Source organism: Labrus bergylta, chromosome 16, assembly GCF_963930695.1.
Source record: "Labrus bergylta chromosome 16, fLabBer1.1, whole genome shotgun sequence".
Classification (NCBI taxonomy): domain Eukaryota; kingdom Metazoa; phylum Chordata; class Actinopteri; order Labriformes; family Labridae; genus Labrus; species Labrus bergylta.
This window is the reverse complement of record NC_089210.1, coordinates 9,490,739-9,562,827: the sequence shown is the minus strand read 5'-3', so window position 1 is coordinate 9,562,827 and position 72,089 is coordinate 9,490,739. Positions and strand designations below refer to the sequence as shown.

At 41.5% G+C, this 72,089-nt stretch overlaps 1 protein-coding gene across 1 annotated transcript; it reads left to right on the top strand.

The window, feature by feature from the left end:
- The first annotated feature begins 43,660 nt into the window (after nt 1-43,660).
- LOC109983047 (neurexophilin-1) lies at nt 43,661-62,254 on the top strand. The gene is made up of 2 exons (XM_020632558.3): nt 43,661-44,226; nt 57,735-62,254. The coding sequence occupies exons 1-2, from the start codon at nt 44,170-44,172 to the stop codon at nt 58,506-58,508; spliced, it is 831 nt and encodes a 276-aa protein (XP_020488214.1). The 5' UTR covers nt 43,661-44,169; the 3' UTR covers nt 58,509-62,254.
- Nucleotides 62,255-72,089: the final 9,835 nt, after the last annotated feature.

The window sequence follows — 72,089 nt, the reverse complement described above, 5'->3', positions numbered from 1 at the left end:
GTTTTGGGGTTGCTTTAATAGCCAAATCGATATTGAAAAGATAACCTAAAATCACAACATATTTTTTCCTCCTAACATCTGCTATATTAATCATATTCTGGGAGCCGGATGTGGCCCTCCGGCTGTCGGTTGATGATCACTGAAAGAGGCAGAGCAGGAGTGAAAAATCTGATATTCATGGTGTTGTTGAGAAAATAAGAAAAGAGATGAAGATGATTCATCTTTTTGCACCTCTTGAACTTTATTTGCAAGTTACAGTCGACATAAACCAAACACAGAGCAGAGAGACATCATACCTCCCCAACAGCAGCTGAAAACTACACAAATAAATGAAGTGGTTATTTGTTGTCTGACTGATTAAAAAAGAGAGAGTCTCCCAGGAGCCACTGCCATTACAACCTGCCATTTCCTGTCTTAATAGTAGAAAATCCAAGCAGCTTCTGTGCCTCGTTTATAACAACCGACCAGTTCCCTATAACGATGGTTGTACTGCTTACTTAACTAATTGGAGTGTTTGCAAATGACGGAAACGCTAGCTTTAGTTGGGAATCTTCGGTCTTCTCACTCAACATTACTTTGACCTTTTCTTTTGGGCGCCATCAGGAGAGCAGCAATCTAATACGATTAATATGTTTACTTAAACTACAGACTTGTAATTGATGCTTTGATTGATTGGGTCAGGGGCCCAATTACATGAATCACAAGATCAGCGCTTTCCAAAACAGTGTAAACAAGCCATTACCGCTGAGCCCTTCCTTCCTTATAAAGCCCACAAACACATACAGGTAGAGCTCCTGTCCACATTTGCAATCCATATCCTGTTGGCTTCCCGTTGCTAAAGTCTACCTTGGGTCCACAGTCAGCCCCCTTAATGACCTGAGGTGACCTTTTTAATGAGAGGAGGGCATTGGAGGACGGACATAGCCATCAGTGCTCCATCATGGCAGAAAAAATAAAGAGGAAGGAAGTGACAACTTGGAGAGAGTTGATGCTTCCCATATGTCAGAGTTACTGAGTTTCTAAATATGGTGTAGCCTGAAGATGTATACTGTTATACCAATTGTCAAATAAACTCATTACTTTTATAATTCCCATGACGGCTATTAATGTAGAGAAAAAAAGGATGATGAAAAAATAAAGAACGGAAGAGAAGTTTAACTGATGTCTAACTGCCTTGAAAAAGTCAAGTCAAAAGTCTAAGACATCACACCTAAGCATTAGCTCTCAGGTCATGTACTGCATTAGGAAACAAACACAGCCCTTCAGAGTAAAGTGGTTTTAAGACAGTTTTTACATTTCAAAGCAAGGAGATTATGTGTTTGTGCTCCCAAGAGTCTATACACAAAGTCAGAGAAGACACCAAAATAACACATCAAATTAGAGAGGTAACCATCTTGTCAAACACTCCGAGCAGCGGCGCTATGAGTGGCGACGGTTAACCATGCATGCAGATTTTATCGAAGGGGGAATGCAACACCACCATTAGTCGTCATCTGCTGGTTTCTCTCATGTCAGAAGGAGAAGCAGTCGTGGCGAGCGTGTTTTCAAAGCATCAATTTCCTACCCTGTGAGCCCGAACAATAAGATTCTTGTTTAATAGGGAACCACTTAGAGAACATTAGTGAGCTGCAGTAGACAATTCATAACAAATCTAGAAATCCAGCATCCCTGACAAGAGGACCTAATAAAAATGGAAGTAATTAGTTTTACATGTAATAATGTAGCGTGGCTGCATCGACCATATGGCATGTCTGAGAAGTCATTCTTCACTGTTAATAAGATTCCTTGTGTCTTTGTCCCGCATTTGTAAATCATTTATGAGGCCTGGACACATGTTGTTTAATTGCTATAAGACAGGACATCAGTTAAAAATTCAGGGTTCACTGGAGAGTTTTTGGACACCTGTAGAGTTAATGTTCACTGGGCTGCATGTCTCTTCTCTCAGTGCGTGATGATTGTGTTTTCTGGGACCCCAAAGCCATCAAACCTCACCTGTCTGCTGGATGATTGAGAAACCCTTTCAGACTGGACCCCAGGCTGTCACTGGGGATTATAGAGCCAATGTACCTGATAGGCATCAGACAGGCCCCCGCCCACCTCCTAAAGCCTTGTTAATGATCCCCCGACAAGACCTGGTGTCTGACTAATCCCCTGCCAGCCAGGAAAACATCAACACTGATCCACCAGAGCCTCCCGCCGCTAAAAATTATTGCGACTAATAAGACAACTTACAAAATTCCTGATCAGCCGCCTCAGGAGCACTTCAGAGTCAGAAAGGAGACTGGAAGAGAAATGTAGAAATAGGAGATATATTAAGATAAAATATTTGAAATTGCTGGAAAGTTTTTGAAGGTGGTAAGCTTAATAGGTCATTGCTAACCTTGGAGACATCTGTCTACAAAGGGCACTAAACATACACTCAGTTACAGCTTTTTACTATATCAGAGTTGTAGTTTAAGACGTCAACTTGAGCCTGTTAAGTTTTGTCAATTGTATATATGCTTCTACAAATGCTGTCTCAAAGGATAAGGACGGTATGTAAAGAATAACTGTAAAGACAATGTCCCCATGTTAAATCAACATGATGGTTTCCAACAGATAATCATAAATTATTAGCTTTTAAATGTTTGTTTTTTTTGTTTTGTTAGTCACAGTGAAGAGGTTTAGTTAAAAATAAAGATTCAATGGTTGGAGAGGGCACCAGGGACTGTCTGTTGAATCATGAATGCATCACCTAGTTGCCAGTATGAAATGTCGTCATACAAACAAAAATGAATTGATGTACTGTTTATTTTTTTTAAATCCATTCAGTCTCTTTATGCTGACAGTTATCAGGCAGTTCCTTCAATTCCAAGGCAAAACAATGGTAATTCATGTCCAAGCTGATTTTCTAATGTAAAGCGTAGTTCCTGAATTGGGTGAGGGCACCTGCTGCCATCCTGAAATAAAAATGTCATCACCGGCACATTCACATGGCATTAACACCTGAGAGACTCTCAGCAGAATGTGAGCGATAAAAAGGTTCATTGTGACTTCTGGTGCGTCGGGCTGCTAGTGAGTTATGGCGGTGAGCTGTTAGCAATGATCTGAGAGAGGTGATCTTGACAGCTTCATCTCTGGGTCAGCGCGTTCTCAGTGGAGCCCCGTAAACCGTCCTTCCCACAGGACTGGATTTTAATGACAGATAAGGGGGAGGAAGGCCCCCACACCTGGACACCATCCAGAATGACATCTCTCAGACTGGCTGTAAAGAAAAACTGACTGTGAACTATACATGTGTGATTCAATGATTTCGCACAACATATGCGTGTGCAAAGCCTTGATGAAACACTTGAACTGCAGCCTCCATTTGTGTTGATGTCAGCGAGGCATCATAGCAACACTGCTAAACATCTTTGTGTGTGTTTGTACTTGAAACCTGAGGTTATTGCTAGTGTAGAGGATGTTTATTTCATCGACGCTGTGGGTATCCCTCTGCAGTGTAAGCATGTTTATGGACAGAGTTACTACTGACAGAGCATATTACACAACACACACACACACACACACACACACACACACACAAAGAAGGAAAAATGGACACACACGTGTCAGACTGTTGGTTCTGTTCCTCATTAGAATTCCACGTCTATAACAGTTTTCTCTTCTCAGTTTAATGGGAATAGTTCAGTTGAAAGAAACACAATTGGCCTGGGACGGTTAAATCCATGTTTGTAAATGTGGACAAATCTCTCCCAGAATTCAACACGGTCGTGATTTACAACCTGGAAACACTCCCCTGATAATAAACTGAAGATTCAGTCTTGGAACGTTTTTTTTTCAAATTATTTTTTTAATCTAAGGGCTGATGAATTATACGATTCAGAAAATTATTGGACATCATGTATGCCGAGTATATGCGTGATGTGCTGTTATATTAGTGGACATGAATGCAAATTATTTTTTTAATGAACAGAGACATAATTGATCTCTGTGGGAGATACTTCTGCTCCCTTCACATGGAGGCAAGTGGTCAGAAACTACAGAGCAGCCTTGGACCTAGTTGATATTCAGTCAATTATGATTATTGATTAGAGGTGTAGGAGTGGATTGAAATTCAGAGAGAGTAATGTACCATTGATTAAAATTACAGTTTGATTGGTAACAGGAGAATTTTTGGTGCCCTTTAGACTTCCTATGTTTGCCTCAGAATTAAGTGGAAAGAGTGCGTATTTACCAGGAATTAAACACCTTTTATAAACATGGGCTACTACACAATACAATCTACACATTTATCAAGTAACAAGCTCCACTTAAACATTGTGTAAAAAAAAAAAAAAAAGTCAAAACTGTGATGTATTAATGGTGATTTATACGTCTCTAAGATTGTTTTATTTTAACCACTAGTTATTTCTATCAATAGCAGCACTGTTGAGCATTCATCAATTGGTTCTGTTTTTCTAGTACTTGGGCACAAGCTACATCATGCAGGTGATGCAAACTCCAATGGTTTCTTACTCGTCTCCTGATCTATGCGTGGTAATAACTGGTAAGAACCCCAAACAAAAACATAGAAAGATAGGTGCTAGAATAAGAGTAAGAGTAATAATGATAAATGGTAAATGGAGCTTGTAGCACTGCTCTTGTCTTCTGACTACTCAAAGCACTTTTTACACTGCATGTCACACACACACCCATTCACACCACATTCACACATTGATAGCATGCTTCTATGTAAAGTGTCACTCTGAATTAACTAACTTTACAGACATTCACATGATCAGTGATCTTGAAAGATGACTGACACTACACACTGATCCCCATCTGCCCAAATTCTGGATACAGCTTGAAATGTCAGGCCCTATTCACTGTAGGCTGTTTGTGGTGCATGGAGCCAAACCGTTTGACAAAATGATGCTGATCTTCTAACTCTCACTTCATAAAATAATGAGATAATGAACATATTTCAACATGTCATAATCATGGCTTGAAGCTAACTGGTTATATTTTTTTTTTTCTGTGCTCGTTCAACTGACGGTTTGTTTCTCTAAACTTTACTGGTGTCCTCCTCTCACTGGCTATGGTTTTATCTTTTTGTGAATATATTAGAAACATGCATTTAAATGTGATTTAAACAGGTTGTTATTTCCTTCATGACGGTCATCGGATTGATGTTTGCTTTCCTCATTGGACTTTTTGAAGTCTTAGTTTGAGTTCTTAGGATGGTTCTGTTAGTACGTATTTTCATGGATTCATTCATCTTGATAATTTTGTGGACATATCTTTAAATTGTGTCAACCATCTTAGGGTAATTCTTCTTTTGGGTCTGTGAAGCGTTAACCTTATATGGGTGAAGCACCTAAGTAGTAGCAGATCTATAAATGGATAGGAGCCGACTATATGTTGTCAGCAACTGTTTGCTAGACAGAGAGTCTACATCTGATACGTATACAAATCAGTGTCATGTCATCTTTATTGTTTTATAGTGATGTACCCAAATGGAATTTGTGGGCTGTACCTTCTAGCAGAATATAAGCCACACTGTGTGATGAAGACTTGGCCACTTGCCCATGATGGTCACTTTGCCAATGATTGTCAATGATTGTGAGATCTTGGTCAGCATGGGTCAGCGATGGTCCGCACTTTGTCAGCCATGTGTGTTGTGTTTCTGTGTTGTCTGACCATGGCTGAATAAATGTAAGATGATCCACAGTCTGTTTCACGATCTCATAATTGTCCATCTCATACAGAAATAACCCCCACCTAACAGGTTCCATGTCCAGTTTCACCTCCATCTTCATCTCCTGTCCCAAATCTCCAAGCTACAGTATTAGACTATGTGATATTGGCTTCCCCGTGCAAACCTACCTTAGAGTGCAATCTACAAATGAGCACCACTCAATCAGTTAACTTTACAGCATTTTGTTGAAGCTTTATGGACTTCCACAGGATACAGGTCATTTCGTCACTGGGGTCATAGTAACTAAGGTCCTCTAAACTATGTCATATACAAGTCCCAGTTGGTTAAAATGAATGACGGATTATTGATCCCATAGGATCTCCTGAACTGAATCCCTCCAACAAGATTTCCAGTCTAAGAACGCTTAAAAAATAACTTTTTTGTTTAACAGAGAAATATTAAGTTTCATATCCTACTCAGCATATCCACCATCGTAATGCAAAATTGATTAAATAAAACTAAAAAAAAACATTATAGAAGTTATTTCTCCAGTCTCTTCCTAACACAGTCATGTCACTATTTAGAAATAGGCTCATTTGTGTTTTTGATTTTCAATGTTATGACTCATAAAGCAACATCTCCTACAGCATCTAACCAAGTCCAAAAATGTTACCCTGAATTGGATGTGTGGATTTATACAGTAATACAACAAAGATTAAGGACTGCATTTATCTATTACAAATATGCAAATACAGTGTTTCAGCCTCATCCATCAAAGTGAATGTGAGTGGAATCAGCTCGATTTCATCATGTAATTTATATTCATTTGTGAATTTGATTGATTTTAAGTTATTTTTGAAAGTCTTTTATTTGAGACCATTCTCGACTATGATTCCAAAGATCCATCATCAGCAGTTCCCTTCAGCCATTGTTCTGACCAGATTTTCATCTTAGTTTGAACTACATTGTCTTTTGGTTTCAGGGTTGGGTAACAAAATGGCAAAGCAGGGAAACAATAATATGATGCAATTCTACTACCAATCAATGTATGAGGATTAGAGGCTTTCACTGAGATAAACTACTTATTTGAGTTTGACAAATACAACAGCTTTACTTACAGGCACATCTTATAGCCATTTTATAGTTAAACTCATTCCATATTTTTTGACTTAGAAAAGCAGGATATCCTTAAATTACAGAGTTGAAGATTCAGAGTTAAATTACATTACAAAAAAATATTTTGAATAATTATAAAGTCAAACTGGATGTACGGATGTGTTTTATTACTTTAATAGAAAAAAACACCAAATTAGTAAACAACAAAACAAAATGATTTCACTGAGTAAAATAGCCACACAATGATTCAGAGTAGATTGTTAGCCCATATGGAGCTGTTATATCTTTAGACATCTTATTTTTCAAGGGGCTCTGTCTGTTGAAATAAGTGCTGTCATTAAGACAGAGAGGCTCCTTCTCTGTGTGTCCTTGAGAATAATAAGAAACAGGATGGATCTCAAAGACTACTGTCCTGTATGTATTCGTGATTCATCACACACACAGAAAAAAAAAAAAAACACACACACACACACACACAGGGAAAGTACATGCCGTGTCTCCTGGGTGTGTGCATCACTATAGTCAAGTTTTACCACCCAGACAGCAGAAAGTGAGGAGGAGGGGAAGAATGAAGAAGGGAATGCATTCATCTTCTCCTCAAATGGAGATGTTCTATCAAAGAGACTAGCACAGTCACCCAAGGGATTTCAGGCAGTTTGATGGAGAAAAGCGGATTGTACACAATGAAAACGCACACACTCCCTCCCTGTGTACAGCATTCATTCCCTCAGCATCTTTTTCCTGTGTATTTCTTAGCTCATCACACCGGTGCAGTTTTTTTTTTTTTAAATGCTTCTGCTGACACATGCTGCTTTCAAGATGGAACAAAACATAATTGGATGTGACTACATATGAGGTAAATTGAGATGGATTGGGACTCGAGGGGATCGATATCAGTAAGTGACCGGCTGTGCTGAGGCGCTCCGATGGACCCGCCACTCTCTTCTTCTCCTCTCATTTTCACCACAACATCATAAACCCACTGCTGGGTGTCTATATGGGCTCATTAGTGGCTGATAGGGAGGGTGGTGGAGGGGGCAGAAGCCATTACAGGAACCCCCTGCCTTCTACCCATCACATGCACGCTTATACCAACCTCAATACCATCCACTTAAAAGCCCTCTCACTCTCTATATCAAAAATCCACGTTTATAAGATTAGAGTGAGAGAGAGGTAAACCAGACACCAGCATGGAGGAGATGGATGATAGGGGGTGGAGGAGGTGGAGGAGGAGGAGGAGGAGGAGGATGTGGTTGGGTTCAGAGGAAAGGGAGCAGCCTTGAGCGAAAAAGCAAGAGTGGCATTCGGTGGGCAGCCCCCGTCACCCACAATGAGGGTACGAGAGAGGAGGAACGATGGCCAAAACAAGAGACAGAGGGCTGATTCAACAGCTGTAAATGAAATCTTTATGAGACGCCGTGATGCACTCCTCAGAATGTGTGATGTCCGTCCATGATTTTGATACGCTCAGAGGGATGAAACCGCTCGAGGGGGGAATGCGCCGCGCGATGTGTGCCATTATGAGTGCATTTGCAACAAAACTTTTGTGCTTCAAAACAGCTTGAAGCATGTGGTCCGCACATTTTTCAGCAGACCATGAAATAGCCATTAAACAAAAAAAACGAGAGTAAACAATAGACATCCTAAGGCTTAATATGGACAAAGAAAAGTGACTGTAATTGCGTGTTTCAAACAAATCCAATCTTGGTTGAATTTACTTTGCTGACTCAATCAAAGGTGACGATTGCAAAGCGAGGCATTATTAACATTGGATATAAATTGAGAACACTGGGCTGTGACAGATTCTTCAAACAAAAACCGAAAGCCAACACGCAAACGTAACAGGTGAAGGGGTGGGAAAGGTGAGATTAAATCAACATGCTTCTGCCTTTTTCAAATCCACCAGGCAGCAAACACGAGTGTAAGGAATTCTGAATCGAGAAATGAAGTGGACGTTTTTGTCAGTGAGCACAGGATCCCACGCTGCAGCTCTGGAGAAAGCTGAAGTGAAACCAGCTTTTCAACAAATGTTCATGGGAAAAGATCACTGCCTAACAGTCTTGTTTCTAATCCACTACAGAGCACTGTTTAGATGCAAACACAGATGTGGTTTTACTAACTAATGAGTAGCACACACAAACTAACCCTCAGTACACTGAGATATACAGAAAACACACAGTGAGCCATCAGTGTTTTAGGCACAAACACTATCTGTTCTTCAGCATCTAACCTTCAGTGGGTTTAAGAAGCTAGCAGAAGTGATTTGGAACAGCTGTAAGCATTTCATAAGCCTCTTCAAAGACGACAAGGATCTTCTGTGGGTTTCCAATGAAAGCTATTCAGAAGCTGTGAGCGATATGCTGTGTTTCACTTTGGGCATATCCGAATGTAAAGTTTGTAATTTTCACATTAAAAAAAAATCTGCTTTTGGTTATTTTTTTCTATTGCACACATTTTCAGCAAATTCAATTTTAAATCCTACAGTTACTTTGCAGCTTTATGTAGTTTCTGCTGCATTTCCATGCCTTCACTAAAACTAGTTGTTTCTATGAAAGTAATTTTCATGCACAAGTATCACATTAGAAAAGCTCTATGGGAAAAGGGAAACATTTTCTTCAATTGTGTAAAAGATGTTGTTTGAGGACACTTTCGCCTCTGTTGGAAAAGAGTAAATGTGCTAAACCGCCAACTAACCAGTCAGTGAAGCCCAAACTTCTAACAATATTTGCTCTATGAGCCCAGCAATATCAAGTCACCATTCTCACAGTTTAATCCTGAGGCATTCATTCTTGGCACTCAACTGCATTGAATAGAATATTAAAACTTTACAGCTGAATGAGTTCTAATAATGACTTGCAGAAACACGATGATACTTTTCTTGTTATGAGAGCTGAGGTGCAGAAGGTTAACAAGTATTTTTCTGTCTCTGGACCAAAAACTTTTTGCTACTTTTTTTTATTTCTTGTATTTTCATTATCGTTCATGTTCTAACTATGACGTTGTTTGGGCTGAGAGTAAATCAAGAGCTCTCCGCAGTAGATATGTGTAGACTAATACCTCTAATTCTGCTTGTGATAAGACGTAATGTCTAGTGAACAACAACTAGCAAAGTCCTGATATTCTAAAAGGGAGACAATCAGAAAAAGCCTGTGTCCTTTCATCCTTAACCACAGGACCTCACAGGAGAAGTGCCCAGAGATAAAGCAGCCTCATTTTCACAGCTAACCCAGGGTGGCTGTGATGGACAGCGCCAAGGTGCAGGCAGTGCCAGCATAACACTGTGATGAATGGATCCTGCGGTGCGTCGTGACTGACTCTGCCTCAGGCGGGCACTGTGCCCACCCCCACTCCCTCTCACTCGGGTGCGTTTCCCTCCCATTCCCCCTCTCCTGCAGCAGATGAGTCAGAGAGGCTGTTACAGTGGGAGACGGCTGAGTAAGGAGAGGGGATTAATAGAATTAAAGAAGGAGAAGCCTGCCATTATGGACCCTCCCCGCCACGCATGGATGGCACACTTGATTTAATTTAGAGTTTTTAATCTAAAAAGCGGGGACTATGTCTTATATCACTTTTTCTCTTCTTGGCAGGTCCCGTTTTTTGAGCTTTCCAGGGACTCCTAATTGTTTAAAGCACTTCCTGGGCAGGTGTCAGCCGTGACGGCCTCACTTTGAAAAAGAAAGGAAGGGTAGTGGGCGCAGGCTTGTCTCCTGTGTTTAGGAGAATGACGAGAATGTGTGTCAGAAAGTGTTATAAACCATGTGAGATGTGAAACATGGATGGGGAGGGCTTGTAATGTCTAACACCTGACATCTATCCAAAACAGACCAACATCAGCGGAGTTGTCTGTTACATCCAAACACACAGCCACATGTCTGCTCAGCTCACACACAGACCCATCAGAGAGTGTTAGCAGGTTGTGGTTTACTTCGTGACCTTCATCTTCATCGTATCCGTCATTGCTGAGCAGGTGTTACACGGTGAGTCGTAGAGGCTGCGGGGTCGTGAGGAGGAATTTTTCATTTTGGCAGTGTTGACTGAATGGCAGATACTGAAGATATGCCAGAAAAAAAAAGGGACAAGGCAGCTCCAGTAAATCTTATGATATCAGTGTTGTTATCTATCTATCAAAGACAATGGTGGAATCCACAGGTGATTATATTCATATCAACTCATCATCAGAGCGGTTTCGAGAGGTAAACAAGGCGGCGAAATATAAAGGACTTAAGGATGAAGCACTAAATCACCACTAATACTGGAACCAGGGTGGATCATAAAAGCTGCATTACAATCAGCAGTGTATTTAGAGCTGATATATACAATGATTCATCAGTTTATTATGTACAGCTGTACACTCTAATACAATCCAGAACAATATAACAATGATGCCTCTAATGTTGTTTACAAAAAGGGGGAAAAGAACAAGTTTCATTGTCAGGCTGCAAGATAGTGTTGCAACGTCAAGGTTATTAGCCATATACTCAACTGATTGTCGTTTTATTTCTTTTTCAAATGTTCTGTCTCTGTATGGGTTGTCTCATCTAAAGTGCTATGAATTTCAATTTGTGTGAATGTGCAACACAAAACAATTGAATTGAACACTGTATGTTTCTATGGTTACTGATGGCTTGCAAGTTTCTTATAACAGCAGAAGTTTTAAAGGCAGTTTTGCTGCAAATAATGTACGTTCTTTACCTTTACCTTTTTATACTGCTGTATCAACTCATAAAACTGAAGATATCTTAGAACTTTGTATATCGAACGTAAAAGAGAGACGTATGGGGAAGAGGTTTCATCTTCATCCGATATAAGACATGAGATTCAAGTTAGAAACGTGTATTTAGAGATTAGAGGAGACGTATGGGGCATGAATATTAGGGGAAAAAGATGAGCAATGAGATAAAACAGAGTTTAGATGAGAAAAAAAAAAGACTTAATGAAAGATGAAACACAAGGGATGAGATAAACAGAGAAATGAGACAGAGTACATGTCATGACATTCAAACACAAAAATAACAGTCTTGTATCTCTTTTTTTTCTCTTTCTTTAAAAACCACTGAGTCCTTCCCACTTCCTATGAATAAGCCGTTCATTCAGAAAAATCCAACAGTCCTAACAGCCTTGTAATTCCCTCATTTTCACCCTATAGATCTTGCAGCCACCTTAAAGTCCCACTGAAGCTGACAGCCAGACATGGGTGAAGTTAGAATTCTCCTTTAAAGAATCCCTGCAAGACTCACTTAAGTTGCAGTAATGAGCAATCCATTACCTTTGGTCAGCTCATTAGTGTAGAGCTAACTGTGACGTGGACCTGAGCTTTCATCTGGATGTTTGTTTAGAGTAAAGTCAGCGTCAGGGGACCTGGAGTGTTACTAAATGCTGAGCAGCGCTGGTAATGGAGTGTGTGCATGTGTGTGTAGTCTTACACGCATACACATGACTGATGGAGTGAATTACCCTACATGCAATAAAGAGAATGACAAACTGTGCATCTCTGTGACCGTGTGTTTATTTTCCAAGATGTTTGATCCATCATTTCCAATTAAAACCTGCACACCGGCACCCCTCCGCCCTCCACAAAAGGTAGAAAAATAAACCTTGAAGGAAAAGAAAATCTTTCCACTTCCTGCCGGGACCTTCGCGTTCTCCATTGAACCGTGTCTGAGCGAACCGGGCTCCATTCGAACCTCTTCCTCCCTTCACAGCGGCAGCAGATCCATATGCCCTAAATCACAACCCTTGCCCCTGACAGCGTGCGATGGTGCTGAAAACGTCTTTCCCAGCTTGTGATTGTGACGGATTAGCTGGCACATAAATCACACCACAAAAGGAGAGAAAGTTGTTGGGGAATATAACGGTGGCGCAAGAACATTTGCAGAAAGAAAAGAGGGCTTGTGCATGAATCGCTGAACCGAAACCCTTGGTGAAATTTTTCAATTTGGGAAGAAATCACTGAGTCACTATAAATTACCTCCTAAGACTGAACCCAATCTTTGAAATGACCCAATTCCCTAAAGCCAGAGGCAGCAGGGTGATTCCTGATGCTCTGAATAATCATAAAAATGAGATTTACACTCAGGGCAAAGATCAGCATGACATCATCACAGCCATGCAGGGATTCATTGGCTTTTTGGCCTTTTTCCATTAAAACGTCCAAGACCACAGTGAAGGACGAACAGTCCTTGTGTCGATCGTGTCCTCTGGAGCGTGGAGATTTAGGGGCCAAAGAGTGAATACTAGCGCCTCACATCACACTTAAAGAGTTTCAAAGTTGTGGAAACCCAATAAATATTAATAAAAGGTTGCAGGTTACAAACTATAATCCACGTATGCAGACTGTTTCCTGTTAGTCCTGTGGTTTCAGAGGAGTTTTTGTGTAAGAACCTATGAGATGTAAGGATAGAAAGTGTTTATGTGTGTGCTTGCAAGCATTCCAGGAGATATTACCAAACCTCTGGTGAGACTATCATGAGAGTGAGTGGGAGCAGCAGGGGTGCTGATTGGCTAAACCGACTTTGGGAATTGAAGCAGGCTGTTTCTTTAGGGATCAATTCATTCCCTCCCAGTCCCAGACCGAGCATGAAACACATGGAACCAATAAAAACCTGAAAGTCAGACGGTGTTGCCAAACAGCATACATGAACTACATGCAAAGGAGAAGCACACAAAAGAGAGATCATGGAGGAGTGAAAGACGCCCATTACACCGCGCTCAAAATTGAAGTCTCTCGATGATATCTCACATGGGGACTTTGTGTGGGGTCAGTGAACGCATCGCAGCTTCCATTAAGTCAGCCAATAACGTATCGCCTTTTGTGTTGAAAATAGTAACCCTTTGGAGGAATTTTATGAGAGTAAACGAAGAATTTTAAGAAGCTTGGTTGAGGGTGCAATAATAAAACTAGAAGTTACCACAGTGTACTCAAAGCATTATATTGGATTTTGCTAGCAAAACACGCAGCTAATAAAAATTCTGCAGGGGAATTCAGCGTAGCACTTCATAGAAAAGCTGCCCCTCGCCCCTCACCCTTACTACCGTGGCAGAGCATATGAATGTAAAAGCCTTTCAAAGCTCCATGTGGCAATCGGTTCAAGCAAAGTGTTTGAAGAGTCTAATCAGGCTCATGTATAGTTTATGCTACCCTGTGTAGACAGAGCTTGGTTCTGTCACATAGTGTGCTAATGCTGTCAAGTCAATAGCACTGAGACGTAACGTTTATTATATCTGGAGTTGTCCATACCACCCGTCTGACAGTACAAAGGCATCCATCACATCCACCTCCCATGCTCATTCGCAACAATGCACTCAGCATGTCTGGAATTCACATGTGGAGCAGCAGAAGGTGTAGATGAGAGCAGAGATGCAGCACTTTATCCATGACTGATGTAAATCTGCCCCTTGGTGTGAAAGGAGCTACCGGTCCCGGCTGACAGCTGGTTGTTAGCACAGGTATCGTCTCCCAAACGCAGAGCTTAGATCAAACACAAGGGCGGTGAAAGGGAAGTGCCTCACTGCCATGGCATGGTATTATACAGCCTACAAAAGGCCCACACTTAAAAAAAGTCCTGAGGGGCTTTTTCTGAAATGATGGCCTGGAGGTCACAGGGACCATCAATTTGTTATCTTATAAAAAGGTTACAAAAGAGTATTCCTGTTGTAAAAATGCATGGATTATCAATGATAGAAGGAAAAAAGTTGGCTTTATGTGCCTGATTATTGGGTTAAGTGATACATCTGCCAACCAAAAAATGGAGGTGAATGGAAATTTCATCAGAGATGTCACTATCTATGTACTTAATGGGGATACAAACCTTCATTCCTTTTTATACTGAAATCAGATCAGATCATGATAAAAAGAGGAGAAGGGTTCAGTTTCTATTTTTAGATTTTCATCTGCAAAGAACAAACATGCTAAAAAAGGGACACGTTTGCCGGGCTATAACTACCACCCAGCATATAGACAGGCTAGCTAATGCTGTCTCTAAAATCCGGTTTGTATTAGTTGAAACAGAGAAAATCTAATTTGCTAATCAGTGTCTGTGGTTTAAAAGATTTGCAGCTGTTCAGTGAGTTAGGTTACTAGACGTCGATAATGCTTCAGTGCTGAACAGTTTGATTCACCAACATTGAGATGCCTGAAGATTGTTGTAGATTTAGTTTTTCAAAAGATACTTGCTAAGAACCAAAAATTGGGCCACCGTGTTAAACGGTTAATCTGTAAATTTAACGTCCAAAAACGTATAAAAACATGTTTTCAAGGTTTCACAGAGTTATAGCATTTCCTTAGCATAATGTCACAGTGATTTATTTCCTTGGAACATGTTTTAGACATTTATTTCCAGGTTTGTAACATACTAATCCTGTTATTGGTATTCCATTATTGTAACGTGGTGGTGGCCAACATCTGAGACACGGACATCTTAAAAACTCAGGGAATGTCAGGCACAAAACAATCTGCATGACTTGCTCCCTTAATGGTTTAGTATTACTTTTCTGTATTACAGCCAATGGGATCCTTTAAATATCCATCTTTAATAGTCTAAAAAAAGTATTCAATGTTTGGAATGATATTTCATGATTCAATTCTGTCAAATTCTTACTTCACATAAAACTTTACTACTTCCTGCCTTTTTACTAGCAGGGACCTAACTTTGTGCATGCTAACGACCTCTGGAAAATCAGGGGAGACTACTAAATTGTTTCTTTGAACTGTGTCTTCAAAATATAAGTCCGTTTTTTTTCAATGCTGCAGGATGAATCAAATGTGTTGGGACGTAGACAAACGAATAATGAAGTAAACAACAAACTCATTGAAACAATTTCATGGCAATCTGGGTAACAGAGGGCAGTACTGGAGCGAGGATGATAAGTTGGTTTGCGCTTTAATCCATTGCCCAGCTGCAGGTTGGCTGCTATTGCAGTAGCACATCTCGATCGATGGCAGCACTCTGGATTAGATTACAAATTGAGTTTAGCGGGGCTGCTTTTCCCCTCTTTATTCCTGCAGGGTCCCCCAGCGAGGCTCCACTGCAGGCTATTTACAGTGCCCTCTTCCTTGGTAAGTTAATAATGTGAGCCCAGCCTGGACGCAGCTCGACACATTGGCCCGCCCCGAGTCATTTGGGCCTGGAATTGCTCCGACACACCCTATCAATCATGAAGGGGGAAGGGGTCATCCCCAGAGCAGCCCCACCCCATGCACTTCATGTCCTCTTGCACTGGTCAATACCAGGCATTATTCTGATCATAATTGCATTAGATTTTTCACAGCGTGCGTGCAGCAAAACGTCCTCCTCCTTTGGACCCATTTACTGGCAAAAGCTTTAATACACTATTGTTGATTCATGTATTTGGCTAAATTGCCTTATTGACTGTGCTCATTGACTTTTTATTAATGGATTCAGTCTCTTGCACTTACGGCATGAACATACCGACTCTGCAGATCAAAACGTCTAGTGATTATGAAAATGAGGGATATTGCAGACCTGTGGGGGGAGGGGCTGTGAACAAAGCTGAAGATCAATAAGACGCACAGACTAAGCCTGCAGGTGATAGCGCAAGCTGCTCCGGGGTCTGGAGTAAACAAACCATACATCAACGTCACTACAAGGAGTAATCATGGTTGTTTTGTGGTGCATCTCTATGTCTTCTGGCAGTGGTATGTGCAGCGAATGCAGCATGCATGCTGAAGCACAGATTTAAATACTGCTATGCTTGTGTTACAGTAGATTTCACAGATTTAAGGTTTAGAAAGTAGTGATGCTGGCATCAGATCTGAAATAAATAAAAGGCTTGCTCTTCGAGTGCCAGGATTGTTGGGTAATAATGAATTCATGGCTCTGAATCTGATGTTAAAGAATTTTTTTTTGCAAACCTGTGCTCATAACTTGGTTGAAGGTTTGGCTAATAGCTATGTGATGTGTTTTTTTTTTTTTTTTTTGGTAACACGTGGGTGAGGAGTCCAGAGTGAATACTGTGTGGCTGACTGGGGGCTGCAATCTACAGCTGTTTATGGGCTCCACCGCAGGAGTCTAATGAGGGAGATGCAGTCAGGATAATTACACGAAAGGTCCTGTTCTCCAACCATCACAGTTAAAGGTATGGAGACAGGGAGCAGAGTGGGAGGGGAGGTCAGGCATGAGCGGATGGTGTTTGGCAGACAAGTGTGAAAAAAACTCTGTGGAAATAGTCCATTTAATAACCTCGTTCACAAAGCCTAAACTGCAGCCGACCCACGGGTTGCATGAGTTAACCCAGTTGCACCCTTTTTTCTTCCAGTTCTGCCAACGCCCACGCTGCCTCCAGTCACGGCCTGGAAAATCACATGACAAGACACGACCCTCGCTCTCTGAGAGGATGTCTGGGGGCTGAAACCACACCAGGCCGCCACAGAGAGGTGGTGATCACAAACACAAAGTGATGAAAAGGCAGCGTGACAGCGTGAGAGAGAGAGAGAGGAGAGATACAGCATTAAGACATCGGTTTGTCAGAGAAATCTGGACTGCAGTGGGGGATTTTTACTGTGGTAAACATGTGCAGAGTGGCGTCTCTGAGCGCTGTGGTTAAAGCCTGTGGATTACAGGACAGGAGGACACATGAGTTTAAAAGGAAAACGTTCACAGATCATACACTTTCACTAAGGAGGTCAACAAGAGACTTTGCACATTAACTTTGACCTCTCAGGTGTGGATCTACATGATCCAAGCATTTGCTTAATTTCCTATTTCTACTAAAATTTGAAAACTTTGAAAAGTTCAAATTTTCTTTATATTTTAAACCTCTATCTTTTCCTGTGAAACTGTCAGCAGAGTGTTCTTTTATTCTACGTATCTACTGCACATTATTCCGGAAAAACAAGAAGCTTCAGTAGGGAGGGGATTTACATTTGCAGAAGCTAATCCATCATAGACATTGAAATGAGCACAACTGAAGACTACTAGCTAATTTGAGGTTCATGTGATGAATGTGGGGTGGGACATAGAGATACATGAAGCATTTCATTGGATGAAATAATTAGTTAACACAGCAGAGTGCAGTATGAGTCATCAACACTCATTCTAGTTTACCAAGAAATAACAAAATACTATTAAAAGCGTCAATGCAGCATTTTGTCATTGTTGGAGCAGATGCAATAAAAAATGCTTATACAAAAAAAAACTTTATTTGATCCCTATGGGAACATTACATTGTTTTTTGTATTGTTTTTTTTTGATGACTCAAAAAATGGCATTGTGTGCTTCAAATAGTAAATCAACGAGTCTTTGCTTTTATAGGATTGACAGCGATCGATCAGCTCCGACTGAAGTGGTTTGGATCTCGGTCAGGCCTTATTGTAGCCAAGTCACAACATCTCAAAAGTTTATGTAACAAAAAACATTGTTTTCTTTGGTGAAATGTGAGCCGATAACTCATCAGAAGTGATGGTTAAATCTCTCAAAATAAGACCCAAGTCATAATAAACATGCTTTATATGTGAGGCACTTTGTCACTTTTCATTTTGAAAGGTCTATGTAAACTACATCTATACTTACAGTGATTGATCAAGTAAGTATAAAGAGTAGTGAGTGTATTTTTTCAAGCAATAATGAATGAGTCAAAGGCGCTGCATGTGAATGTGCAGCAATAAATCTGCCTAAATCTTTTCCTCATGTACAAATATTTTATGTACGATCACCAACAGTCTGCCACTGAGACTGTGTTTCATGTCTCTGACGTCTGAGGTGGCAGACTGTGAACTGAGGGGGTGGAAGGATGATTCAGGATTGGTTTTAAGTGATGGGGGAACGACCTAGAATCCCCTCAGAACCACGGTCATAACCAGAGTCTGCTGTGTTGTCAAAGAACATAAAGACAGGTCAAAAGTCAAACGCAGATGCATTATGAGGGCAAGCCCGAGATCTGTTAAATCAATAAGCCACTCAGTGTCACATACTTTGATGTTTATCTTAGAGATTCACCATGGAAACCAACAACACACTGCTCTGTGTAATTGCATGAGAAAACCCAGGGAAAGTCTGCTGATGGCTGATTATTCAGAAGAAGGGGGTGGAGGTGATATAGGGGAGGTGGAGACAGACAAATTGAGCTGCAATTACTGTAATCATCATTAGACGTTTTTGTGTTACATTGGACTAAGAATGACAAAAGCTCCGACTGAGACCAGGTGGAAAGGACACGTTCAGCAGCCCATTGGGGAAAAATAATACAAAGAAGAGAGATGGTTTCCGTCAGAGCCATGACACCATCATGACCTTTTTCAATCTTTTCCACAAAGACCAAAATTCTGAATCCTGAACAATAAGGCATGATCATACCTGGTCCATGGCTGTCATCATCTCTGCGTGTGTCCTGTGGGTGTTGATCATGGCTGACACAGGGATGAGTCACCATCTGCAATCACACAGACACACACACACGCAGAAAGAATAACTGAGGAGGAAGCTTCAGACAGACGCTCTGGTCTCTACCTTTTTATTTTTATGCAAATGACAGTCCATTGAAGAAGGCAGGATGAATGGGAACTGCAAACTAGAAATAACATTAGGTAAACATTACAAAATGTAAATGAGGCAGAGAATGGTTTTATGTTAATAGATTCTGAGTAAATCCCCTGCATGATAAAGGCTCCTAACTATTGTTTGCTTGATGAAGACATGTTTGTTGGACCACAAGCAGATGAGGGGCATTTGTAATTTATACGATACAAGTGACAAAAAACTTTAAAAAGAAAATGAAAGCTGGTCTTGCACATTAGTCACCATGGAAGTACCTGAGGGGCTAGAATTAAGACCAATAAGTCATCCGGGCAGCAGCAACATTATCCAAATGTTGCATGCGTCTTGGGGCAATGCTGCATGCTGCAGTAAGCCCCATAAAGGACAGAGAGATGAAGCAATGCAGCCTTTTATATGGGACTTTAGTTTGATTTATTATGAGTAATGGAGCTTATTTTCTCTTACGACTTGTTGGTTTATGCTAAGCTACATGAAATGGATTTCACTGAAAGTAAATATTCACCTCTGTCCACTTAGTTAGTCTTGAGGGTTACTAATCAAACAGATCTGAAAGAGCTTGTTCAGTGCATTTTCTTTCCTGTAATGCATTTGCAATGCAAATTAAAATATTTGTTTCATTATTTTACTTCAATTTGATTTGTTTTGAAGTCTGCTTCTTCACTACCTTTTCTGGCACTTAGCAACATACCATGGTGTGGTTAAGCCACATGCTGTCATAGGAAAAGTGTGGCTCCATTTGTAGTTATATGTCTTACGTCAAAAAGAAAAATAAGTAGAGGGAACCACAATTAATACAACAGCATCATAGCATTACAAAACAGCATCAATTCAGAGCAGTGTTTGAAGCAAGCAAGAATGGAAGAGTTGATGGGAAAAAGGGAATGGAATGAGTATCTGTCAAGTCAAGTGTCCAACTCAAAAAAAAGATATTGCACCAATAAAATAAAAGCAAACACGCCCACACATTTTTTTCTACTTACTTTTTTAACGGTTATTTTTATTGTCCTGATTGCATGAGGCCAAGTACAAATGGTGTTTTTGGGCCAAGAAGAGGGTAGGCAGGACAATGAAAGTTAAGTCTTTCTTTTTTTGTTTGAGACGGTAATGATGCCTTTGACTCCACTCACTGCTGCCATGTTCAAACCAGGGTGCTACACTCCTTTAAACATGCTTCAGTTACCCTCAACGCTCTGAATATATTTTTCACTCTAGCCGGGAGGGCCTGTCAGGACTGGTGTTTATGATTTGGATTTCTTTTGTAAAGAAGGGTTAGAAGGGGATTCTTTTTGTATTGAAACACATGAAGTTTTGATGCAAACACAACAAAGAGCAACGTATTTCATCTTCTTTTAACACTTGATATGACAAATGATATGACTTTTAGTGTCTTGTTTGTGCGGGATTAGTTGCTCTAAAAAAAAAAAAAAATGCACAGTCCTTTTGCAAATTCACACCTTTAATCTTTGAAGAAAGCTCTGTTCTTTCTCCCCTGTAATAAACATTCCCTCACACATTGGAGCCTGCAACGATCTAATTGTGCCTCATGTGTTAAATTAAACACAAGAGGTGAGCGCTGGCACACACCTCAACAAGGTCATGCTCCAATGATCACTCCCTGTTTCGTTTTACTCGCTGCCAAACCCCCCCCCCCACACACACACACACACACAACACACACAAAATCACACACACAACACACACAAAATCACACACAGTGATACAGTATACTATAACAGTGAAATATTATGTTTACATGTTAATACAATATGATAGATTATGTTGACATTTGATTCATTAATGAAAGTGGACATGAGCCCTACAGGAGAATCTGAAAGGATTTGGATTTAATCAACAAATCAAATAACAGCAATTTACATGTTGTATACTTGGGGTCCATGTTACACTAATATAATTAATCAAACGCCGGTAGCAACATTATAAAACCTGCATACTATATAGAGTATACAGTATAACTTACATTCAGACTGTATCTGCACTCAAACAGTTACAGAAACAACTTTGATGGCTTTTAGAATGATCAATTAATGAATTTAAAGGCAACATGCTCCCCTTCCTCATACTGTACTGCTGTGTTCACCTGATGTGATTATGAAGCCACGGTGACATCCTGCACTCATGCCTGAACATGTGTGGCTCGCTGCAGCCAATTGGATCTTTCTAATTACCCCAGATTAAAACAGATTTCAACTACCAGGAGACATCCACCCAACACAGCCAACAACAAACCCCCCGGTAGCTGAAGCCCAGCAAATCCACAGGCCTCAGTGTTATGTTTCCGTCTCCAGCAGCAGTGGTCTGCAGTGTGGTTCTCCCCCCCTCAAACCATCATTGACATCCGTTTACATACCGACCAAACCGATCAGCCATATCAAACACACATGTTGGAACTGGACGGCCAGCTGTTGTGACAGCCAACAGATGGATTGTATAGGAGAAACGGCTGCAGGTAACGGTTGCAAGAGTATGTAGTTAGGTTGAAATAGAAGGCAAGGTTTGAGGTTCATGAATCGCTCCAGTGTGTTTGACCTTTATTTGCTTAGTTCACTTGTGCAAGTAGGGTTAAGTCAACTTACCTGTTGTTTTCCAACAAAACCCACTTTCACATTCACACAACATCAGTTGGTCATGGCTGGTGGAGCAGATTAGTTTAGGTCTGGATTTGGGATTACTTTAGAGGTTTTTATAACTCCAGAAATAATGGCATCCATAAATTTTGAGCCACAGGGAATTTATGCGTCTGTCCATGTTTATGTTTGAGGAGTGTTTACAATCCAGTGATTTTGCACCAATGTCTGTTTCTTTGTCAAATATAACATCTTTGAATCTGAGACTTCTTTACATGATGCACATAAAAGCTAAAAAAAATTTACACTTTCCTAAAACTTGAAGAAACAACTTTTCCCAAACTTATTTTTACATGAATACCTTCAGCAAGAGCTTCAGATTGCATTTCTTCTCATACCCCAGATTTCTGTTTTTACTGAATCCTCCTTCAGAATCCTTTCTGGACTGAATGTTATATGTCAAAAACAGTTTTCAGCTCTTCATTTTTGCAGTCTCTCATGTGAAAAATATTATAACACTCAATGGCATCATAAGGATGGCTGATATGTAACAAAGCAACTCATTCATATTCCCCCTCTTACCTTTGTCCTGGCATTCAGACCTGAAAACCATCCGGTTACAAGCCCACAATAAAAATAAATCAAAACATTCAATGCATAATGCAACAAAGCACTCACTTGATTAGTATTACACTTCAGTTAGACCGGCTCACTATGCGTTAAAATGGCCCCCTTTTGCATAATTAATGAAGCACTTGGTTCCAAGTACCAATTACGAGGGAAACAATGGCCGAGTCCAATTGAGCAGTGCAGCCATCTGCTCAAGAGCTCGGCCATCTAACCAGGAGAGAGAGGGAGAGGGAGAGAGAGAGAGAGGCGTAAATAAAGTTGATGCAGCCAGCCCACATGTAGGCCCAGACCAGCTGTGTCTTTGTCAATGTGGAGCCATGAAGCGGATGTTTCCGGCTCAGATGCAGCGACAGGAGGAAAGAGGAGAAAGAGGAGGAGGAATTAGAGAATGAGTTACAGTGAGGACTTGGGAAATGTGGGTAAGTATGTAACCCAGAGGAGAAAAAAGTTTTGACCACTGTGATGTATTAATTCTACAAAAAAATAAAAGAGTTATTCCTTAGATTATGGGCAGAAACAAAATGTTTTAAAACCCTGAGAATTACATGTTTTGAGAGACAAAAGATCCCCAGATTTTCCCCAACATCCACTCAGTATAATTTATGTACAAGACTCTTAACAATAAAACATGAACAGAAGCACCACTATGAAATTAGAACATGGCAGAAAAACAAACTACAGAACTACAGAAGCCAAGCTATGAGTGGACATATATTATACTGACATAATCTCTGGATGTTTTCTAGAATTCTGGTTTTATTGACCTCGTTATCGCCTCACAACAATGCGGGTGTCCCCCATGATGAGGAATTAATTTCTTATTTTTCTTGAGATTTTAACTAATCTTCTTTTAATCTGGGATAACAAAGCTGGTGTTCCCTTTAAAAGAGATTCACATATCTCATTATCTGGAGAAAACATAGCTAGATTTTTCTTGATAGCAGGGTAATTTCCTGAGGCTCTAGAAAACAAAACAAGAGGATGGTCACTGTGATAGGTCACACCATGACATGCCATGCTCTAAAGAGGTAAGTACATCCTATTTCTTAGTTTGATTTGAGCTTTTGCAACTCTGAGGATACAAGATAAAGACTCGAGATCTCAAGAAAGCAACCGGAAAGTAAAGTTACCACAGGAAATCTAGTAATAAAATGCATGGATGCATGTCAGCTAAGGGAATCCATAGAACAGATATAAGCCAGATCTTTGCTTGAGATCAGATCATAGAAAGCCCGATGAAGAGAGAAACCTGAGGAAAAAAAAAAACAGAGGTTGAAGCCATGATGGCAAAAGAAGAAAGGAGGCAAAAGAATGGGTAAAATAAAAGTCTGTTGTGATAAATCAGCATGCGTAGTCGGACTTGGCTGTTGGAATGCGCTTGACAGTAAATCACCTCCTGTGAGGAGAAAGTGAAAACACGAGGGGAACGGAGGAGACAGCTGGGAGCAAATCAGTAACATCTTTTGATTATTTCACCTGACAAAAAGTGCAAGGTATGCTGTACAGCCAGCTAAACTAGTGTGTGTGTATATGTGTGTGTGTGTGTGTGTGTGTGTGTGTGTGTGTGTGTGTGTGTGTGTGTGTGTGTGTGTATACACAAACATGATAATGGTGCATGTGTATGACGCCAGTGGGATGATACAGTAGTTTAAATTTAGATAATTATCGGTCATTAGCGTTCAGCAGCAATTCTCTTTGTAAGCATGTCCATCAAGCAGCTGCCCCAGTCATAACACCGCTAATCCAGCCAGAACCCTGACAACAGAACACAAAGGTCATAAAATAATGTAACCACAGTAAACACACAATCACAACCAGCCCACGTAAAACTCTAGCATGGGGCAGCAACAGGTATTTATTCCTAAAGTGGGTTTATTATATGGATTACAGAGGCAGAAGTACACCCTGATTATTTATAACAAGTCAAACAGCCAGACAATAGACGGTGCCGCCAGCAGAGGATTTTCTCTCGATTTTTTTTATTCTTTTTTTTTCTGTCCTGTTGGGTCTTGGATGGCCGCCTAGCTCAGTTTAAACAGAAACAGAAGACAGTAATGGGAACTGGCTGCTTTCTCCAAAACAAAGGCGTACAATAAAAATGGTTCTTTTTTATTTTTTTGTCACTTTGGTTTTTTATCATTTGCAATGAATTGCTGACAGATAATGTTTCACTCTGTTGCGAAAGATGTGTGAGCTTTCATGCATGTTATTTTTTCCTCAGTGTGTGTGTATAGGTTATGAGCATGATGTGCTCATGCACGTTTGTGCGTGTGTGTGTGTGTGTGTGTGTGTGTGTTTGCGTGTGTGTGTGTGAGACACAGAGGACCATTATTGGCTCTAATGCGTGTGCTAAACCTATTGTCTCTGTCTGATCATCGTTCACTCTGATAGCCCTCAACGGCAGAACCTTGTGAGGCTTTAAAAACAGATTAATAAAAATAATTTCATCCTCGCTCTGACAGCAGCCTGGAAGGCATTACAGCAGGGCGGCAGACAGAGCCCCGGACGATCTCCAGAAGCGGATTTAACGGCATTAACGAGACAAATTAGGGCCTTTGTGTCCTCACGAAGCCAAGAGAGAAACTCGGTGGCGTTCATAAACAAACTCCCCTCCCCAAAGTTTTTCACCTAACTGCTAAATCTAGCCTTCTTTTTTGAGGCCACCCATGCTCCAGACCTCAGGGCAAAGGAGCCAAGGTCATGCTAACCAGTTTTAATGATGGAAAAACAAATAGCTGAGTATAAGCGAATAAAACAAAAATGGGTGTGAAAATAAACGACAACAACTGACATGAAACGTCTCGGCCAAACAGGGCGTGATCTGTTGCCAAATTTCACTCTTAGAACTTTATTTGCTTTATTAGCCAACTTACAGAAAACAACCTCCCCCAGGTGTGAATTTAATACATTTAAAGCCTAAGGCCGTTCTCATGTATATTTACAATTAAGTGTCTGAGATTATGTTACCTTACATATCAAAGAACACGGCTAATCACATCTTGGAGGCAGGAAGCAGGAGGTTTGTTTCAGATAAAGGTTTGTGTTACTGTGGATTTGAATCGCAGCACCTTTGCACTATCCATCATGAAGCAGGTCGCTCAGGCTGCCGGAGCAGGAGGGCAGAGGCCTCGACCCAGCTAACATGAGATAAGGAAGCAGGGGAAGTCTCCCTCGTGATGAATCACCGTGTTGAAAATGTTCCCTCTACCTCCAGGAGGTGAAGAGAGTAGGTGCTGCTCCGTTTGTAAATAAAGCCTCACTGCACAACTGTCCAACGTGCATCCATTCATTTAGCCCATTTGTCAGCCATTGACATTTTGTGCTTATAGAATGTCTACATTTTAGTGATTAATTAATGAATGTAAACACACGATCAGGTCTGACCCGGTCAGAGCTCTGTGTCCGTATCAGACTTTAGACCACATGAGGAAATTCCTTTTCACAGCCCCGTTTCTGTCCAACAGACAATTTCCACTCAAGATCACTACATACACAAAAGACAGTGTATAAAATAAAGTTCAGTGGTATCTATTCAACTGTTCGTCCAACTGTTGTAAAGTGGTATTTATTCAACTGTGAGGATAAATAGTGTCTTTTACATGTTGAAGATCACCTCTGCTGCCGATACAGGCAAACAAAATGATGTGAGATAAGAAGCATGTGTGCAGAATAACAATGTGTTTCTTTATTTTCTTTGGATTGTATAACCTGCTTGAATATTTTTTCTCATTTTGTCAAGTAAATAATTTATTTCAAAAAGACTTCACACAGGAAGAATCCAAAGAAAGAACTGGAGCACATTAATCACTTATGGCAAAGGACTAACTAATACATTTGCCACAAGTGATTCTTGTGCTCTAGTTCTTTCTTTGGATTCCTCCTGTGTGAAGGAGTCCATTGAGTTATTTTGACGTCTCCTCTGCGAGCACCAACCTCCATCTGTGGAGAGGCTGAAGCATCGGAGTCTTTCTCCTATAATCAGTTCCTTATTTTGAGAAAATCTACCTCGATAACAGTGAAATCAAAGTCAAAAACATGTTTCCTCTTTCATGTTTCAGTTTGTCAGAGATCAGGAATGCCATCATGCATGGATGGCATCTTGACAACTGTGACAACTGATAAAAAGCTTGAAATGTCAAATCACAGAGTGCCAATTGTTGATGAATGCATCAGAACTGTACGTTAGTCAAGGGATACAGAGGCAGAACATGCAAACCGTCTTTCGCGGCGAGATAACCTTTGGATCAGTGGTCGTTATTAAAGAGAAGAGTGGCCTGCTGCTGCTCCACAGGCATAAAAGAAAAACAAACATTTCCTCGTGATAAAGAATCTTGCTAATTTGAGAGCGGGCTTTTGTTTTCTCAAGATAATAAGATGATTAACTTGTGACCTCAAGATAACAAGATTGAATAACTCAAACTTGAAAGAAGCCTGAAACAAGAAGATCTACTTTACAGAGGGGATGTACGCTTTAAACACAAGTCACTGAAGAACTTAACAAAGTTCATACCAAGAGAGAAATGTCAGGAGTGTAGGAAACTTGGTGTTGGCTTATCCAGGACTGAAAATGAACATCTAATCTGGATCTGGATAGTTGAGATAAGACCATTCCAATAATGTGCAACCTGACTAGTGGTTTTTTACACAGACATTTAATTTCAGTCAGTTATGGTATGTTTTTTCATGCTCAAAAATTGAACGGTTCTCCTCGTCACAATAAAAAAGATCATTTCTATTTCTTGCTCAGTGGTTAAAAGTCAGATGGAAAGTGGAAGTTCCAGCATGAGCTTCTGTCAGGAGAACTAACAGATCACACAGCAATAAAGAAACAAAACGTGCAAACAGCATGTTGCATTGTCTTTCTGAGGTTGCTTTGTTGTTCCTTTGATGCTGGTTTTGATGTCAAGTTGATAAAGTGATGGAAAATGCGATGCGGAGTCTGTATATTGTGTTTTATTTTGAAATTGACCAGACACCCTGTGAGTTTCCTTGTCTGACTGATCTACTCTGTCCATTGACACTGCAAGTACAGCGTCGTCCAAAATAGACCTGCAGCATATCTGAAGCGGAGCAGAGCGTAGTGGCGCTGCTGACACGCTCCGGAGACGAACCGTGGCACTCGCTGTGGAAACAGGTGCTTTGACTAGAGTGACATCTAACAGCGGCGCAGTGCTGATGGAATGTGGCGCACGTGGACTATGTGGAAATAAGCAGTATGTCAAAGGAAAAGTCTTTTAGAAATGTACTGCTGCCTGTAAAACAAGACAAAAAATAACATTTCCTTTGGAGAACTAATGTGTTATGTAAACACAACGTTGTCTCCACTGGATGGTTGAAAACAATTCGAAAAGACGCCTGTTTGAATGTTTGTTATGTTAATCAAGCATTGGTCACAAACCCCTCAAAAAAATGTCTGAGTCCAGGTTGTCGATAGAGGTTTAAAGGTTGCGAATGCACACTTTAGAACAGCAGACACTTTTCAACTCGGAGCAGATTGAAACTCACTGTATATGGTGAAAAAAGAGAGTCTAACAAGAATAGAGATTAATTGTAGTCATGATGAGAGAATCTGAACAAGGTCACAACAGAGGCCTGTGTATTGGGGAGGATGTGACTCATCGTCTGCCAAATCAGAAGACTTATGTCGAGGTAAGGTCGGACTGTGGCAGCAACACTTTCCCATGCACAGAATGCAATCAAATAATGACTCTAAAACCTCTTCAGATTCTTTAAACAAGGCCAGACTTCAGCTGATTTTCACAAGGAGGAATAATCAATCATTCTTGTGACTCACGATCCACATCAGATTCACCTAATGAGTCTGGGGGTGATAAAGTGCCTCAACAACTTCAACTCCCATCAGACAACTAGTCACATATGACTTCCTCATCAGTCACTAAATAGAGCCGCATGAATCATCAGCTACCCGGATACACACAAATACAAAAACACACAGGTTAAAATGAGCAAGAGTATCAAAGGGGAAAACCTCAAACCTTCATCAGTGTTGCTCCTAAGCAGGAAGAATCAATAACCCCGGACTGACATATCCAGCCATGTTCCGCAGCAGGTAATCCACTCGTAATCTAGTGATGAGAGCCATCAGGAGGCCATCTCTGCAGGATCTGGAAGCAGTCTGCATGTCTGACTCAATCTTTCAAGCCACTTTTATGCCTGACATGCAGAGCAGCCCGCCATTCCCACCAGAAGAGTCACGACCTTCTCTTCCAACCACAGAAAATGCTATAAATAGTGTGACTTATGAATATAAAAAGCTCATAATATTGGAGAGGAATATCCGATCTTTGCTGTATTGATTTCACATCCTCTGTAGCGGCTCGTACAGTTCAAGGGCAAAAGTTTGCAGCTTAGCCCCTTCACAAATTCAAGCTTAACCCTATTCTTTAGCAACCCAGTGCTTATATAACACAGTTTATAGGCTTCATATTAGAATAATAGTTTTTATTCATGTGTCAGAGCATAGCACATTTGATTTAATGTTTCACATTAAACAGGTCATTGCTGCGATCGTTTCAATGTGGTTGCAGTTGATTACGGGTGGACAGATATGTCATCCAGAGCAGAGGTGTATTTAGAGTAAAATAAACATTTAGAGCATCTATCAGCTTTGGGAAGTGACATCACTTTGGCCCCAACAGCTGAAGGCAAAAAAAAAAAAAAAAAAGTCTGGAAAGTGAAACTTTTGTGAGACCTTTTGGCTCTCACAGTTGGTTACTTTGCCTGAAAAAGAAAATAATAGCAGTGAGGTTTAGATGTTAGTTTCCATCCCAAGTCTTTACTGATTTTGCGACTGCTGCTGGGAGAACCTCCTGACAGTTGTCTAGTTTAGAGCTGTCCTAATTTTATCATCATCATCAATTTGCACTGAATCTTACATCCTGGTGCTTCAGCCTCGCTGGTTTTGAGTTTTTTGACAAACATTGACAAAGACACTGTTTTTGTTATTTTATTTTTAATTATAACTGCATTAAATGAATGGCTCTAATTTATTCACAAGCTGCTCAAGGTATGCTTTTGTGATAATAGCAACCAAAAACACAGATGGTCAGCATTAGCACTGTGTGTGTTTTTGTGTGTATGTGTGTGTGTGTGTGTGTGTGTGTGTGTGTGTGTGTGTGTTGTGTTGTGAGCCAAATTGAGAAGAAAAGGAAGATGTTCAGATGTTTTATTGAAAGTAGACATAATGGATAAGCTTTGAGACTTTTTTTTTTCCTTCTTCTGTGGTTTTTCACATTGTGGTTGCAAGCATAAGGAATCTGTGCATAGAGTGAGAACACACATATAAACTTTTCAACCCACCAACAACAGTGGAAAAAGAGGCTGGAGACTGTTTGAGGTTGTTGTGCTAACTGTAAAATCAACAACATGATGTTTAAAACGGCAATCTGGGCAAACTTGCGTGTCAGCAGCCGCTACTGGCAGTGACTTAAAACTTTCTAAAAGCTGTTTTAAGTTCTTCAGAACTTGTGATGTTATGGCAGTAGACTGCCAATAGCCTGCTGATGTATGTTTCCCATGAGGAGCAAAACATCCAACACCGTGGCGGCCAGATTTTTCTTTTGGAAAGCTCACTGCTGTTTCACTTTAATGTTTTCATTTCTAACTTCTTGATTTCCAGCCACAAATAATGTGAAAACCAAAACATAATTCTATAGAGGAAAACATTATTGGGGCTGAGGAAGGCTAGATACTCAGTATGTAGAGTTTATAGAGTGTTGCATTATTTTCATATTACCCCCTCCATAAAGAAACACGCAGCAGTACAAGTACAAGGAATGAGAAACCCAATGTGTCTCGTGTAAGTATCTATTAAACTCTCAGCACTGGTGCCATTACTTGATGTAGTTGGTGACCTTGTAGAACAGGATATTTCAGCTCGGATGTCATATACATACCTATGCTTGTATTACAATCTAGTTTGAATCTATGTTACTATAAGTGAAAATGGCATCCCATATGTTTTGTGCAGAGTATAGTAGGTAGTGTCCAAAGCCTTCACTGAGGAAGCAGCTGCTAAGAGAAGTAGCCAAAATGCCATCAGTGCCTGTCCTGGAGTCAAGGTGAGAACTTGCTGGTTGACATGGGCAGTGACGGAAGCTGAAGAGGTTTAACCCTGGCAGTTCCTGAAGCAGTAGATAGGTACATGGTGGCAAAAAGGACTGCAACTTTGGTCAGAAAAGCTAACACCAAGGTGTGGAATAAATTCAGGAAGGCTTTCAAGAAGGACTTCCAGATGACATCCAGGAGAGTTTGGTGAAATGTTAGACCTCTCAGAAAAAGAAAGATGGATTTGACATAGGTTGTCGTACATTTGAAATAAATCCAAGATACTTGTGTCGTAATGAAAGGAAACGCACTAAGTGAAGAAACCCCTCATCCCAACTATGTCCCTATGCCCTACTGATAAGTTATATAAACTACCCTACGGCCAGTAGTTGCCACCGCAACCAATGCAGCACTGCCACCTTTACCAGACCCAGGCTCCGTTGATGTGAGTTAAGCACATAGTGACAACTACCTTACTACATGGCCCCTAATGAACCCCACAACTCAACCATGTATGCCAATGGGCAGCAAGAGCCAGGACAGCACCAGGATTGTCACACAAGGGAGAAGATCTGCTGACCCAGGAGAGGGTGTTGCTGAGCATTGGAAAAAATACTTAAAAGGAACTTTTGGAGATTTTGAATCAGAATCAGAATTGGGGTTTATTGCCAAGTACATTCACACATATAATAAATTTGACTTGGTGTATTGGTGCAATACAATTAACAAGGAAATAAAGCAGAACTAGCAACAACTTAAATAATACAGTATAAGAAGCTATTACAATACGTAAAATAGAATTTAAAAATGTAAAATATAAAACATAAAATATAAAAATAAAATATTATTATATTATATAAAAATAAAAAACACAAAATGTACGTTGTTTGGGACAGTTTTTATGATTTTGTACTGAACCATGGAGCAACACATAACTCATCTTGCCATTGGTCAGTGGCCAGCATCATGTTGTGGTCCAGAAGTCACGCAGTCAGATGAAAGACATGCCCTCTCTATCACACACAACTCCACAGGACTTAGTGCAAAGCATGCTGGGCCAAAACTGAAAAACCTCAGTAAGTTGTCTTTTTCTCTTTCTTTCTGTGTACTTTTTGACTTTCTAATTTCCACCTTCTCTCCCAAGTCCTGTTATGTTTTGCTGCTTCGCCTGCAGAATAAATAAATACACTTCAGCACTATCGGTTTTCCATACCACACAGCTCCCCCAGTCGACAGAAACATGTCAAAACCGCGCAAATAAATAGCTCCCCTGTAACCCAAATAGTGTAATTGCTTGGATCCTGCACCCCTGCTTGCTCTCTTCCTGAACATAAAAACAAGTTCAGACACCCCCGCTGCCCCCACCTTGGCCTGAGGGCAGGAGACTCCGTCTGCCCCGGGCTCCTTAACACCTCTAACTCAACCTCCACCTACTTAGCCACCCATTTCCCATTTCTGGGGCACGGCAGGGGGGCTCTTCTTCACCCAAACACGCCATCAACTTAATGTAAAACACGGCACGACATCGGTTCAAGTGAATATTTAACGACCCCCGCAGGGAGTTAAGGGTCATTTCAGCAGCATGTAATGGGACACAGCCAAAATGCATGGAACATTTAGAAATACACAGGATTTAACATACACAATCAGAAATTTGAGCAGGGAAACTAATTACGGGAAGTAAAACTGCACAAATGAAATACCAATATATATAATGTAAAATATGATGTGCTAGTTGGCAGCAAGAAATGCTACAGGACGGCAGTGGAATTGCAGCAAATGGGGTAATTGTTTTAATTAAAAACATGTAAAAAAACATGAGAACACTTGTAGCAGGCCAAATAATACACACACTAGTGTATTAAGTAATACACAAAACAAGCATTAATATCCCCCATAAAATACTTTGAAGATATTTGAATAAGGAGTATGCAGATTTGCATCATGGGTAGGGTTTTTCTAGCCTTTCCACTGCAGTTTGATGTAAAAAACTGTGTGAGGATACTCAGTTTGGAGGTAAAAACAGTTAAGACCTTTCACCTGAACCTGTCTTCATTGGTTCATTGGAGATACACGGTGGGGGCACAGTAGTTGTACGCACCGGGCTCAGGCCTCCCCTTTTTGACCCCTAGAGGCCGCAGTAAAGCAGGTCTGCTCCACTGGACTTCTGGGGTCAAGTAGGAACATTATCTCTTCATAATAACAAGAGAAAAGTGTGTGTGTGTGTGTGTGTGTGTGTGTGTGTGTGTGTGTGTGTGTGTGTGTGTGTGTGTGTGTGTGTGTGTGTGTGTGTGTGTTTGTGGGTTAGAAAACCGGTGTGAGAATCAGGATGCTCTCCAGTTCAAGCTAAGGAAATGAAAAGTGTTTTCAAATGTTTTCACAACCTGGGAGGGGGTTTAAGGGACCCCGCTAATCACAACCACACGAGGGGAAAACCTATTTTGACGCCTACACACTGGATTACAGTATGAGCTGAACTGTGTGAAGACATGGTTTACCAATGCAAAAGTAACTCATTCACCAATCTGGTTTTGATAAAAAAAAAAAAAAAAAAAAGAAAGAAAATCGTCTAAAATTGGCTAACTTGAATTTCCTAGCTGGAGCCAGTTTAATGTAATTTTATTCAGTATTCTGAGCAGCAGCTGAATGTAACTACATGCATTTCCTCCATCATGATGCAAACATATAGAAACCCCTGAATCCAACTTATACTTTATCTAATCCTGCCTCTCTCCGGGGCTCCTATGAATATTTATGCTTTCCACTGTGTTTATTTCAGGGTCTTACACTGTAGTCACTGGGGGCATGTCCTAGACGTGTAATTGTTTCCATCCTTGTTCACGGCGTTTACGTTACACAGATCTGCCAGCAAATAAATGTTTTCCTGTCATGTCAACAAAGCAGCTAATGGCCACAACACACACAAATAATTTGATTGATTGAGCTTAAAGTAAAGTTTTCCACTAAATATACTCATTGTGACCTCTGTGTAACATCTTCTTAAAAAAGTCATACATTTGTTGAGATCATAGTCTGAGCTGCAGGTTGAAGCATTTCCATGTTCCTCTTTACAGCAGCGTGAATCTCCTGACTCTCCACAGGCGCTTCATGATATATAAAGCATTTTTACAGCATGGAGAATGAAAGACTGCTGTCTGTAATTTTTTTTCTTTCACTGTACATCACCAGCTGTGAAATGTTATTGCCTTTACTCCAGTATTCAACTAAAGTTCCCTTTTCAAGGTATTTACCCGGGTAATTACATTTTTATTTTGCAAGTATCCATTTACAACTTAACGCTAATGTTGATGAAACTAAGACATTTCAATCTGAATCTGTAAGCTCTGCTGTAGCCAACAGTTATACAGCCCACACAGCAGCTATTTATATTGAAAAAGTTCTCAAAATCCACTGAAAGCTTATTGCTTAGCACCAAAAAAAAAAAAACAGACGAAGGGAAGACTAAAAACAGACCCCAAAAAGTGAATATTAGACTCATATTTATCACAAGGCCAGAAACATGACGCTAAAAGAATGACAAAGTTGCTCTGTTACTTCTGAACATGTAAGCTATATTGACGATCACGTTTGAATAATCCTAATTATAAGTGTGCATGAATTTGAATAAGGCAAAAACTCAAAACAATATCACAACTTCTCTCTGTTTTTGCAGCATGCCCATACAAAACAAGCTGTCTTTTTTTGGCAGGCGGGTGTCCTGCACTATTCAATCTGTGTCTCCAACCCACCCCCCATCTTGCCCCCTTTAGTGGCACAGCCTCCTCTAAAAGCTTTTTTAATTATGGCAGCCATTAAAATAGGGCTGGCTCTAGGCTCTGACTGATGGTTGTGTATGCACCACTGCTCCTCTGAGCCAGCCACATGCTTACATGCACTTATATGACCACACACACGTATTTACAGTATATGAACATGCACGCACACACACACACGCACACGCACACACACACACACACACACACACACACACACACGCATATAAATGCACTTGTAGACACAAAATGCTTCGACCAGACGACCAAGCTGGCTCCAGTGGCATTAAATCTGTCTAATCATCTTTTTTTAAGTCTGTAAAAGTGATGGTGGCATGCCCTCATCTACTCAAGAGAAGAGGAGAGGGACAGCAGGAAAAGAGCAGGAGCAAGGGTGCAGAAGAAAGAAAAGGGAGCAGGGAGCAGAGCTATAAAACAACCGATCCACCATGTGTCTCCCTGAAGAGGAGGGTTGTGTCTTCTGCTAGATTGTAGAAGTAAATGCAGGGCTAAAGATAGAAAGTGCAGAATGACAGCATGTATGAGTCATCCATTGAAAAAACAGATAAGCACACTTTCAATTATTGATCACCTATCATAAAACAGAAATGAAACGCTGACATCATGGGCTTAGCTTCTCAGCTGATGTAGGAAACAGGGGAAACCAGACTTGTAAAGTTAAAGAGTACAAATACTTTGCAACTAAATTGCGCAACTGTGCATGGGAAACTTTTATTTCATGTCCATTTTTCTAAGAATAAGCATGTATGTCTCTTTTTGTGCTAATTCTCACCTTTACACGTGTACTACCCATGAAACTTTGACATGGGACTGTAAAGGAAGGCTTATTTTGTTTGCATGATGTAAATTGCTTCTAAATAAAACTTCTCATGCTACTTAAGAGTTTGCAGGTATATGTTCTTTTCTTTTTTAAAGTCATTTAAGGAGTTCAGTTAGTTGTGGAGCACCAGTTAAAATTGTCCTTCGGAAAGCTACTTCCTATGTGAGCATATGTCAGAGTCTTCCTTTTGCACTTTAATTCCGCTTAATAAGTTAATTAAGATCACATTCCAATCTGCACTTCTTCTGAATTAAAACATTTACTTTTTCTATTTCTGTGCAAATTCCCCGGTAAGCCTTAGGGACTCTGGGACACGCAGCAAAAATAAAACCCAATGTTGCAAGTGCAAGTGCTCCCAGGCCAGGTCTACCTGTGTGAATGTGTCTGTGTTTATGGGGTCCCATGGCCGTCTGGCCTCCATAAGACACTAATCCAATTGTCACCGATCTAAGAGACATATTTGACCCTGGGGCTTCGCAGGGTCACGCCTGTTTCCTGTTTGAACCAATGGGAAGACTCCATCAGTGGTCTGACAGGCTGCTACAGCCGTTCTCAGGTTACACCACCCAGCTCTGGGAGCCTCAGTGCTCCCTGGGGAAGTTCTCCGAGGTGTCCATATGCGATGTGTGGAAGTAGGTTGGGGTTCTAAGAGGGTCAGCCAGCCACAGTTTTGAACCATACCCACTTCAAAGGTTCCCTGTCCTTTGTTTCCCTAAGGGCACCCTGCTGTTTCCCCTCTGTGGCACCCCTGACTGGCTACAGCCCACCTCACAATGGCTGATGACGCAAAGGCCTTGCTCAAAGGCCTTGAAGTCGGACACCTTCCCAGCAGCCCCGCCTGTTGACCTTCTCTGTGTGTCTGATGTTCAGACCATCCCAGCTGATAGTGGCTCCACTTTTAAAACATTGTAACTTGAGGACACCACATCCGGACCACAAGATACAGTCATATAGGCCATATGGACCAACCACTACTTTTAAAAGGAAACTCTTATATTATATATAGGTTGTGACATATTGCAGGCCTCTTGGTTATCAGTGCGGACGACAAAAGAGAAGAAGATACTTTGGCCAGGACAAAGACTAACCTGTTCTCTGGGTTATAATTATGCATGTGATGGATGACCTTTTAAAAGGTGAGATGAAAGATTTCCATTATGTGATGACTTTGAATTCTAACCTCTTTGTACCACTGTCCTTTGCACTGTTACTAGGTATGATAAAAAAAAGTTGGTTGTAAACAAAGACTACGTTCAGGCATTTTGCTTTAATATATTCTCAAATATTCTCTAAATTAAACTTCCATAAAACAATCAAAGCTTATGGCTGCTAACCAAAAAGTCTGGCTCTTGTTGAGGGTTCTGCTTGTTAAGAAGAAGTTGCTCCTTGACACTGTTGCCAAAGTGTTTGTTCCTTGGTGGATTAAAGTTGGGTTTTCATAACTCGTCAGTTTAACAAATACAAATACAGTCCAGTCCTTCTCTTTAAGTGTCATGAGAACGTTTCTCACGTGGTTTGGTGCAAAAAAAATCACTGGAGGATTCCCTATGCTATTAAATTGGGGGCACCAGTCGCTCGGTCCATAGGGCAAAAGTAGGGAACTGGGTTTGGTTAACTTCCCGAGCTCTGCCGAGGTGCCCATGAGCAAGGCATCGGACCCCAAAACTGCTCTTTCATGTGCAGCCCCTCACTCTGACATTTCCAGGTTCTTGTTTGTAAGTGTGCAATCCCATCCTATGTGTGTGTGTGTGTAGCATGTTTGAAAACAGTGTGTAAAAACTTAATTTCCCCTCGGGATTAAAAAAGTGTGAGAAGAATGCTTGCCCTTTCCTGTTGTCCAATACAATACAATACAATCAATCAATCAATTTTTATTTGTATAGCGTCAATACAAGGCAAAATGGAATCAAATATTATCCTAAAAAATAATATTGATTGATTGGAGATATTCAAACGTTGTTAATTGATATTATACTACATTCAGTTACAGCACTGCTGTATGGCAGACGAAAATGTAAGCCAGAATGTCAAGTTGATGAGCCTTAACACGTCATGCTACTCATATTCTCATCCATTTTCATGTGATGGATATGTTATACAGGCTAAAACACCAACAGGCCTGTTCATTAGGGAACACAGGAGCTTGACCCTGAGCCACAGCTTTTATTTTTCTTTGTTGCCAAACCAACAATGATGGCTGTCACTCAAAGCTATTCAGTAAACCCCAGTGTTAATAGATTTCCTTTCGAAGGACTTCTGACAAAAGTACAAATGTATTCAGCCTGAGCCCTGAGGCACTCCGCCATGATCCATGGCTCCAGTAACAGTCCAGGAAATGTTTACAAGCAGACCAACTGGCTTGTTTAAGGGCAAAGGTTACATAAAAAGCCATATTTAGTTAAACTGTCATATGATAGACACTAGAGGGAGTTTTAACGGACCCCATCATGGCTCACAGTGGGAAATTGTGAACTGGCTCTGTTGGCTCCTTGGGATATTTATTTTTAGTATTAGAGGGAGGTCAAACAGGCAACGCAGAAAGAAAGAGGTGCCAAAGCTGAAATTCATTGGTGTTAGGACTGAGTCACTCTCACCCCCCAGGTTGTCAAAACCCAAACAAACAGCAATGCAGCACTGAGTCACTAACACCTTCAGACAAGCCCTCAACAAAACATGAGCTGTGGACAGAACAGCAGGCAGAGACTCACGACTGTGTAGAGCACATGAACAGACCACAAATTATTCTGGCTGGAAAAAAAAATCTGAAATGATTACTGAGATCAGATGTCATCCAATATAAGCATTGGTGCTGTACTGTCTCCTTTAATTGGAAGTACTTAGCTGTTCTTGTTTTCTTTTTTATCACTTTATCAGAAGTGGTCTGTGCAGTTGGAAGTTGCGTTCATAGAGGTTTTTGTTGGAGGAAAACATGCTCAACATTCTTGTTTTAGTCTTGATGACGAAGCAATTTTTAAGGAGTAGTATTAGACGGAAGAATTTTCTCAACCCACAGAGAAATATAAACGTGGCACCTTCTCTTCTCACAAGCTCTCTCAAATTAAACTCTACTGAAATGGCAGCTCAGTGTGTGCAGCACTGGAGTCTAAGACAAATGTCCCCAAGGGAACAAAAAAGTGTATTGTATTGTATCAAATCCAATCCTATGGTATGATATGGTACAATATGGTATGGTATCGAAACCTGATGTATTAAATCTTTCTGACACTAAAAATAAATCTTAAAGTAATGCAAAGGGACCTATGGAGCTGTCACGTTATTAACACACTGAGAACTAATATATCTTGATTGGCTTGGAGTCTACCATGGCCCCAACTTTATCAGATTGGTTCAACTCCCCAAGATTTTGTCATAAGACAAATGAGAAAAGACCCTTTGCCCCATTAGTCTGAAAATGCATTTCTTGTCGTTTTAAGCTTTTTCCACATCTCAGCTGTCTTACACTGCAAGAGTTCCTTGCATTAGAAAATGTAGGACTTCAGATGAAGGATCCTTGGGAGGTAACCTAACACTGTGCCACCTGTTGGGCCCCCAAAACAAGGATGTTTGTGGCAGCTGAATTTAGCCTGCTTGCCATTTACCTTGAAATTGTGAAATTAAGCTGGGAAAAATGTTAAACATGAGTTCACTGAATTTTAGTACCCCAGGAACAAAGATGTCATTGGTTTGGAAGTAGCTAAGGTAGCCATATTAGCAATGCCAGTTGATAACAACAGATGAGGCTGGGTTTGTCAATTAAAAAACATAATTGAAACATGCCCAGCAATTGAACATTAGACACAATTAAGAAATAAGTGTTAATTAACAGTTTAAAAGAGCAGCTTCCATTACTGTTTATATGCTACATTAAGCAGCTATCCAGGATTTTTCGAGGACAGGAATGATGAGGTGTTACTGACCTGAAGTCTGATTTCAAGTAACGTAACTTGTTAATGTTGGATCTAACATGTAGATCTTTTTAGTGTTGTGTTGAGCGATATTTCATAGCATAATGACCTCTTTGTGAACTAGATGAAGTGCAGTGGCGAGACAAATCTTTGCACCAAATTTCACAACAAGTCATGGACATCGCTTGACAGATTTGGACCAACAGTGGGCCAACAATCTTTCCTAGAAGCAACACGGAAGGCTTTGCTGCAAAGGACTATTTTGATGGCTTCTGTGTCTGAGACATTTGTCTGGGTCTGGAAGTAATAAAGTGTTCTGAAGGAAAGGAAAATAAGATGCAGAATTATAAAGAAGGAAGACCAAAATGCTATCTTGGCCTCTCCCGCAACTTAATTAACCCTCTGCGGTACATTTAACATTAACATCAGAAGTCGAAGCAAAGCTAGGGCAAGAATATTTAACTTCAGAAAGAGCTGTAAAGTACAAATAATCACATTTATTTTACGAAAAGTAATATTTCAATAGTTTGTATGTGAATATCTGAATGGCAAAGTAAAATGAACATTATAGACTCTGTTTTTCTTACAAAAGGGGGAAATGAAACAAAAAGAAAAGCGGAATCTCAGTAGGATTAATGGATCCTGAGTGTGTAGACCTCTGAAGAGTAGGAGATTTGATTCTCTCCTATCCATCCCGACCTCTTTTTATCCCTCAATCCACATTTAAACCTCCCATCATCCCCCAACCCTGCATGTTTCCAGTGCCAAAGTCTGTCATCACTGCTGCATCTCTCCTCTCTTATCGTGCCCTGTGCTCTTCTCAAGAAAAATATTGATTAGAAGAGGATGAGATGACTGACTGCTCTATGGTGGAGATTCAATCAGCCCACTGTTATCCTGAACTTTGTTGTATATTTATATCTCTGAAGATTATGGATTGAGGTAGAAGCAGAGAGCAGGCAGAAAAAGAGCGGGCAGAGAAAGAAAAAGTAACTGCTGGTGTTCTCTGACATTTATTGACAAAACTGTCTCGCTCTCTGTCTATATGCTCTGCAATCTTAAGATTAAGATAGCATTGTACTTTAGACTAAGTCGAGACAAATTGGAGCTTGATAGTTTTTGTATGTATTTAAACAGTAACAGCGGCCAAATCTCTTTCTTTTCAACCCTTATACACACGGAGAGAAGAAACGCTGAAAGACACTTTTTATGTTGTCAACTATCTCTCATATGTGATGGATGGTCATTGATACCTTCAGGAATTCCAAAAGCCCAGAGAAAAGAAATGTATTGCTTTCCTGTTCTTACAGCAGCCCCTAGTGGCTGTTGGAGATATCACTCATTGCCTATTCTTCAATCGCATCTGGATGCATGCTGTTGCATTGTGGCAACTTGGTGCTAGTTCAACATGCATGTGCGCCACATATGGATTGAGATCATTTTTCAAAAATTATGTGAAACATTAGATAAATGCAACAGCAACACAAAATGGAATCCATGTAAGTTTTACGACATGGGTCAAGGAAACATGATCATTTGGGGTACTTAGGGGCAGTGCACCTTAAATTAAAACAAACAGTTTCTCACTTATCATCAGTGGTATCCACATATTTCTGGTATGATTTTATCAGGTTTTGATATACTAGATGGGAATATTTGTAACGCTAATTGCATGATAAATAAGGTGAATGCAACCCAGCTAATCTTGTTTAGAGCACGTAAGATTAACAGTTTAAACACCAAATGACTTTCCAGAAACAGAGTCCAGGTCAAATGTTGAGCAATTCTGTGAATCATCTGCGTTGGAATTTATCTAACACATTGCAAAGTTAATGCTCCACAGATCTCTTTTTCAGTGTTTTACATGTTCTTGTACTCCTCATTTAAATTCTTAAACTGAATGCACTTTTTTATTTAAACATAGCTCAAGTCTCTTTATGTTTGTATAAGGCGAGTTATTTATTTATGTATTTTGTGTTAGCAAACTAGTCCAGAGAAATGCATTTTCATTCCACTGTTTGTATGTTAGACATGGAATTACAATAAAATAAACTTGCTTGCACTATAATCCTGAGACTTCAATTGATGCCATCTGTGTTATCTGTGTGTGTATGAGAGTCCTCAACTTGTTTCTACACATGTGGTGTAAAAAAAAAAGTTTGCATTTGACATTTTAGACTCCGTTTGGGATAATAAACCGGATTGGTTTCCTTATACATTTGTAGGATTAAAAAATAAAAAAAATTGCCTCCAAATGAAGCATAGAATAGCATTAGCAAACATAACATTGCTTAATTGCATTACTGTTATTAGCATGCAATGCTAGTAGTTAGTGAGAAATGTAAAACAATTTGCATTACGGGGTATTTACTTGAACAAAGTCTGCAAAGTTTTCACTTAATTACAGTGAGTGTAGAGTGATCTAAAGGTCAATCAAAGTGCACTCAAACACTCAGTGATTTCCCAGAGCGACATTGTAAAGAAGCAGATATTTAAAATGACAAAATATCCACAATCCCTCTAAAAACTATTGACAATGTTTCATGTACTGTAAATAACTCAGAGAAATAAGACTTTCTCCTGAAAATAGACACTTAACATTCTCAAAGTTTTCAATGTAAAGATTTAACAATGAAAAAAAATGTTTACTATCTTTTTTATCTCACGTAAAAATATTCCCAAACCAAAACCACCTGCATGATAAATATAGAAATACTAGATATAAAATTGCTTCATTTGACATTTTTCGGTAACTGCACCTTTAAAAGACCTCCTCTAATAACGATTTTCCTCCTGAGGACACTAGAGGGCAGCCCATGTTCATGTATTAACAGTGCTGTCCCGGCCTCTGACATCTCACAGGGCTGTCTGCTGCCTGCAGCTCCTCATTCAAACTGAATTATACTGTGAAATAGGATTACGTGTCAAGCAATGCAATGATTGAGCACAATTGTTGGAGTTTGGCAGGAGCGCAGAATAAAAAGGAAATACACAAACACGGATTCATATTTGTCACACTGATGTGACTTGTCTGTGAAATGACATTAAGATAAGTCGATCCTGGATGTCAAATGATGGGTATCTTAGCATCCACACCGCCTTATTTTTTATTTTTTTCAAGTGAGTAAAAAATAGCAGTCGCTTGCTTTTGCTGGTCCCCAGAGAGCAAACAGACTGAGTTAGGGCCCTGTAATTATGTGCAAGAGTGAGTGTGTGTGTGTGTGTGTGTGTGTGTCTGTGTGTGTATGAACGTGCTGCGTTTTAAAAGGCGTTTTGTTATGGTTGCTGTTTTTCTTCAGATTGTGGGCCGGGGAGCGGATCTCCCTTTATGAGTTTGCTGTTTCCTCTCCCAAAGAGCTCCCTCATACCCTGGGCAACTGAACATGCTGGCTGGAATTATACAACGGCAAGTTTGGAGTCTGAAATAATCTAAAAAAAAAAAAGCAAGAGAGAGGGAGAGAGAGAGAGACATCAGGCAACCTTCTAAGTCGATGAGCTCATTCCCATCTTTCATCAGCATCTACTGCATGATAATGAGCAGGGAATACATGTGGCCACAGTCTGAGGGGAAGAAAAGACTTCCCTGCACCCAAACTCTTTCATGTCTGAGTCACACAGGATCAACAGCCCCCTCCCCCCCCCCCCCCCCCTCCTCTCCTTTGGTGACCCCTCAGAGGCCCTGACCCTTTCACCTCCAGAGGTCAGATCCCTCAGCGTTACTCCTGTTCAACCAATTAACCCTCGAACTCAGATCAATTAACCCTTTTCCACCGGCAGCAATCAGATAACAGCAACACGCTTTATTAGCAGGTGCAGAAAAAGCAGCAGATCAAGAGGGTTTGAAATGGGGTTGATCCAAAGACAAAATCGCTGTGATAGAAAAGGTGCTGACCTGGTGACGGAGCGATAAAGATGTTAGTTAGAAGGAGAGCGGAGAGTGGAAAGAAAGTAGGGGGAAAAGCCCATCTATGAAGCTAATTAAGCAGAAATGGAGCCTTTGGGAGCCGGGGAAGCCTGCATAGCGATATCTTGCATTTCAGTCCATTAACCTGCTCCTGATGAACTGTGTGTTATTGGGGGGAAAGTCTTTATTAATCACACCCCGCTGAGGAGACGGTCAGCTCACAGCATCCATCGATTCCCCTCACTAGCTGGACAAACAGTGGGATTGTATTAGCCTTCAGGAGGATCAGGATTCCTTAGTACGACATGGGAGCTGCTGTTTGTTGTGACAGTTATGATGGGAAAACGGACTCCGTCTTTTCCACCCACAAGTGACGAATCTATGTAAGGCTTGGTGATGAGAAATGCTATGAGTGGATTGGTTAAAAACGTGTCATAAATATAGGCAAGGGATTGGAAAAAAGAACAAGAGACAGGTAAAGGTAGAATATGTGTGGTGGTATTGTGTGTGTCCTTTAATTGCTCTTAATTTTCAGCAAGAGTTAAGTGGGAAAGTATTGAAAGTGAGAAAGCAAGAGGTACAGGATAGATAGAGAGAGATACTGTAGGGATAAGGGAGGTGGGGTGGGGGGGGAGAGGGAGAAAAGGGGAGAGAGAAAAAGAGAGGCTCACACAGCAGGAGGAGAGAGGGAGTAGAAACTGTTAAAAACGTGTGTGTTCGCTCTTGCCAGTCTCAGCATCGCTCAGTTTGTGCAGGAGGCTGCAGCTCAGGATCTCCACTCCAGATATGATCTTCACACTTCTCAGTCGTTTCTCTCCAAGCTGGGATCCCTTCATTTGTTTGCTTGGATGTTAACAGTCTGCTGCGTATTGATGGATTTCTCATGCCACAACTAATCTGACTCAAACCCGGGATCGGTTCAAGAACAGCTAAAAAAAAAAAGAAAAAAGAAAAGGGGTTGCCCAGGTAGTTTTAAGGTTTTTGGAAGCTGCAGCTCATCCTGTGTTGGACATGGGACCGTGCGTCAGCAGAGAGGGATCCGGTGTCGGAGGGAGAGCATCTTCCTGAAGGAGGAGAAGCCCGTGTGCAGGAGTTTTTTTTTTTTTTTTTTTTTTTTTTGTTATAGTATTGCTTTTTGCTACCGGGGAGGTGGAGCTGAGGGTTTTTACGCGCCGGAATGATGCGTCCCAATCGCGGCTTCATCCTGCTCCTCCTCAACGGAACCGCTTGTTTGGTAAGAAACGAGTGAAGTCACACTGCTAACTGCATGCATCTTGTTCCAAAATTATCATTTTCGTCATCCATGCAACACCTTTTACCTGCGCGACCGGGAATGACACGGTGCCCGCAACCCATTAATACCCAAAACTTCTAAACTCGCAGATTTGAAGTATACGTAACTGTGCTTATAAACATGCAGAAATAAACACCGACAGCTGCAATGATGCAGGTGAAATGATGAATGAAGACACATGCAGGTCGTTGGTGTTTCTCTCAGAGATGCAGAGATATTTCGTGTCTGCAGTGCTGTTCCACTACTTGTTTTCTTTTTTGCAAACTTCTGTTTTATTTCAGCCATAATTAAGAATAATGAAGTCAATAACATTCACTTTGACCCTAATCGGCTCAGGTACGGCAAGTTGTACTGTCACTATTCCCTGCGGACACTCGAGCTGGCAGCGTGTGTATCGCACGGTGCCGCCGCTGTCCGTCATCAGTGTATCCTGAGCTTTGCGCATTTGTATCCACATCAGTGATTTCACTTATTATTCATCCTACTTATTGTGCCCATGAAAAGTATGTAACTGCATGTTAAAGTTTTCTCCTAAATGATTACATAAGAAAATGCAAAATGAATGACAGTAGAGGTTAGGGCAGCCATCCGCTTTTAGGCACAAAAAAAAAGATGACAAGAGGCAAAACAAACAATGCAGAAATATTTTAGAAAAAGAATGCCAGAGCTTCGGTTTGATTTGTATTCAGTGAATCAAGTTTATTTCATCTCGTGTCAGGGTACATGACTGTCGGCTATACAGCATCAGCCCACACATCTGGCTCAAAAAAACTAAGACTCAATATTCCATCAGCTTTTTTTTTTTTTTGATTACATTTAAGATAGAGGATTTATCATGTCAAACATCTACAGAAAGATAGAGCTTTTCTTCTTTGGTGAAGTCTGAGGACTCTCCCCTTTGGAGTCAAATTTGATCAAATACAGAATTCATACTGTGGTGAAGTAACCTTGAAGTAAGTGACGCCTCAGACCAGAATATCTATAGATAAGAATATCTAGAGGTAAAAAAAAAAAAAAAAACAGTTTAAATAAAAAAGTCAACTAGCTAAATCTTAACGCCTTCCTCAGGCCCTTCACTGACTTATAACACCAGATGTTGAGCTGTTTCTGTAGTCTTAATGAATACTTCCCACCGTTATGTAACCTTACAATCAAATTTGGATCAGCAGCTCCTCTTTCATGTTTGCCTGCAGTTTTATTAAAAAGCAGCCTTTAATGAGAAATCCGCTCTTGATTCACAGGAGAGAAAAACTGGAACATCCTTCTGCTCGGAAAGCCCCGGGCTGAGTAGCACAGGGGCCCAGCTCCAAAAAAAAAAAAGAAAGAATAAAAAGTACAGTCAGAGGAAATGTTAAAGTGAAGTTGTGTGCTTGTTTGATGCACCCCCGATTGTGTCTGGGTCCCTTCAAGGACGACCTTGTGCTTTTCATATTAAGGTATTATTGAGGTGCTCAGGGTAAAGTAATGGCCCATTGGAGAGTGAAAGACTAAACACACACAGATTTATTTGACTGAGACGGAGCTCATTCAACAGATCTGCAAGGGAAGAAGAGACCACACGCTGATTTAAAATATGGGGGGATGAGCGCCTTTTCAGCCGTTGTATAACTAGATACAAGAGTGTGGGATAATAGGCTTAACACGCACTCTTGTGTTGTCTGGGAGCATTTTTATGTGCTGCAGGGCTGCTGGCTGCTGTAACACTGAAGGTCTGTGCCTAATGATAGTGAAATTAATTGGGGTTTTTTCTCCCTCTGCAGACCATGTATCTCTAAAAAAAAAGCGTACATGACGTCCCTCAGCAGGAGATTCTGGGTAATTCATTAGCCCCGTGACATTGATAAATTATACAGCAATTAATAAATGGAGTAACTTTTTTATTATGGAACAGAGCCGTGATTAATAATCACATAAACTGACTATGCATTAAAATCCAATCTGGATTATTTAGGTTGTAATGGAGGCCGCAGGTCTCGAGGGGCCTTTCCCCAACGACTCCTCATACAGTCAACTGTTAGCACAGGGTGCCGCTCTGCCTGCTGTATGGGTGATGAATGATCTGTTTCAGATGTTAATTATTCTGATTCCAATGGAGGCTTATGAATAATATAAACCATCTCAATTGTATAATTGACTGCTTGAGAAGTTATGTTTTGGAGTTATTTTTCATCTCTGCGAGCTGGATTTGTTTCAGTGAGCCAAGTCGCTGATATGAAGTGAATCATTTCTGGAGTATTTAAGAGGAACCTTTGACTCAAACTGGGCTTTCGGTTAAGATTCAGTTGTTGGTAAAGATGGGAAAAGGGTTTTTGGGCAATTTATGCATGAAAAGGTTTTGATTATTTACATTATTGCTGATTATTTTTCCTTACTTTCCTTACGATCGATTAAGCGATATGTGTAAAACACGTCTTCATAAGGCCATCAGTAACAGACACAAGCTAAACTGAGCTCGCACTAAATGCAGAGGAGAGACAGGTGCCTTTATGAGATAAGTTCACACGCTGAAAACAGACAGAGCAGGTGCAGAGAGGTGTGAAGGCAAAGCAAATGTGAGTCAGTGAGTGAGGTAAAGATGAAGCTGATATAGAGCAAAAAAAAAGAAAAGAAAAGTTAAACATCTGCCTCATTGACAGTCATGACACATTCTTTCTCCCTTCTGCTCAAAAACATCCAAGAAAATACGCCTAATCCACACATAATTACAACTGCAGTATGGCACAAGATTGACAATCTGAATCCTAAAGAGCAGCCGGTGAATTCTTGCAGGAATGAGGTGAACAAAATGTTTAATAATCGGAATAACTATTAAATGAAGAATGAAGTGACCCTGAACAGGGCACTGAACTAGTCTGCACTCCCCCCCACCCTTCAATTACTCTGAATCACCCCACTTTACCTCGGAGTAAATGTTTGCACTTCATCAACATGTCTGGATAAAGTGTTATTTCCTATTTCTCAAAGAAGAGTGCACAAGGAGGTGTTAATGTTTGCACAAAATACACATTCTTTACACTTTCCGACAAAAGTGCATCTTTTTTTTCTATGTGTGTGTGCAGTTTTATGGCCTTGCTTCTCCTGTAACCTTCATGTGGAGCCCGGTCCTCCATGCACACTCACAGCTGCTCTTTCACTACAGAATGTTTTAGAAATGACGAGCTTCAGGTAGCCTCCGTGTGGCCGTGAGTGACGCGCAGGCTTTATGCTGCCTGTGATTGTTTTTGGTACAGATGCAGACATGGTCATCATGCTTGCACCTCTGCTGCTCTACCTTTTTTTTTTGCAGATTACATTCCTGGAAACTAATCAAACATATTCTTAGGTTTATGCTCTACTCTCTCTATGCTCTTCTCTCTGAATGTAGGTAATGTTAAAAATAAAGAAAACACAAAGCTTGTGCAAATCAGCATCGAAACACTTATTCAACTTTTACTGCCATACTTCATTTGACTTTGCTGTCAGCACGGAAAGTCATTTGTTTAAGCACAGCATGTCAATTAAAAACAAAAGAATACTCTGTGATGAGGCTGCACAGAAAGCACAACAGTGATGGATCATAACAGCACTACAACAACAACTGAGATTTAAAAAGGCAGGTAAATCTCAACAAAACTACACAACAACACAAAACTGCAAGTTTAATAAAAAGAGGTCATTCCAACCACATCAGACTCCTCTCTATTTTTTTTGGCCTGCCACAATCTCTCACATTCATGTTTCTTAGATACCTGTCCTCCTCGCAGGGTCGCTGACCTTGTCCACCAAGATTCATCCCCCAGCTGAGCAGAGATACCACCTTAAATCCTGAGAAAACAAATAGAGAAAACCTTCCCCGTCTCATACGGCACATATTGCACGCAGACGCAAATGTGATACAGCAGCCGCCGAGTGAATACTAATTTTTTTTCTTCTTTTTTGCCGTTCTCACTCTCTAGAGTCTTCCTCTCTCCCATCATCGTTGCAATCGGCCTGTCAGAGCTCATAAGCTTCTCGTCTCCTCCTTACGGCCCACACACACACACACACACACACACACACACACACACAAACACACACACACAGACACACACACACACACACACACACACACACACACACACACACACACACACACACACACACACACACACACACACACACACACACACACACACACACACACACACACACACACACACACGCACACACAACGCAGGAAACTCAAAAGTCATTCATAAACGTGGAATTTCAGTCAAAGAGAACAGATACAAAAGCAAAGGAATGGTTTATTGTGAGGGTGACTTCTGTCTCCCTGTGAGTTTAGAAAGGATCATAACGCCCCCCCTCCCCTCATCAGGTTGTGGCTTCTTCTTGATCAGATGCAGAATAACACACACTTTATTGCTTGTTTGATTAACATAAAACACCAGACTAAATGAACTGATTTATATCTTAAATACATTTTTAAAACTGTCATTCAATTGTAAGAAAACTCATTTCATTTTATTTGGCAATCCGAGAGTATAATTGTTCTGATGGAATGAGTGCAAGACAAGGGATGTGATTTGTTGTAGTAATTCGATGTAACAAGTTGTCTTGATTTTGTCTTAAATTGGTGATATATGCAGACTTAATGCAATTTAGCTTGGATGAGAAAACAAAAACGTGATCCTTCTCCCATCATTTTGTTGACAGAAGCCCTGTTGAGGCCCATTTAACCAATAACGCTTGTTAAATGGATCACATGACAATAAAGTATCTTCTGTGTTTAAGAGCAGCAATAATTGATTGATTTCACTTAAAGTTGATCCACAGAACATTTGAGTAAAGCATAATGTTAAGTTAATACTCGTGTCAAAAATGTCAGATTAAGAATCCAGAAGTCTTTGTCAACTTTTGAGAACATCTTCCCAGAGAGTTAAAAAAACAACAACTTATAAGCATGCTTGTACACTTTATATCAGATCTAAATATATGCGTAGTAGTACAACTCATTGCATATGATACTTCTAACTGATAGCGACATAATATTCATTTTGGGTCTGTCCAATAAATTGTGATGTTGTCAAGATTGTTAAACGGCCGAGTGCAATACCCAAATCACGAGAAGCTCAATGCTTTGACAAAGGCAACACATTTAAAACAAAAACAAAAAACAATTCCTGGTAGATTATGTAGGCAGAGAAATGGCAAAAAGGTCAAATATTTGTTAAGTTAAGTTTAAAGTAAAACAGTGCTGGAGAGGAGTCCAAGCTTAGAACTCCTGCTCTGCCAAACTTCAACAAATGTGCGACATTGTGAAGCAAAAATGAATCGTGTCTTGGTTGAAGTATGTGTCCTTATAATCATAATACGCACCTTTTCAATGTTGTCAAGCATTACTTTTGACAATAGTTGCTACTTTTGTATAGTTCAAATACAGAGCCAATGATCAAACATGAAACCAACAATGATTAACATGAATCCAATACATGACCCTGAAGTAGCAGCGGATGAGCAGCTCTACCTCTGTCATAACGGACCACCTTTGTGGCTCCTGCCTGTGCTGTAAAACAGATTGAGTTATTCACGACCACAGCGAGAATGACCCCAGAGGTTCACCTCAGCCGGGGACGCCCCCCCCCCCCCCTCCTCCTCCCTCTCCCTCCCCCTTGTCTTCAACATCTCTCTCCCCCCCTCCCTCCCCCCTCAGGCTCCCAGCAGACATAGAAGGAGACGGCGAGAGACAGACAGAGAGAAAGCATGCTCCCTGACACACTGACAGCCCTTCATATTGAAGCGCCGAGCTGTCCTGAGACGGAATACTCTGTCTGCTCCGAACGCCGCACAATTTACTGTGGCACTGCTCCCTATAAGACTGCAAGGGAGACAGAGTAAATCCTGGAAGAATATATGTAGGTTTCGCTGCTGGTTTCCGATAGTGAAGGGTGGATTACAGAGCACAGCTTAAAGAAAAATGACTCGTAGCCTTGGGTGGAATGAGTGGGTGTAACTCCCGAGGGATCCAGATAAAGATGCGCTTGACTTTCACACAGAGGAATAACTAAGGATGGAAAAAAATCCATAACAGATGTTTTAATTTTCACAGAGCTTCTGCAAGAACTGACAATAGTAAAGGTTTTTCTACTGCAGTGTGAAAACGTTACAGACAGTGTCAATATAGAGAGACGTTTTTATCGTTTCAAGATCTGAAAGCATCCAAACAACGTAAGAAGAAGGCGATGTGGGAGCAGGGGAGGTTGGCCTTATTAAAAGGGGGGAACACCAGGCTGTCAATGAGCTTTTCTGATGCCGCAGGCCCCTGTGGTTCACGCTGACCTCAAAGAGGTGTGACTGCAGCCGCTGGATAAAACACCAGAGCTAAAGTCCATTTATATTCTCAATTCTCTTACAATCTGTAAACAGTCTGTTCTGCGTGAATGAACATGGAGTGTGCAGTTCACCAGCGTGCTTGCCCGGTGAGGCTTCAGTGATTTTCAGGGTCAGGGTGGTGCACATGTCCAGGCGAGGCACGCTGAGGGTCCTTGCGGGGGGATTCCAATTAAAGCGCTGCAAAGCCACAAAGATCAGGGATTTTGGCTGGGCTTGAAAGCGGAACCTTTAAGGAAAAGGATAATAGGAACATTTTCCTTTTTGCAGAGAAGAGGGATTTTTGTATTGAACTGAAAATGCAGTGTTACAGAATATAGGACAGCAATGACTGGCAATTAATTTCAACCTTTATTACCTCAGGAAATGTCAGTATGAGCAGTGGTGCGATTGTTTACGCCCCAAATCACATTGACCCCGTTAAGATCTGTGCTGTTTTCAATTAGTGAGAAGTTTGATGACCTAAAGCACAAAATTGAATTTTTGTCATTTCATTAAATAAATACACAAGTGTTTTAAAAGTGTCCCAAACTAGAACTTTCATTGTAGCCTCTATATTTAAGGTCTAGCAAGCTTTAGATCATTTCTGCTTCTTAGTTAGGTTATGGAAAAACTGCAGTCATGATTAAAGAAACCAACAAACCCATTTGCCGTTTTTATACGGTGGCCATTTTCCTTTGACAACACGCTCAAGGTGAGAAGCTCAAATGTTTTTCATAATGTTGTTCTGTTGTGTTCCAGGTTATTAGTATCTGACAAGTGTTATAACTTTTAACACTTCTCAAGTTAAACAGAAATGGATTATCACTTGACATATGGCAATATTTTAAGTAAAAAAAAACACACATTTGATAACCCAAAAGTGATAGAAAGACCTCAACAAATGTTAGCATTCCATCATCTCCAAGCTAACGTTACATTAGCTAAAGTTACAGTACAATGAGCTTTCAGCTACTTTCAATCAAACATAAATGAAATAGCACTTGGCTAAATGCTAACGTTGGCTGTCGTCTGACTTATAGCTAATGACTACATTAACTTAAAAGACGGCAGGACATCCCTCCAGATTTTCATCGTAAATGTCTTCTCAGATACTGATCTAGCTAAAAGTTGCTAAATCGTTATAATTGGGTAGATTTCTTTATTCAAAAAAGCAACTTGGAAAATAGTAATACATACATCCGTCATGGTTCGTTTGAGCTCCCCACCCTGTGCCCGAAGTCAGAGGAAATTGGCGAATATGATCAATGATCATCTGCTCTCAGAATTTACTCAAAGTCATTTAAACAAATGCTGCCATCTTTTTGGAAAGGGCAGATTTGAAAAGTGAGAACATGTTAGTTTAAAAGCTCAAGGCCAGCAGCTTCTCTGGTGTCTTATCGTCTATTTGAGCTGGACTGCGGTTCACACCTGCTGACAGGAAGCGTTTTGAATGTTTTACAAGTAAGCACTTGCGATCAGATTTAACTTCCTTGCTCACGTGGTTTTATCTGTTTCAAGCTAGACAGGACAAAATAGTTGGGCATAGGGAAGCGGCTTGCTGTGACACTTTTCACTGCTGTCCGAGCTGTGTGGCAGCTGCGTATGCGTTTGGAGGCTTTGTACTTTGAATGCAACCTGTGATGTTAGATGGAGCTTCAAAGCAATCGAGGATGCGTTCGTGCTCACCATACAAATGGAGACACATCTGGCAGGCATGTAAATGTCGCCAACGTGACTGAGTCTCAAAGTATTCTGGGTACAACCACATCTGTTATTAAGACTCCAGTAATAATTCAAATGGAGTATTCATTCCCTCTTACTTATGCATAAGTGTTAACTGAGCCCTTTTAAACAATGACATTCATTCTGGGAGCTGCACAGTCAAACCATTGCCTTTGATTTTCCAGCTTTCCCGTTCTCCAACAGAGAAGCTGAATAAATCAGGCTGCAGCCATTGATCAGGCAGCATTCACTTGAACCTTCATGGAGACAATGGAAAGTCCTTCCAGCTTTTACAAGACAGGTGTGAATACTGTTTCAGCCCTGTAATCAGCTCCGTCCCATCAGCCCTTGCTCTTCTCCTCGCTCTCGCCAAGGGAAAAACCGCCCCTGCCTCCCCCTCTTCCACCTTCCCTGCAACTTGTCAATATCTTGTAATGTAAAAATTTGATAGCCAATTCAGAGCCCGACTTCTCTCTGAGCATACAAAATGAGCCTGAGTCCACAGGGAACACACACACACGTGAATCTGTCCAAAATGAGCTGAACGCAGCATGAGGACACTGAAATAAAAGAATAGATTGTGAGTTAAGAGTTTAGAATAAAAAGATTCAGTGCCAGTGTTCACCCACTGCAGATCTGAGCTCCGATGACCCCCAAGAAGAAGGAGTAAATTATTCATTAAGAGTCAAATGGCTTGTTTCTTGTGAAATTACCTTTCTCTCCCTCACCTCCTCCTGGATTCACACTAGCCAGAAGAATAATTAGTTATAAGGCCACAGCCATTTTCAGACTTTAATCATGTAACAGAGAAGTCTCCTGCAGTGAGCATATTAGATCTGGAGACGTGCAGAGGAGACAGATAAAAAATAAAAGAATAAAGCATTGACGAACACTTAAGAAATCGGAACTGCCTGGGTTTTTTAATTAAAAATTGATGTTATATTAGAGGTGAAGATTTCAACTCAACAGTCAGAGGAAATGGAGTGTTTATTGAACTTGTTAGCTGCCGGGATGAGCGCATGCTTTCAGGCCCGCTGGGTGGCTCTATAGGCGCGTTCCCTGTGTTCAATCAATCACACTCAATCACTTTACTTTATTCAAGATCACGCATCCATTACACACATCACGATAGAGACATACACACACATCCTACAGTAAGCTTTCGTTTGATTATTTGAGAAAGTTATGACATTTGTTTTCATTTATGCATGAATTAAAGAGGTTCATCTGTGTCCATTTTTTGTGTTCAGGTTTGGTTTGGCTGTCATTAAAGTATTGAGAAAGGTTATAGAAGAAGATAATGTTGGTTGACATAAGCACCTTGGTTCATCAATATAGAGAACAAGAATGATGATTGAGCTTAAGGTTGACTCTTTGTTTATCTTCACACATGACAGACAAAAGTCTCGTGTAAAAGTTGTGTTTGTTAACTCATAATGAGTACAGCCTTGAGACCCCTCCTGATAAAAATACAATGAAATGCACATTTCTTTGTGCCATTGCTGTTTTCAAGTGTTCAAGTGTTGAGGAAAACGTTTTATGTGTGGATGACCCCATCGCTTCTAGTCGTAAATCTCTGAACTCTTCAGAAAGGCAGTGGTGTTGTCAGCATAGCTCTTTTTCATCAGACTAATCATGTGGCGTGTGGACTCCTCACCCTGGTAACCAGGACAATGGATACATATGGCCAAATCGATTTCCATATGCTCTGCTGAAAAGCTTTGTGCTGCAGACAGTGCTGAGGCTATTGTAAACTACAGACAAACAAAATGATCACCCCATTTTCTGCATTTTTTTCTGCAAGAACATACAAGCTGATACTGATGTATCATTTGCTAATTTCACGTTGTGGTTCCATCACAGCTATATCGGGCGGCTCTACACAGTAGAATATCTGCAAACCTTTTATTTGTTTTCAGGAACATAAAGAGTAAAGTCTTGAGGTGTAAACTAAAGTGTGGGTCCTATTTGGGAACATAACCTACTTGTTTTTGTTGAGGCACTCGTTTTTTTAACCGTCCCCTGCTCCTGCAACAGTTATGGCTGAGATTCCAGTTAAGTGGCTCCCTGTTCTCTGTGCTACAGTACGGCCATAGTGATCTCGAGTCACCAGGGGCGGTGGGGTTAAAACGCTGTACCTGTCACTGTAACAGGCTGATTATTGCCTGTGGAGCTGGCAGGTTTGTGCGGATGGCTCCCCTCCCTGCGTTCCCTGCTGGGAGAGAGGCCTGGGGCCCGTGCTCACTGAGGCTGAATGACTCACAATTGCCACAGCGACAGAGCCCGCAGCCACCTCCCATCCTCTCCAGCCGTTTCGCTGACTCACTTAGCGCACATGACAAATGACAAAATCACCCTGAACCTCCGCCCCCTCACTAAGACCCGATTGCCCATCGCCCACACTTTGCCTTCAGTACTTAAAGCTGGGATACATCTTGCCAAGCTTCATGAAACAAACTTAGTCTCCTGCAACTTGTTGTGGCCTTTCAAAGAACCACTTCACTGTGTAAGTCTATGGAGATGGTGCATATTTAAGTGTGACCCAGTGAACAGCATACCCTTGGCATTACTGCTGAAACACCCTGCTGTTACACATTTTTGAAACTCATTAAAACACTTCTCTAATGTTACAATGCTGGCGACAGAAAAAAAGCTATTATTTGTGGTGCATCATCAAAGGATGACTTCTTGCACTGTATTTTTAATAGGAAAGAGTGAGTGGCAAAAATACCCAAAGCAGACATTATATTACTCAGCTGTTAACAATACAGTATCTTTATATGCATGGTAATTTCTGAAAATATTCCACTGAAATGAAGCAATGCGTTCATCTTTTGGGATTATGAAGGCAACAGGGAACTCTGGGGTGCTTCAACACTATTTCAACCTGCTTACATTGCAGAAGCAAAAGCTGGCTAATAGTTCAATCTTACACCTCATATACTCTCCTAGTTAAACGCAGAGTGGCGAGAGAGTTGTAGCAGTTTGCAGATTTTCAGAATGGAGCAGAAAAGTAGAGATGGTTGTAATATTTAATGATGAAAAAATGTTGCTTGCTGCTGTAAAATTCTTGACCTCTTTGACCTTCACAATGCATTGCTGAGCAGATCCCCTAGTGTTGAAAAACATGCAGATGGTATGTGAAAAAATGACTCTACAGTCTACTTATTACATGAAGCTGCAAAAAAATGTATTTAAAGGCAAAATGGAGGTGTCGACATCCACACTGCATGTAATTGGTAATTGTTTTATTTCTTCATTTCCTCAGAGCCATTTTAAGCTCGTTTGTCTTTGACAATGACACTGCTCACTGAATCTGACTCCTCCAGCAGTGCTAGACACTGAAATATTCTGTATAACAATAGCACAATGCTCACACAATCACTTCATTTCTGCTCCTGCAGCCGAGCCTCAGATAGACAGGGACGCATGGCTCAATCTGTAAGTTACAACAGACACAGTTTTGTTGCCATTTTTGGGTGACTTAAGACAAGGAGTGTCACTGTTTATGAAGTGGAAAAGTTATCAGGGTCTTAAAAGTAAGGGGCAGTTTAATAGAAATCAAGAGCGAGATATTTTTTCAAGAATCCTAAAGGGGCTTTTTGTAGGACACCACAGGGGCTCTTATGCTAGCAGAAAGCTACCCTCTGTGCCCAGCAGCCACCAGCTCAGTGAGGAAGAGAAATCAAACACAATCTAGTCCTCTATAAGCACCACAGGGAATGATGTATCTGTCATTAAAGTCATCATGTATGTCCTTAGCTCAAACTCAAAAAACCAAAGAAATACAAAGGGTTAAAATAAATAGCTGCAAATTTTGAGCACAATTACTGAGTTTGGGATTCTCAAAGAAACTATCAGAATCATCAAAAAGGAAGAAGTCCTTGTTGAGGCTGCTAGCTTTGCATTAGAAAGGTAACTAGAGCAATGGGTCCCTGGTCTCTGAGGTAAAAAAAAAAAGGTCAGATTAAGGGAAAAACGGAGCCCTCTCATGTGAGTCCAAACACCAAACCGCAACCACCTCAGCGGGAAAACCCTCTCGCAAAGCCAGCTGAAATGCGATCCACGTTGTTATGGAAGGAAATGCACGTTTTCTTTTTTTTTTTTTCGGGAGACAGAAAATCAATATTGCTGACTGACTGCCGAGCAAGTGAACAAATCTGAGTGAGCTTGAAAAACCTGCATAAATGGAATAAAAATGAGTCAGACTTAATAATCCAGACTAAGCCTGTTTAAGGAAGCCCTGGCAGTCAAGACAGTAGATGGATCACAGCACAGACAGGAATGCATGCATTATGCATGGCTGTAAAATCTCCCTGGGTAGTACACACTAGACACAGATACACAACTTGCCTTTCATGTTTGCATTACTTATTGTTCATGTTTACTACCGCTTTAAATACACAATTGGCCTATGTGTGTGTGTGTGCTTTCCCCAATGTCAAAATATAACAATAAATATAACAATACTTCCATGGATCATTCAAAAGAATCTGCCAATATTATATTGTTACTATTGAGTACTTACTCATTACTTTACATTCACACTCACAAATGCAATACCACTTCTCCCCCATGCATTGAGACCAACTCAAATGTGCTTCAGTGACAAAAAGCTGTGTTTTAAAACATGGAACACAGTTAAGTCTACTTTCTACTTAGTGCTTCTTCATTAAAGAACAATTGCTCTCCAGTTAGAGGTTTTCAAGTGACCTTTTCTGACTTTGTTCCAGGAAAAATAAGATTTAAGATAAGAAAAAAAAAAGGAAATTGGTGTTGTATAGCCTCAATTCTGCTCTTTTTGGTACATTAAAACTCTTTAAAAGAGCATACATTTACTTCTAACCTCTGCTGTCGGAGAAACAACTCTACAAAGCATCTCTTAATGATAGTGCTTCATTGTTCTGGAGTAGTACAGCCTTTGTGAAAAATGGTCCCCCCCTTTAGAAATATTGATTAAACTGCCCAGACGCCACACAGGTAACACACTTTGTGTGAATTCTGTTTTGGCGTGGATTTTCTGTTTGAATCTGTTCTTTGATCCCTCTGGCTTCAGCAGTAGTTTGAAGGAGGCATATGAGCCCATTACTGGTGAGCTTAGGGAATTACATCGGCTTTGTGTAGACTAGACATAAAGGAGTATTTTCTCCCACAGCAGAGGTAAACAAAAAAATGTAATAATAGCAATACCTGCAACATTTCAGCCTTTATTTTATATATATAACATTGATAGAATGTCAGGGCTACTACCAGTAGAGGACTGACGGTAAATGAAGTATTGATTAGACCTTTAATTTCTTTTCTGTCCACGTTTCTTTCTACCTCGCTAATAACTGCCTACTTTCTTTCTCTGTTTTCTTCTTCCATTCCCTTCCTCCACCACCCCCACACTTCAGGTGGCCCTTGGTCAAGAAGACGACTCTGCTAGCCCCAAGAGCTCTTCAGACGACTCCTCCAAGATGGTGGGCCTCCTGAGTGGGCAGACGCCACTCTCGCCCCTGAGCCGCTGGATGCTTCACAGTAAGAGCAGAGCGGCTAACACAACTTCTCTGGAGCTCCCCTACCGGACCCCGGTCCCTTTTTCCAAGCAGGAGTTTTCCAAACAGGAGTTCTGGGAGATGTTGGGCAGCGACCTGCTCAAACCGGACGCTTCCAGCTCCAGAGTCAAACGGCGACCAATCGTCAAGACGGGCAAGTTCAAGAAGATGTTTGGCTGGGGAGACTTCTACTCCAACATCAAGACGGTGAGGCTTAACCTGCTGATCACCGGCAAGATTGTGGATCACGGTAACGGCACATTCAGCGTCTACTTCCGCCACAACTCCACAGGCCAGGGAAACATCTCAGTGAGCCTGGTGCCACCCGTCAAGGCGGTTGAGTTCGATCTGGAGCGCCAGAGCGTGGTCTACCCAAAGGACTCAAAGATCTTCAACTGCCGCGTGGACTATGAAAAGGTGGATCGCAGCAAGCGCACGTCGCCGTGCAACTACGACCCCTCCAAAACCTGCTTTCAGGAGCAGATCCAGAGCCACGTGTCCTGGATCTGCTCCAAGCCTTTCAAGGTTATCTGCATCTACATTTCCTTCTACAGTACGGACTACCGTCTGGTCCAGAAGGTTTGCCCGGACTACAACTACCACAACGAGATGCCCTATCTGCCCTCGGGTTAGAGTGCTAGTAGGGGGTGAGGAGAGGTGGGAGAGGAGAAGAAAAAAAAAGTGAGGGTGAGAAGAAGTGACTGCAACATAAGAGGAGGAAACCAGGGCTGAGAGTCATCCTTAATGCCACGGTGGCTGAAGATACCTTAAAAAAGCCCTCTTTGTAGCCTGACTTCTGTAAGATGTAAAAACATATATGCAAAACTAAAACTACCGTATGCAGACAAAGAGGCATTTGGAATGCTAAACAGCAGCATTCATTAACTGGGACTGCTACTGAAATTCAAAAACCGCCAACATGCACATTCTTACCTCAATCCTGTTTTGTAATGCCAACTTTCTCGCCAGCTATTTCTGTCCTCCATTCAGTCATTTGTTAATGTGGAATGTTCTTTTAATCACCTTTTTGCAAAGACACAAGGCAGTATTTACTGTAAAAGAACACATTTAAATGCTCTGATAAGACTCACTAGAGAGTTGTATACCAATCCAGACTTTATTACAAACATCATGACGGTACTTAACATCGTACACTGTGATGGCATAGACGACTTTTCAATTGTATCCAAGGAATGTCTTTTTTTCCTCGTACTAAGAGCAGATGAATGTAAAGTGTAAGCAGTCGCAGGATCTTTTAGGTTACACTTAAAGTTTCTTTCAATTGGGCATGCTTTTAATGCTTTCTTTACAGTTCTTCTAACTCTTTCATTTCACATGTAAGCATCCCATCATGGCGTTTTCAGTGTGTAGTGTTGGGTTTTGCAACCTGCCAAATCTGATTACTCCATACTTCATGCACACCACCTTTATTTCAGTGGGAAAAAAAAGGACAGAAGGGACGAAAAGAAAATAATAAAATTGCCAAGGAAAAGTATTTTCTCAACAAAGATTTAGGACCAGGGCTTAAGACAAGTTCAGTGCAAAGGAAATAACTAGATTCTGCATAGAGATAGAATTGGCCCTCCATACTTAAAGAGAGAAGGGGGAGAGAGTGAGAGGTGGGGGAGAGAGGGAGAGCGATTCAGTGAGCTGTTTTAATTAAAGTGGAGAAGGAGATGTAGAGTATGCAGCTCCTTCTATTGTCCCCTCTGTATGAAAAAGATTACATTTTGTTGCCGTCAGGATTCCTGATTTCACGCCTTGATAACTTTGACTGTGTGCGGGAGATTGCTCTCTCCCGACAAATGCTGTGTTCACTAACGGCGTCCCGTTATCTTGAATAAATGAAAATATTATCATAATAATTGCATATAATTTAATCTCCTTTAGAACTAATTAAGGTTTCAACAAGAGGGCGAATTGTATTCCTAAAAATCAAGACAGTGGGAGGATAAGAGGACAATTCAAAAGGATTGTTGTGTTTTTTTGGGGTTTTTTTATAGCATGGAGCTGGCAGCCAAAGCAGGGCCCAGAGTTAACTGCTCTCATTAAGATAAATGGCCACAGGCTGGCCCATCTCATGTTGCTCTCACAAATATTATCAGTGGAGAGGAGCTCACAGTGGAGCTATGAATTAGGTAGGATGTGTGCAGAGAGGTTAACCCTGTCCTGCTTATGAGGACATAATGACTTTTCAGTTCATTAACAATGTTGCAAGAAAGGTGTGAAGAGTCATTAACCGGCAAGATAAGATAACCGTTTTGATGTTAATTTGATACGATATCGGGGATGAAGCCGATATCAAGCAGTGTTGTCCCAGGTGGGCGGTGAATGAAAGCGTCCTCCTGCGGGGGGAAGCATAAGGCCAGACATAAATGCATGCTCTCAGCTGCTCAGTGTGAGAGCAGGAGAGCAGCTAAAGATTGCAACAAAGACCTGTAAATGTGATCATCAGAGCTCTGCGTTTTTAATTTACTCTTAAAGAGGGGGGTAGCTCCTCTCCATATGCCACCAAATCAACGTGAGAAATGGCAGCAGGGCACGAGCAATTCTGCAGGGGACTGACAGCACCTGCAGGAATGAAACATGCTGCTTAAGTCAAACCTCTGCTTTCTCTTGCATGTCATCGTTTGTCCAAAGAGATATTTCCTACATGCATCCATTTGATTCCGAAAACATATCTGGCTCCTGGTTTACTGCAAGAGTCTCGCAAAACTGAGGCGATTTTCGAGGCGAGGAAACTATCAATCAGAGCGCCAACTCCAGGAAAGCTTGTCTAGACACACTCTCATTTCTGCCATGTCACAGTAAGTGATTATGCAGGATTTATTTGAAAGTAAACATAAAGAGTCCCAGTGGAACATGCAGTATAGATGAGGGATTGGCAGCATCTGAAACCAACTGCATGACACATGTCTGAGAATCTTTTCTTTTACTGCTGGATGCACGTGTATAAATTGCGTATAAACCAGCAAATATGATGCAATGCCTCTTCTTCCATCCATCCCACTGGCTGTACAAAAGAGGCTGGCAAAGCCTTGTGACATCACCCCTCGGTTTTAACCACCTTTTTGACGCCAAAAGTTTGACATCTTGGTTTTTTTTAAACCATGCAATATGATTGTGGACATTGTTTAGCTGTGTTTAATTGTGCTCAATTTCATTACATCAATTAGTCGACTTGTCTGAATCTAAATTTTCATTTTCTTGACAGGGAAATTAACCCCTAAAAATACCTCATTTAAAGGCTAAGTCAACGTCTTTTAAACAGTCAATGGTTCATCCATTTCCTCATCCTCCAGCTCTGTTTGCCCTTTCTGTATACATCTGCCTGTTACTCATCTCCTCGCCGTTGTCCTCTGTATGTGTGACCTCGGTTGACTTGACCCTCATACCCTCTCTACCTCCCTTACCCTGGCATTGAACCCTGCTGTGGGTAGTTCCTCATCGCTGCCCCGCCCGCCCTCCTGCGCACAGCACTGATCTGAGCTGGCTAATCTCTGTGAGCTTAACGCAGAGCACTGAGAGCTACCCTCTCTTCTCCTCTTTCTATTTCTCTCTCTATCTGGATCCCATCAAACAAATGCGTGTGCACACACAGTTTTAAAGTTGTGCTGGTTTAGGTATTTTCCTCTCTCATGTTCAAAGCATCTCACATAAGCCTCCTGGATTGAGCGAACATGAGATCTCCTCGAGAGCATGCCAACGGACTGCCCAACACAGATGCACCCCCGGTGACCTCAATACTCCCCCCCCCTTTCCCTTTATCATGCAGAGCATCCAGAGAGAAGCTGGATTCTCACACATGTTGGAGTATTGAACTCATGTAGAAACAAGAAGCACACATGATGTGTGACACGTCCGGAAGAATCCCTCACCCGGCTCCTTACCGATCCTCTCAGATTTACAGCAATACTCTCACCGAGACTCCACCCTCTCCGCCTCTCCGGGGCGACCTTAAAAAAAGGCTGCTGGACTACGTTTATGAGTCAGTCATGTTGCTGTATGATGGACCATGTTGTTACTGTAGCAGCCTTACTGTTGACCCATCTAGTGCCAACAGACATGTGGATATTTGGCCTTAGAGACTGCTGCAGAACTCTGGTCCACTCAGTAAAGAATATTATCAAAACTGGACTGTCAAAAAGATAAATATACATATATATATATATATATATATATAAAACTAAGAGTCCTCAGATCTGAATAAAGTTGTATTTAACTGTGGGTCATGAAGTGGAGGTCGTCTGTTTTATTTTTCTGTTCCTCATGTTTTTTTGTTTTTCTATGTCATATTGATGATATACTGTATGGATGATATGATGGCATTTACTGTGGTTTTCAACATTCTAAAAATCAATAAAGTGCCAGAAAAAGTACTTGAACCACTTCCATTGTGGAGATATAGACTTAAATAATATACCTGGTTGTGCTTTATGTGTAGGAAGAGTGTCAACAATACTCAAGTCTCTTTTTTTTCCTTCTCATATTTGCATACCCATACTGTGTGCGCCTACGGCAAAGAAAAGATGTGACAGTTTTTTTTTTTTGTGCTAAGGGCTCTGGCAGATATACATGCAGAGAGAGAAGAAACAGAAGGGGAAAAGAGGAGCAGAGAGGGAAAATGGGGTTGAAAGAGAGAAGGGGAAGGAAATGTTTCAACTGGAAATGATGCTTGAACACAACTCGATTCCCTAATTAGCCTCCTCTCTCTTTTCCTCTCCCCGCTCTCTCACTCTTTGCTTTCTTTGTTGTTTGTCTCTGTGCTCCCCGTTCATTTAAGGATGTAACTGACATTAAATTCACTCTACTTCTTAATTAAATCCCAGACAACTGTTAACGAGGGGATGGGTTCAAACATTCAGCTCACAACATGCCTTTAAATAAGAGAGATTACGGCATGGCTGGAGGCAAAGGCAGCCCTCCCCTCTCCCTGCCCCCTTGTTCCCATAAAAGTGCTTCCTGCCTGGGGATAACCTTGCCGGAGATGATGAAAGGGAGGAAAATAAGTCAACACGGAGACAGAAGAATAGAAATCTAATTTGGAAGGAAGCTGGATTGAGGTTAATGTGAAATCTGTGCGAGCAGCAGAGTGGGTCAAATGTCTACAATGGCGCATGAAAAACTGCATCATGTGCTCAGAGGGCAAAAACTGCCGGCAACAATCATCGATAACGGACATAAGGGTTTACAAGAAGTACAGAATAATTTTTGTTGTCCAGGAAAAGAAAAACAATTTGAGAGTGTGAACTTCTCAGAGAGGAAAGGGCATTTCAGTATGAGTAATGGGGAGCTGGACGATAGTCAATTGAGAAAATAACTAGTCATAGCATGAGGAGGCGGAAGAAGGCGTGTGAAGCTTAAAATGATAAATAGACACTCCGAAAAATAACCTTGAGGTATGAAAACATGCGTCTGGGAAAAGTCGACAACAAGAGCGAAGACGGACTCCTTGTTAACACTGCTGTTTTGACTGAAGAGTTATGAGGTGTGAAATTTGATCCTGCAGAGTAATAAAAACTTGTCATTTTGTAGAATGACACGTCACAGCGCAAAGTGCGGTACTGCTCTGGCGGTAGAGAGATTGCACGCAGCGACATCATCCCCCTCGCAAACAGTGTTGACAAAGTCGAAAGTCGAAAGCCGCAACCTCGGCGCTCTCATTCTTCACGCTTTGAAATCATCAACTAAGGATTAGACGGTATAGAAGTTTGATGAGAGTCAAGATGAAACACAGAGAGAAAAGAGTGATATTGAGGTCTTATTAGAAATCTGATTTCATCAGTCGTCTGGAACTAATATGATACAGGTTTCTCCCTGATGGCAAAATCTGTAAACCCTGCATTGAGAATCATTTTCTTGGTATGACTTTTTTTCTACTCTACTTTTACACACGCACACACACACACACACACACACACACACAATCTTCATTTAAATGACTTGTGTGTCTACAGATCTCTTTGTGTTTTGAAGAGCCGTGTGGGGTCAGCATGCTAACCCATCTGAAAATTTCATTAGTCTGGGCTTTCAGAGATTTTGGTGTCTCACTTTGTTGTAAATGTGGAATTCAGGGGCGTTTTGCCTTGAAAAAGGAAATATGAGAGTGATACATGTGGTCAAGAATAACAACTTGTATAATTCGTATGACAAAAATTCTAGACAGCCATTGAGTGTGTCTGCAATCTGTTCCCTCATCATATTGGACTCGGATCTTATAGAGAGGGATTACAGCTTTTGTTACCTGGATACCAACTCCATCCAGATGCAATTTATTATCAAACCTTCCGCTCGCTGCACTCGCTGAATTCAAATACACTTGATGTTCTTTGATATTCTAGACTGCCTATCGGGTCTGTCACGGTCACGCTCTTAGTACGGACGCAATTGTGCGAAAGCAAATGTACACATGCATGTGCTCGCTGCCCACCCACACTTAGTAGCACACACTTAAGTGGTTTCATGCACCAGCATCTTAATAGTCTCTCTGCCCTGTGAGTGGACAAGCAGGTGGGCCGAGTCTCCGCCACAGAGCATCATGAAGAGACAAACACGGACAAATATGGGATCGGCCTCTCAGCCCCCGCAGCTTCTTTCATGATGAAGCAGCACAGCCTCTATCTGCCAGTCACTGTGCTTTCTGCCCAGGCTGGACACAGCGCAGGGCACACATGCTCAACAGAGGGAAATTATAGTGCAGTGAAGGGGTTGAGGAAGCAGCGGGGGGGGGGGGGGGGGGGATTGTGGAGGCAGTGAGAGCTGGTTTTGCAAAAAAAGAAAGCACAGATGGCCCAGGGCTACAACATGGTGGGAAGAGGAGAGAATAACTGCAAAAAAGATAATTAGAAGGGCAGAATTTCACACACACCTCCTTAAAAGTTAGCACACCCCTACCTCTGTTTGCAAAATATGTTATTCCTATAAATCTTTTTTTTCCGGAGACAAACAAGAAACACTGAGGGTTGTAAAAGCTTTGCTGTAACTTGTAAAACAACAACAGGATAAGTCACTTTGCATTGCAATGGTGGTTGACGACAAAAAGCCTCAACACCCAATGTGGAAATTCAAGCTGGGCATGTGTGTCGTGCAGTGTGGCGGTATTAGCTGGAGGCCATGATGGAGACATTAGGGCTGTGATCTCTGTATTAGCCCGAGAAAAGGACATTTCCACTTAACTAAAGGAAGCGATGGAGAGGAGGGGTAATTTAAATTCAGTGACAAGGCTTTAAATACCAGCCAGGGATCACAGTTGTGCCCTTTGGCAAAGTAATTATTCACTCCCTTAGAAGACGATCAGGTGTGGATGTGTGCGTGAGGAGTGTGTCGGCATCTTTTTGTGTGTGTGTGTGTGTGTGTGTGTGTGTGTGTGTGTGTTTGATTGAACCTGGGGGGAGCGAGGGAGGTGTGAAATGTTACAGTTTCTCCTCTTTTCATGTAACTGAGAAGTGATTATGCCAAACTCTTCAGTGGAGAGAAAAGGTGCTCAGCTACGCGCTCATATCAGGTGATAAACCTGAGAATGAAAAGAGAGAGAAGGAGAAGGAGACGTAAAACAAGAACTGCTAAAGGTTAACTTTTCCACCTCTCCATCACTGCCTCTCAACAGCATGTTCTTGCCTCTCACTTTTATTTTTATAACCTTCAACCATGAGCGGTGTGATCCCAGGAGGAGGAGGAGGAGCTGTCTCCCACTGAGGCCGGGCCGAGGATCAGCTCAGGGGCTGATGGGAAGAGGCTCTCATTGGCAAACTGTCCTTCAAAAACTGCAGCCTGATGGATTTTTTGGCCCTGGTGTTGCCTCTATCTCTCCCAACACATCCTCCTTGCCTTCCTTCTGGCAGCACTCCATCTCCCCTGAGCTGCCTATATTACCCCAAAGTTACCGACCAAGTAGCCCCAGCACACACATAAACACACACACAAACATGTTCCTGCAGGTCTGTTTCTGCTGACAGTCCAGTGCTGAATACTGTGAGGCTGCTTTCTTGATAAAGCAAGACCTCGTTGGCTGCCATGTTTCTTCTCATTATCTTTGTTTGGGGCAGACTCACACCCACAGAGCCATCTTTTTCCCTCCTCAGACCTGTCATGTGAGACTGTTGGGCACACATTGTTGCAACGCTGCTGCACGAGTTCATCACAAACCCGTCGATGTGCAGACTCAGCTGCGGAGAGCACGCAACACCTCGATCAGTCTTCATTTGCCTCCTCTTCCTCATTATATTTCGCCTCTTATCCGGAGAAGACAAACAGGGATCTCTCAAGTGAAAGGCTTGACGTTGCAGTCTCTCTATTACTGAGCACATTTCTTTGTGAGCATTTGAATTTTCACAAAAGGCTAGTGGTGACCAATGTCTCATGTGTGCACCCTGCCGGGCTCAGCAGTTCCCTAAAACTATAGGACCAAACTGCAGCCACAAAAAAGGTTGTTTAAGGATGCACTCACACAAGGCAGTCTTTTCCCCTTGCGCACACTTCACCTTCAAAGTAAAGCAGCACGGTACACTTCCTTAGCCCTGGCATGGTTGGAAAAGGTATGCTTCGGTATGATAAAGTTGGTCATGCACAAGCACAAGCGCAGGTACACAACGTGGACATTTAGTGCAGTCAAAACACTGGTGTGTTATGGCTGCATCCGACCAAAATGAATCAAAATAAGCGACACAGTCAGTAACGACGCTGTCATATTCTTTGTGTTGCGCTCCGATGTGCGGCTGCAGACTCAACCACATGTCCCTTTTTTATTTATTTAATTTTTGAGTCTGCCTGTCTTGTAAACTATGCATGCTTCATGATCAATCAAAGCTATACATGCGTTGTATCACAGTGTCATATACAAGAGGTTACAGTGCTCAGGCCCGGTTAGTCCTGGAGCAGTGTGAGTGCTGGCCAGCAGGGGAATGGGGAGGGGGGGACAATCATGCTTGAGGACGGTACGGGGCAACTGGGCCTAGTGCGAGTGCGCCCTAAGGGCATCATCTCTTCCAACAGGCACTTAAATTACATTTTTTTCCTTCCAAAAAGTAAAGCTCCCTTGAGTAACTCCTAAATGCACTCCACGGACAAACACTTGGTTGACCTCAATAGCTTTCCTTCAAATACGTAGCAGCAAACGCTTTCGCGGTTGCTCTTTATGAAATGGACGAGTTTGGACATGTTCCCTCTGTAAAATGTCTGAATAAACTCCTTGCGGCTGCTTTTATTGCTCTTGGATGGAGCTGATATTGATGGAGCAGCTTCCCCGTTTACAACACCTTTTAAAAAGAGAAAGCTACGATGGAGAGCAGGCTCATAGCAGGAAGGTAATTGGAAGACTGGACTTTAATACGACCTCTCAATGATAATGGACGGTCATGCAGTTATAGTTGCAAGTTGACATTTTAGCAAATTAAAAGAGGATCTGAGCATATTGTTGATTAATTATTTTGCATATAGTGTTGGACATCTTAAATATAGGCTAAAAACTAAACAGCTCCTTTGCAGCTCGTCCATTGTGAGTCAATTGAAACTTAAGATGAGAGACATGTCCTGTTCTCTATAAGTTGTAGCTCTTCATTAATACATCGTTGGCTGCCTATAGTCAGGCAACAAAGATAAAACCATCTAAAGTTGACATTGTATCTGCTAGCAACATTTGCTAAATATGTTCCCATGGTACCGTTCATTGGTGTCATGTTTGTATTTCAGCTGCTTGATTATTTACAGGGCAATGTAGGAGTACTACAGCCCTACAGCCTGTAATCTATACAAACTGAGTATAAAATGATCTTTTGGTGTCCTGGGTTATCATGATTTTTACCTGTAGCCATATTGTTGGCAGAGGTCGTTTCCAAACATTTGGACAAAGTGATCAAGACCAGTCTGAATACTGCACAAAAAGCCTCCTCAGTTTAAACTCTGCGTCTCCCGGATGCTCTTCAAACCATTTCAGAAGCCAAGCTGCTGCAGTAGCTTGTTTTAGGTGTTAGCCAGTTCATTTCAGGTTAAACATTCATGTCTCTCTGAAACTCGGTGGAGTTCCTTTAAATGGTTTCTAGCTGGACTGCTAATAACTTTGGCTGGCTTTATAGTCATGATGGCAAAGTGACTTGTTCCAAGAAAACTGATGAAAATGTTGTGATAGCTGGGCGCCAATGGAAAACTCTGAAAAACATGCATCTTTCAGAAAGTCATGAGAGCTATGTTGGATTTTGTGGGAGACTGTATTGAAAAAAAAGCAAATACTGAAGTGTTATTTTGGACAACTAATCTGGTTCACTGTCACAATTCCGAGGTCCATCTCTGGTACGTAATGAAATGAAAAAAAGAGTGTAGAGGAGCACAAAACAAACTGAAAGTTTACAACTGTACCGCAGCCAAGGTTACATTATCAAGATACATGATATATCCTCCAGCTGAACACATTATTTCAAGCTAGGTTTAGTCGGGTTTCTACTCTCAAAAAGTGTTCTCCATAATGTGCTGACACCATGCTCATTTAAATGATAGATATCTCTACTCATCAAATATTTTTCTGCTCATTACCTGTCGCATAACGTCAGCTTTGCAGCCTCTACAGATCAAATCTTTGGACAGAATTTTAACTCTAAATCAAATCAGCACAACCATCCTGAATTCCTCAGTGTGTCTCATATTTTATTACCCACTCGCACTAAATATGACATCATTGGCTGGTCCGCCGAGCTCAAAACATGACCTCAACAGAAGCTCTCTGTTCACGAGTCACAAGGTTAGCTATGAAATATGACCATTGGGGAATTACAGCACACAGGGGAGCTGATGCCGTTTTCCTTACTATGCTGTAATGTGTCGACCTTCACCTTAAAGATTTTTGGCATGCTACTATAACTCCTATTTTGGCTTTTAAATAATGGGATTATTGAGGTTGCATGGGCCAAGGGATTCCAATTCATTGCTGGATGCCTCCTGCATTATGATGATTAATGGCTGAATCTGCACAGCCCTTGTATTGGCGTCAGCTTGTCTTTTCAGACGTTTAATACTGCCTCAACTATTTTCTACGGTAAGATTTTCAATTCAGGGTCCCTTTTTGAAGATCTAAATCATGGTCTGAACCCTGCCTCCATACACACACTCACACACACTCACACGCGCACACACAATGGAGCTGCTGGAGTAAGGCAATTCCTTTCACACTGAGGGATTTCTTTCTGCATCAAACAAGTCAGGCAATTGGAATTATGACCAGGGTCAATACTCCAGATGAAACAGCAAGCCTACCCACTCTCCTGCTAAATTCACTTTCCACCCACCCCCGCTTCCATACTGTCCTTGACTCCTCTTGACCCTTCCACCTTGGGGGGGGGAATTGAGTTATTCAGTGTAACAGCCATCACCCTGCAGCCATAACTTTAAAAGCTGACCTTACTGCCTCTCTCAAACATGGTAGCCGGAGCAGCGGCTTATTGATGGAGCCTCTTTAACATGGTTCCCTTGTCTCTGCCTGGGGCATGAGGAAATAAATCAACTTTACCAATGTCTTCTTAATCCCCCTACTAGAGCTCGACAGGAGCTGACGGTTACTTGGGTCAGGGGCAAAGGGCTGCCATGGACACTGTATATACACAAAGTGACATGTCACTGCTGGAAGGTGTCATACAATCAGATCTACGGCTCTCACGGACGTCTGATTGAGGTGAGAGGTGGACTTGTGACTTCATCCATCACTGCTTTCACACTGAGGGAGTCATACAGAGAATCAAATTTGATGCACAGCAACAGATTCAAATCCATACAAATGCAAATTCCCAAAACATCTCTATCTGAGTCTCAGGAAAGACACAGTTGCAAAAAGAAACTCTCCGTGGTGTGTAGGTGGAGATTTAAGAAGGTAGGGGAGGGTGATTTCAGGAGGAAGGTGTGTGGGTGATGTGGGGGAGGGCAGCATAAGACGAGGGCGGGGGAAGTGGATGTTTTATGAGGCCCTTAACATTTACTTCCCCAGCGTTTCAATCCGCCGTGTCTATTAAGGACGGCTGCTCCTCCTACGTGTTCCCCATCCATCAAAGACGTAGAGACGCCCGGCCTCACACTGACGGACAGCTCGATATGATGGAGGGAGAAAAAGTCGGCATCAGGCAAGGGGGGAGAGAGGGGGGGGCGGAGGGAAGGAAAGTGAAAATACAGAGAAAGAAAGGAGGAAGAAAATTAGGAAAAAAGGGTCATGCAGCTGAGAATTCAGTCTTAGCAGGAGAATGGCGAAAAAGAAATGCTTTCAGGTACAAACAAAATGGTTGAAGATGAATTCTGCACAAAGAGCTGAGGCAGCATTTTGTGTCAGAATGTGCTTTGTTCAAGGTGGGCTGCTGTCCCTTCGCAGGCACAGTCTGAAAGAGTTTTTGTGGCTTGGCACAATAAACTCAAAGCACACATACCTGCCCGACAACATTTGGCGAGGAGCAGTGAAGTCAAAACAAAACATAAATAAAAAGAGACTAAAGGAAAATAGATGAGGTCTCCATTCTGGGTGACAGAGTGTGTGAGGTGTGTGTGGGTCAGGGAGGTGTCCAGCTCTGTTCAGGTTTTAGTTTTACGTGTAGCCCCTGCAGGTCACCGCTATTAATTACAAACGTAGCCAGCGACTCTTTCATTAATCTAAATTTAGAGTCTAGACTTAGCTCCAGCTTGATGCTGCTGCTACAGAGCTCTGTTCCAACCAACCAATCACATAATAGATTTTCTGCCCTCTGGCCGACCGTCGACAAGGTCCACTATCTGCAAACTAATCATAGCCACAGTCTGACACTCTCAACCTGCTGGCAGCCAAGGTCAGCGCTCCACTGACCACAAAAAACACAGACTGAGGAGGAGAATTACTGCAAATCACAGTGTGAGACTGAACATTTTGACCAGCAGAAAGGCATAAAATCAGGCTCGTTAATGAATACATGGAGCTAATGATGACTGCGGTGATGAACAGCTGCTTTGCGCTGCCATACATCTGCCTTCGGCTTTTTATCTTAATTAACAGCACACATATGTCCGTCGATGTTCCCACTTTGAGGCAGCCCTGGCCGGCGCTCACCGGCAACATGCACAGGTCAGACGAGGAGACGAGTGGAATTTGCTTTGCAGCAGATCAACAAGGAGAGAGGTGGGGATGAGAGAGGGTCAATTAGACAAGGATGGAGAGAAGGGGAAAAGGAACAGAGAAAGGAGACAGAAAGAAAGGGCGGAGTGTGGATAGGGGGTTATACCATCCTGTAACCTTGTGTTCCCCTGGCCATACTGCCCCTGGGCTGCTGTACCCCCCTCCAGCAATTAATCATCTGATACTGAGCTTACTCAACCGACAACCAGCTCCCCCACATCCTAATTAAGCCAGGAGAAGAGAGGAGAGGAGAGGAGAGGAGAGGAGAAAACAAAACTGCAGCTAAAAGACAATAGATAAAGGGAAAGGATGGTCACTGACAATGCAGAAAAGCAGCGTGAACAGTGCAGCCGAGCTGGAAGCAAGAAACAAATGAAGAAAAAGTAAAAGGGAAGAAATCCAAAACTCAGTTCCTATGGATTGGTAGTGAACATAATGAAAAGCCTGTGCCAGCCTGTGTCGAGGACCATCTATCTACTAGACTGGCGAAGCAGGCACCATGCTGATGCCAAGGTTATTCTACAAAGCTCAAAGACTGTATGGCAGTTTGTGTATGTTTGTTGTTGTTGTGCGTGTGTGTGTGTGTGTGTGTGCGCGTGTGTTAGTCTAAATAAAAGAGAGGTGGAAAGAGTGTGTAGATGCATGTGTGTTGCAAGCAAATACAACTTTAAAGATGTGTCTGTGTGTGTGTGTTAACGCCTGTTTGTAACAGGAAGTAGGAAGTATATGTGGGTGTGTGAATGTGTGTGCATGCCTTGTTTTCATGCCGCAGAAGCCTTTTCATCTTCAGCCCAGGATACAGACAGACTTGATGTCCCGACTGTTCTTCTTCCTGGCTCAGATTCACTGCCGTCGTCCCGGCCACCTGCCAGCCAATTAGCTGAGCGGGCAGAAGCAGCTGCCCAGGAGCAGGTGGATGTCCATCCCAACATCCCTTCCGCTTGCTAATGCTAATGGCTCTGATCTTAGGGACCACTGGACTGGACTGCCAGGGGAGGCATGTCAGCTGTGGATAGAATTAACGGAGGCTTAGCTAAACTGAAGCTGTACAGAGAGCTACAGTTTATAGTGGGGTTGTATAAAGAAACCAGCTTTTACTGCAA

Bases quoted from the DNA above. Each gene is read 5' to 3' on its own strand.
- LOC109983047 (XM_020632558.3), top strand. From the start codon at position 44,170: ATGATGCGTCCCAATCGCGGCTTCATCCTGCTCCTCCTCAACGGAACC. The intron at 44,227-57,734 runs GTAAGAAACGAG...CCCACACTTCAG, and splicing joins TCAACGGAACCGCTTGTTTG to GTGGCCCTTGGTCAAGAAGA.